Source organism: Juglans microcarpa x Juglans regia, chromosome 7S, assembly GCF_004785595.1.
Source record: "Juglans microcarpa x Juglans regia isolate MS1-56 chromosome 7S, Jm3101_v1.0, whole genome shotgun sequence".
Lineage (NCBI taxonomy): Eukaryota > Viridiplantae > Streptophyta > Magnoliopsida > Fagales > Juglandaceae > Juglans > Juglans microcarpa x Juglans regia.
In genome coordinates, this window is record NC_054607.1 from 9,725,909 (window position 1) to 9,797,997 (window position 72,089).

A 72,089-nucleotide genomic window follows, 5' to 3' on the forward strand; every position below is an offset into this window, starting at 1 on the left:
AGGAGTAGATGTTGAGGGCTGCGTTTTGTACAACGATGCATTTTATGCTTCTTGTAAGAACATATCCCAAGAAGAACATATCCCGTATGTATTGGGAAATACTCATTATTGATCATCTTCTGGGCTGTGAAGGATTATGTTGAAGGTTTGAGAATTTCTCGAAAATTCTCTTCAAGAATACAATTCATTATCGATTTCATTCTGATTATCTTTTGTTGTTTAAAACCGGTTACTCTCTTTTCTACTATTGAGTTGAGATAGAAGGCTGCTGGCTGTCCCTAGACCATATCACAATTTTGGCGGATTCCGAACCGGATCGGATCCGGTTCGGATGAGTGAGAACCCAAATGGACTGTCGCTATAAACCGTACCTACTGTTACTTTGTAACTCCAATGGCGGCATCTCCAAACTACGAACCCTCGGCTACCCAAACCCTGAAACCTCAACACCCCTCAATGAACGGCGAAGACTCAGTCCCCGAACCCTCTCAGCCACCCCAACAGGACCAAGATCACTCCAATTCCCAATCAGCATCGGCGGACGACACCGTTTCCGTCGGCGAGAAGCGAAAGCGAGAGGACCCACCACCCTCGGACCAGTCGTCCCTTCACCCACTGTGGAAGACCAGCCTCTGCTCCTACTTCAGGCGCAACTCCGGGTCCTGCAGCCACGGCGACTCGTGCAGGTACGCTCACGGCGAGGAGGAGCTCCGCCCGCGGCCCGATAACACCTGGGACCCGACCTCGGAGCGCGCCAAGAAGGCGTTGAGGTCCGAGGAGAGCGAGAGGCAAGAGCGCCCGGAGGAGGATGTAATGATAACTGAGGCGGTTGTCGACGAGGATGATGACGATAAGGATGAGGACGATAAGGATAATGACGGTTGCTCGGACTCTGAGCTTAGGAAGTGCTTGGTGCATTTGCCGAGGAAGTGGCACTCTGAGAATTTGATGAAGTTTCTTGGTGAAGAGGCAAGTGGGTTTTTTGATTGGTTTGTTACTTAAGGTCTTGTTCCATGCTAAATTGTGTTCAAATTTTATTTTTCTTTTTAAAACTCTATCTTGTTGCCTGTATGGTTGCTAAGAAAAAAAGGCTGGAAATGTACAAACTGAGCATGCTTAGTGAATGTATACTTGGATGTGAATCAGAAGTTTCGGATTTTATTGATAAATTGAGCTTTTGATTGAAATAAGTCTTGGTTGATTGTAAATGCATTTTCTTGACTTGGTATTTTGACTTGAGCACTCTTGTCCTGAACTTTGTGGTATCCTTCTGCGAATTTCTTTTGTGAAATTGCACGTCCAGCATGCTCTTTCAGTCAAAGAGTTGACGTGCTTTTGGAAGAACTTGGTTTAGGTATGTGCAGTTTTATCTTGGGCTAAAAAAGATTGGAAAAAGAAAAAAAAATATAGAAGAAAAAGTAAAAGAGCCTTCAGCTTCTATAGCGTGATTGTTTACCAATATAGATTATATTTTTGAATGTGTCGGCCGAGCAGAAATTATATTAAGATTCGGGCATGTGGGTATGATGGTGTCTCTAATGATTGGTTTTAACAACTTCATGCATATCAATGTAAAAGCAAAACTGGCATAGATATATAGATATGATAGTTTGGTGTGTTGCCAATTAGGTCTAGCTGAAATAGCTTTTCCTCCTTACACAAGAATAACATGGTGGAGGAGGTCATGGGTTCGGATCCATAATTTGCGTGTGTACCATACCAATAAAAAGAAATCTATGTTGGCATGTCCGATATATGGTTTATTAACATATAACATATTGTATGTGTATTATAGCTTATGATTTTGTTTGAAAACATTTTTCTGGTACATTGAGATTGTTTAGGGTTATAGAACCCTTTAATTATACCATTCTGTTTCTCTTTCTTGGATTGCTTAGTTAATTGAAAGTCATCTATGAATCTTGCCATCTTTTCTGTGTGATAGAAGAGACTTACGACTGCCATACTGGAAATTAGAAAAATTTTCTTTTTCTTTTCTCCAGGGAGTTCATTTCAAATCTGTGAAGAAAAAGAAAGGCATGACTGTGGGTTTTGTGAGTTTTGAAAGTGCAGTACAATTGAAAACTGCCCAAGAGGTATCTCCTTTTTCTTGTATATCAAGTAGGTTCTGCATGAACTTGCTATAAATACACTGACTGGCACATTAAAATCTCATTGCGACAGGAACTTAAAGGAAAGTCTATTGGCAACAAAAATCTAAAGGTTGCTGATATCATTCCTCGATCATTTGAAAAGAAAATAAGATCGGCAGCGGCTCTCCCTATAAGGGACCAGCAAACTAGGGAACCTGCATTGGATGGAGAGAATGTAGTGGTACCTATTTCTTCAAATGGGATTGTGGATGGTGATACCAATAATGACGATAAAAACTGTTCAACAGTGGATGGTTCTGTTTCCAGGGCAAGATGTGCCCGTGATGTTGTGACTCCTCTTGCTCATATGTCTTATGGTGATCAGTTGGAGCACAAAAGGAACTCTCTTATGCAGATTCTCAAAAGACTTGTCAGAAACACTTTTTCTGTTTGGCTTTTCATGATCATATTTTCTGTCTCAAATATATTGAAAATTCAGCATACTGAACTATTACAATTTTCTTTTGACAGACTAGAAATGCACGTAAAGCTTGCCCAAATGGTGTATCACTTCCAGAATGGATTCTAAAATCTAGAGAAATAGGTGCTTTCCTTTTATAGATTTTTTTAATTTCTTTTTTTTTACTTTTGGGGTTGTTTGTTGGAGGATGGAGCTGCTTATGAAATCACTGTGCCCTTAATTGCTCCATATGTCATGCCGCCCTGTCACATTTTCCGTTCTTTCTATCAAAGCAGGATAAGAAATTTTAGTGGCCCATTTGGCCATAATCTTTCTTCTACTCTTCTTTTGAATCCTGCAGGCGGTCTTCCATGTGAACTAGAGGGTATAATCGAATCACCACTTGTAAATGGATACCGCAACAAGTGCGAGTTTTCAGCTGGATATTCTCTACAGGGCAAACCAACTGTGGGATTCATGCTCGGTAACTTTAGGTACTTTTTCATCTGCTCAGTTTTTGAAGTACTTATTGGCATCTGAAGTATATACTAAAGAATCTTTGCAGGGAGGGTGTGACAGCAGTTGAAGAACCTGTGGACTGCCCAAACGTTTCAAGAATTGCTTGCAAATATGCTTCCATATTTCAGGAATTTTTGCAAAACTCACGATTACCAATTTGGAACAGATTTAATAATACTGGATTTTGGCGTCAATTAACAGTATGTATTGCTGTTTATGGGGCTCTAAGTTTGAGTTATCAAGAGGAAATGTTCATTCTTCTGTTCAACCATGCCTAGAAATTAATGTAAAGATTATGTTCTAAGGTTCGAGAAGGAAGAGCCCCTGGGAAGGTAGATGTTGAAAATTCCGATGCCAGCATTTCAGAGGTCATACTCGTTGTTCAGGTTAGTCACCAACGAACTTGTCTCGAAAGCTTCAGTTTTTTCCTTCTCTTTTTCCCTCTTTTTCAATTTTCAATGAGCGAAATTCTATTAGCCATTCATGTCTGAGAGGTCCGCAAGAGTTTTGGGAAAGAATAAAGAGAAACCACGTAGGCTCGTGCTGGTGCAATTTGGCCACTTGTGTGGCAGATTAAAGTTTTTGTTTCCAAATGGGAATGAACCAGATTCCATAGCTTACAACAGTATTCATGGTAATTGTTCGGGTAGAACTTTCTTTTATGGCCATTTTTTTGTCTTGGTTATGTAGGTTTGCTCTGCGGGATTTGATGATGCTGTAATTACTGGTGAATTTAAGAGGCTGGCTGAAGCATTCACTGAAGGGGCTGCAGAAAATTCTCCATCTTTGCCTTTAACGGCTTTGGTTGTTCAGGTACTAGCTTCTTGCCATGACTTTTCATAATTGGAAAAGAAATGTACTTTGATTACCCCGTTGGTATGTCAATTTTATTTTGAGAAGCATGCCCTTTCTATAGCACATGATGATTTGTGTGTGTGTGTGTGTGTGTGAGAGAGAGAGAGAGAGAGAGAGAGAGAGAGAGAGAGAGAGAGAGTTGTTGCATTATGCTCACTTTAATTTCTAAACACATTGTGGATGGTTGGTTATGATGCAGGATCACCAAGGAATATCAAATGTTGCACCAACTGATGCTCCATTGCGCCAATTGCCCATTCCTAAAGCTGCTGGTCCTGAACCAGATGCTACTGCTGATCCTGTAGAGGCGAGAATTCATGACTCTATAGGCGATCTTCGTTTCTGTATATCTCCCACAGCTTTTTTCCAGGTTTAAAGCTCAGATTGTCGTTCATTTCATGGTCAAGAAAATAGTTTTTGCTTTTAGTACTGGATATTTCTCCAACTGTAGTTACTGTACTCCAGGTTAATACTCTTGCTGCTGAGAAGCTATACTCGCTTGCTGGGGATTGGGCTGGTTTGGGCCCTGATACCTTGCTGTTTGATGTATGCTGTGGGACTGGTACAATTGGCCTGACTTTAGCACATCGTGTTGGTATGGTAATAATACCAACCCAATTCCATGATCATTTCTTGTCTTCCAACATGTATGATTAGGGTGTTGATTTTTCAATGCCTTAAGTTACGAATGACACCCATCTTTTTGGAGAAAAAAATAAATTATACAAGTAGAGCATTTATGTTGCAGTTGCTGAATGAGATTGATAATACAGAGTAGTAGTCCTTAGTGTCCACTTACACCCATATATGAAATGTATTACATTCCTTCTTTTCCTTTCCTCAAAAGACTGGATTTTTTTGGCTTTTATTTTCTACCAGGTGATTGGCATTGAAATGAATGCTTCCGCAGTTTCAGACGCTTATAGGAATGCTGAAATCAATGGCATTAAAAACTGTAAATTTGTTTGTGCAAAGGTGAGTTTGAAGTATGCCCCTTTTAACTTGTTTGGTTTTTACAGCAAACCCTAGGAAAAAAATCGTAGGGAATTTATTCATTGCCCAAGTAGTTTTGGAAAACTAATTAGGAGTTGATTAAAGTAGTATAGTTTTGATTATTCATATTATAATTTCTGCAATCGGATAGGCTTGACATCATTGCATGTAATGATTAATTTGTTTATTGTGTTTTTCATTAATGAGGCAACAGGCGGAGGATGTAATGGGGTCATTATTGAAAGAGTACCTAAATTTGCCTCAGAAGTCAGATGAGATTTCAAATACTTCTGAAAGTAGTGACAAAGAAATTGCTACTCCTGTAGAGAAAGATACCTCAATTGAAAATGTACTAGAGCCTGAAGAGAACTCAAGCCATGATCATGTAAATAATAAAAGTGCTTCGGATTGTTTAGAAAATGGAGGACAAGAAACTGGGATCCAACAGCAGGGGAATGACACTTCTGAAAGTGGGAATACTTCTGTGCCACAGTTTAAGAATGTTGTTGCCATTGTTGATCCTCCACGTGTTGGACTTCATCCCATTGTAAGTTACATGCTTCTTGGATCCTTAACCCCAGCACATTGTTACAAATACCTAGGTTGATTCAAAATTGAGAAATTTATGTTTTGGAAATTAGAGCTCCCTTCATTTCAAATGGTTAATTTTAGACAACCCCGAGTTGTAAGTCCCCTGTTGCCTATCAACTTGACTTGACAGAGATACCACCTTTAACATGTAGGATTTTGGCTGGAGTTAGTTCAGATGAAACTACCATTGTAAAGAGAACTAGACATCTTGGTATCTGAAGCTTGAATGAGCATTTTCTTTTGATTTTCTTATAAAAGGATGTTTGAATGACTTGGAGACTTGGACATGGGTTCTATGAGTCTATTTAGTGCATGTGCCCGCATTGTTTCCTCCTGATTATGATTTGATCATCATCATCATCATGATTTTGATTGTCCAAGAAACTTCAATTTTTATGGGCTACATACAATTTTCTATTCCCTCACGCCTTCTTGGTACCAATTTTTATGGGCTACTTACAATTTTCTATTCCCCTCACGCCTTCTTCGGATACCAACCAAATACGACTGCAAGGTTTCTTAGATCAGAAATTAATATTTTTGGCCTTTGTTGATATGGCAGTTGGGTTCCAACCTCAAGGTCAAAGATATGATGTAAGATTTCCAATGTTGCCCATGCAAAGATATCCAAAAAAATAAAAATCAAATGTTTCCATCATGTGTGATGTTTAAGGAAGTCTTGAGGGATCTGGAATCTAAGCCCTTAAAAACCAAGTCAGCTTGGTCAAACACCATGTTTAGCCTGAGTACTTCTCTTTCTACCAGTCTTTGCTAATGCTCAAATACAGCACTTGCTTGATGGAGGTGTTCCTTTTTCCTTATATGACTAATAATTATAGCTCTAAAGTGGTGAAAACCAACATAGGCAAATAGATTTGGAAGCTGCCTGTCATCATTCGGTGTGATTGATGCCATGAAAATGGTACCATGAGGCTGCAGTTATAAGAACTCATTACTGGCTTTGAATGTTTGGATGGAAGCCATTTTCTGATATATTTTGCCTTCAAGCGGTGCTTCTGATATTCTTGTCTTATTGGGGATGCAGGTGATTAAAGCACTGAGAACTCATCCTCGTCTGCACAGGCTTGTGTTAGTTCCCAACTGATGCTCTCTCTCTCTTCACGTTGTTTCATCCCTCATCTTCACTGGTATTCAATTTATTTATTTATTTTTCTGTTTGGTGCAGTTACATTTCCTGCAATCCCGAGAGTTTGGTGGCAAATGCTATTGAGCTTTGCACACCATCTCCTCAGAAAATTGAAAAAGGAAATAAAAACAACCGGGGATGGAGAGGTATGAGTAGTGCTGGTCTAGCACGGCACAGGGCCAAGTCCATGCCAATTTCTGAGCCTTTCCGACCAGTAAAAGCCATGGCGGTTGATCTTTTCCCGCATACTGTGCACTGTGAAATGGTGATGCTCCTAGAAAGGTAGATATCAAAGAAGTCTACGGAGATGGCTTGATTTTAAATTTATCTGATCCCAGAAAAATTTTCTCGAGGCTTTGATGAGTTGTTGATTACCCAAAAAATTAGCTAGACCATATTGTTTGACATTTAACATTTTTGTACAACTGTTATAGCATGAATTCAGTTTGACATTAAACTCATCAACTTGTTTTTAGTATTTCTTCCCTGATTGCTGATTGCTGATTGCTGATTCTTGCCATCGGTGGATTTAAATGTGGTCATCTAATGATCATGCGCATGCCCATGTTTCAATGATGTTCCGAGCATCAAGCCCGGATGAGTTCTTTAATAATTTTCTGTCCCAAACATTTTCAACAATTTGTAGAAACACAACATATGGTCTCCACAGTATCCTACCGTTGGGGGGTTCACGCCATTCACCGAAAGTGTTTAATGCTATTGAGTCAACATATTGAGTTTGTCTCTCTCTGAATCATGAAAGGTGTTTAGAACAAAAAGCTGTAGGGATTTATCAATCAAGGCCAGGCTAAGATATGGATTTGGCATAGATGTTGTATGAACCTACCTGATCAAGTGCAACCCCACCGTTTGGATGGATTTACTTCAAACGTTATGGGAGGTGAGTTGGCATGGTAGGATTCACAATCGATCACCGAAGAGATAATTACTTTTGAAGATCATTTTGGTATGGAATTAACTTATCCATACGAAAGAAACGGAATGGAATTATGCAGAAAGACACCAACTTTAGTCGAGCTGTCTGCTTCATTCTATCCTCCCCCAACCTAACGGTATTTAACCTAACAGGAACATTAGATTATGATAATCTCACATTTGGAGACATCATAAGTACAATAAACAAAGAAGGATTAAATATGTATATAGACATGAAAATTAATGATCTAATTAACAAAGACAAAAATAAAAAAATCAAAAAGATATTACAAGACTAATTATAAAAAGAGAAAAAAATTATGAACCAACGAAATTTTGTAGTTAAAAAAATAAATATTACAAAAATAACAAAAAAGATAAAAGCAAAATAAAATGTTATAAATATGGAAAAACGGGTCATTACAACACAGAATGCAAAGTTAAAGATAAAATAAATCAATTACAAATGCTTACTGAAGAAAAAGAAAAACTCTATAAAATCCTAGAGATAAGAGAGACTTTTGATAGTGAAATATTGGAAGAAGATACTAGCTCTACGGATCCAACAACAGGAGTAGAAGAATCTAGAAGTCCGGAGATTGAATTAGGATGTCTAGATACCTGTTGCAAAAATAAAACAATTATATCAGTATTAAGCAAATAAGGATAATTACTAATAGATTTAATTAAAAAGATAGATGACAACCAATTAAAAGCTTAAAACCTTAAAACATTGAAGGACCTACTTAGCAAAGAAGAAACAATAAAAAACACAAAAACCATTAGCCCTTCACGACCTGCAATAAGAAATAAGCCATTAAAAAGGAAACAATAGAATTGTTGGTAATGGGTAAATCCCATGACCAAGTGGAGTCCACATGGGTGGGAAAATTATTTGTTAACTCCTAGATGAGTAAATTAAAATAAGATTATGTAGATTATTTTTCGGTGTGTGTAAAAGAGTCCTAAAAGAAGACAAAAAACTCTCATTTCTCTCTCTTCATTTTTTCTAGAGAAATCATCTAGATCTCTTGATCTTGAAGTGTGAAATTTTCTAGGAGACTCTAGTAGCCTCTTAAACGACATAGAAGTGCAAACAATAAAGTGACGTGGGTTGTAAGACAATCAAAGATCTGACCTTGTGGGAATTCAGCTCCTTGAGGTAATTTGATTTAACCTTATTTAACAAGAATTAAAAAATGAAAATAAAATATTATAACAAGATTAAAAGTTAACCAATGATTTTATAAAAAACAACAAGAAGTCTTTCACCAAGATAAAAATGACATCCCACAAACAAAATCTATTCCTTGCACTGAGGAGGAAGAAAACTTTCTAGAAATAGTCACAAGAATGAATTACCCAAAATGACATGCTAAAGTAAAAACAGTTATTAATAAGGAATTTGAATTTGAAGGAATTGCTTTAATAGACTTAAGAGCATACCTAAACTGTATCCAAGAAGGAATAGTACCAACTAAATATTATGAAAAAATGAATCAACCATTAAGCTTAGCCAAAGTCACACTCATAAGACTAAGCTAAATTCACAACTTAGTGAAGTCTTCCAAGAAGTACAAGATCCCTATTCTTACCTTGGTGAAGATTTTTTACTTTGAAGGAAGACAGAGTAAAAAAGAAAATCAAGCCACTGACACTACTCATGGAATAGTGAAATTCAACAAAATACTATTCATGATCAGTGCATTGTCCCGTGATCAAATCCGCCTCGAGTCTGCAGAAGATTTCAGTTCCAGAGATTATTGCTACAATACGATAAACTCTCATTACTACAAATCCAAATTGGCGAAATAACAAAGCGGCTACTAGCACTATCATGTTGTTAAAATCAAAAGCTAATGAGTTGAGAAGAGGAATAGAAAAAGGGCACTAGGATGTTAAAGTCAACAACAAAATAATTTGGCACAAGAATAGCTAAAGGCACTAGAAGTGAAGGAATCCAACGAAGCATTCCAAAAAAACCTCCAAGACCCATAAAAGGGAGCATCAGTTTTTGAAGAAGCACGGTGAAAAATATTAAGAGAGTGAACTATAAAGAGAGAAAATTAGAGAGAAACCACTCCCTTATTTTCTTGATGTATCCCTGTTCGTCAAAACCAAAATTGATCTTTGAAGTGATGTATTCAAGTAAAGTCTAGGTTGTAAGTAATTTTTCTATTTAAAAAAAGTATAATTCAAAGTATATTTATTTGTTTATTGTTCACATGTTTTATATATTATGTTGCTATTTATTACTTGCTTTAATTATTATGTTTACTGTTTACATAGTCATTAATTATTTACCGTAAACTAAAGTCTACTTCTACCAATTTCAGAATATCTTTTCTAACCTCCAAGTTACTCAATGTCATATGCGGACAATTATCCGCCCCTATGACAGAAGATGAACTCCAGCAATTCCATTTCAGTTATATAGTCTTCAAATACTAATATTTTTCACCGTGCTTCTTCACTTATTGATGCTCCCTTTTATAGGGCTTGGAGGTTTTTTTTTTTTTTGAAATGATTTGTTGGATTCCTTCACTTGTAGTGCCTTTTGCTATTTTTGCCAAATTATTTTGTTGTTGGCTTTAACATGCTATTGCCCTTTTGCTATTCTTCTTCTCAACTCATTATACTTTTGATTTTAACAACATGGTAGTATTGGTAGTCGCTTTGTTATTTCGCCAATTTGACTTGTAGTACTGAGAGTTTATTGTATTGTAGGAATAATCTCTGGTACTAAAATCTTCTACAGATTGGGGGCAGATTTGATACCATATTTGGAGACTATATAATTGAGGTGGAATTGTTGGAGTTCATTTTCTATCATAGGGGATGATAATTTTTCGCATATGACATTGAGTAACTTGGAGGTTAGGGAAGATATTCTGAAATTGGTGGGAGTAGACTTTAGTTTATGATGGAGGCGAGACATGGATGCTCTTGGTAATTTAATGACTTGTAAACAGTAAACATAAATTAAAGCAAGTAATAAATAACAACATAATGTATAAATTAATAGGTAAATAATAAACAAATAAATATATTTTGAAATTGTACTTATATTTAAAATAGCAAGATTACTTACAACCTTAAGTTTTACTTGAATACGTCACTTCAAAGATTAACTTGGGTTTTGACGAACAGGGATACATCAAGAAAATAAGGGAGTGGTTTCTTTCTGATTTTCTCTCTTTATAGTTCACACTCTTGTTACTAATACCTTTTGCCATGCTTCTTCACTTACTGATGCTCCCTTTATAGGGCTTGGAGGTTTGTTTTGGAATGCTTCATTGGATTCCTTCACTTGTAGTACCTTTTGCTATTCTTGTGCTAAATTATTTTATTGTTGACTTTAACATGCTAGTGCCCTTTTGTTATTCTTCTTCTCAACTCATTATGCTTTTGATTTTAATAACATGGTAGTGCTAGTAGTTGCTTTGTTATTTCACCAATTTTGACTTATAGCATTGTGAGTTTATTGCATTGTAGCAATAATCTCTAATACTGAAATCTTCTATAGACTGTGGGCAGATTTGATCATGGGACGACGCACTGATCATGAATAATGTTTTATCTTTATTTGGGTCATGGTTGAAGCCATGAGTGTTTGGAGTCTTGCTTTTTCTGTAAGGAATTTGGATTGGTCTGTTGGTGATGTGAACTCTTGCTGGACTTGTAGGATAGCGTTATGAAACTTAAACTGATCTCACCATTTTACATAGAAAAGTTACTGGTTCAATGAATGATGCTCTCAATCAAGTTTACAGAGAATCAGTAGTCTTTGCAGTCTTGTCTCAAATGCATCCCTTTAGAGCTCTTGGTCTGAATGGAATGCCTCCCATATTTTTCCAAAAGTATTGGCATGTGATGGGCAGTACAGTCAAAGGAGCTGTGTTAAATCACTCAATTCTGGTGAGTTTCATTTTTCTCTTAATCACACCCATACAACTCTTATTGCTAAGAAGAAATCCCCCTCAAATGTTACTGACTATAGGCCGATTAGTTTGTGTAATGTAGCATGGCCTATAAATTGATAGCTAAGGTGATTTCTATTTGGCTGAAAACAGTGCTGCCTTCTATTATTAGTGAGAGTCAAAGTGATTTTGTTCCGGGTCGATTAATCACTGATAATGTTCTTATTGCTTATGAATTGATTCATTTTTTAAAGCATAAGAAAAAGGCAAGAAAGATTATATGTCCATTAAGTTGGATATGAGTAAAGCCTACGATTAGGTTGAATGGAGTTTTCTTTCAACTGCGATGGAGGTAATGAGATTTCAATAGGGTTTTATTGACTTGATTATGTTTTGTGTGAAATCTGTTACTTTTTCTGTATTAGTTAATGGAGAGCCTAAAGGGCCTATTGTACCCTCGAGGGGTTTGAGACAAGGGGACCTCTTGTCTCCTTATCTTTTTCTTCTCTGTACGGAAGGTCTTATTGCTTTGTTGAAAGATGCTAGATTAAGAAAGGACATTTCTGGTATTAAGATGTGTAGAGGGGCTCCAAGCATTAATCATTTGCTTTTTGCCGACGATAGTGTTACTTTTTGCAAAGCAGAGGTGGAGGAGAATAGGAGGTTGCAATCTGTTTTGAATTTGTATGAGAGTGTTTCAGGTCAGAAAATTAATAAAGATAAAACAACAATGGTGTTTAGTGGCAATGTGAATAGGGAGATGAGAGATGAAATCTAATTTTTGTGGAGTAATAGTGAGGTGCAGCAATATGAGAAATACCTTGGATTACCACCAATTGTGGGTAGATAAAAAAAACAAGAGCTTCTCAATCCTTTAAGCAAAAGGTTTGGCAAAAACTTCAAAGTTGGAAGGAGAAGCTATTATCACAAGGAGGGAAGGATGTGCTTTTGAAAGCTGTAGCTTCATCAATTCCAACATATTCTATGAGTTGTTTTCTTTTGCCTAATAGTTTATGTTTTGAAATAGGAGGGGTTAATGTCAAAGTTTTGGTGAGGTTAGAAAAGTGAAGAAAAAAGGATCCATTGGGTGAGTTGGAGAAGTATGTGTGTGAGTAAGTCAAAGGGGGGGTATGGACTTTAAGGATTTAAGATCTTTCAACCTTGCTCTCCTTGCAAATCAAGGTTGGAGATTGTTACAGGACAAAGATTCCCTGTTGTATAAACTGTTAAAAGCAAGGTATTTCTCTAACTCAATTTTTTTTTTTAATGCTCATTTGGGCAATTGTCCATCTTATACTTGGAGGGGGATATGGGAGGCTAAGAATTGGTTGAGAGAATGGTGTCGATGGAGGATAGGAGATGTTAAAACTGCTCATTTGTGGACTGAAAATTGGATTCTAGGTTATAAGTCATTAAAGTAGGAAGTTGGTTACTTAGATTTGCACATGGATGATTTAGTAGCCTCTATTATTGATAACTCTACACGATGGTGGGATTTAGACAAAATCATATCTCTCTTCAATCCAAATTTAGTGGCTAATATTTTGAAATGCTGATCCATCCTGATATTATTGTTGATAAGTGGATATGGGATTGGGAAAGGAGTGGACAGTTTATAGTTAAAAGTTGTTATCGACTGATAATGCAACTCAAGTCCAGTACCATATCTGAAGGATCAAATAGTAGTACTCAGCATAAAATGTGGAAGACTTTATGGAGAATACCTGTTCTTAATAAGATTAGAGTTTTTGCATGGCATGCTTGTAAGGATGTCTTGCCTACAAAAAATAATTTGTTAAAGAAGCATGTTATCTCTGAGGGGGAACTGTTCTTTTTGTATGAATTCAACTGTGGACTTATATCATGCAGTGTTTGGATGTGATCAGGTTAGAGAGATTTGGCATCAGTTTTTTCCAGCTTGGAGTAGTCAAGTTCATGAATCTTTCTTTGCACTAGTAATGTAGGTTGTTGGTACTAAAGAGGTGGACAAATTAGGCCTCCTTTCAGTTTGGCTTAGGGGTTATGGTATAGGAGGAATAAAAAGGAATTTGAGCATCGGACTTTGAGTGTAAAGCATGTGACAAAACATGCTTTATGCCTTATGAAGAACTTTAAAGAAGTTGGAGGGAAGATTCGGATTCAAATGAGAGATCAGTTTAGTTAGAAACCTCCTCCTAAAAATGTGTTGAAGTTGAATACTGATGGGGTTTTGTTTGGGGATCTTCATAAAACTGGTATTGGAGTGCTTATCGGTGATGCTGCTGGGAATCTGATTATGGCTGCTAGTAAGGCTGAAAATGATGTTGAGAACCCAGAAACTATTGAACTCCTAGCTGTTTTTTGAGGACTACAACTCTGTTCAAGTATGGGTATATTAGATATTATTGTGGAAAGTGATTGTTTGATGTTGGTCTTCAGCAGAATAACATGGATGATTCAGTTATGGCAGTGTTATATGCAGAGGTTTCACGCCTTAAGACTTGCTTTCTGACATGTTCTTTTACTCATGTTTGTTGAGAGGGGAATAAGGCTGCTCATATGTTAGCTAGGCATGCATGGGGTGTTGATAACATTGAAATGTGGTAGGATGTTATTCCAGATTTTCTTTCTCAAACCATTTGGTTTGATAATTATCTGTAATCGTTTATCTCATATGAATGAAATTATTGTTTCCTATAAAAAAAAAGTATCTTGTTCTTTTGCAAACTCCCATTTTAGTATCCATGAGATTCTATATTTAATTGTGAAAATGAGAGAAACAGGAAATTGAGAATCATGTTTATCAACTTGGATGCCAGTAGAAAACTGTCTGATGACTTCTAGTAATTCTTCTAGGTAGATTTCCATCATGGGACCATATGTAGTTTTCTTGAGGACGGATGAGTGAGTTCCCCATTCTTTTTTAGAAATTATACTCAAAATGTAGAACGTATGGAATGCTATTTTTCGACCGGTGGGGTCAAACTTATCCATGATGGGGTTGAAAACAACTGACTTAGTTTGTTCAACGATTGCCTTGTAATATTTGATAGACTTGGCTGGGTGAAATGGAGCAAAATACCATTTCGGAGGATAAAGATCTTTAGCTAAGTCTCTTGGATCTTTTATATCACTTTGATCTGGTTCTATTCTGAACAGACTACTTGTATACTAGTTAAGAATGTATACTAACTGGTTCTTTGGGACATATGGCATTATCCGAGTATTTGGTGACTTTCGAAATCCACTACCAGATTTTTCTAGGTGGATGGTCATAAACTTATGTTTGCTGAGGAAGCTAGCTAAGGCAAACTCATAGGTGAGTATGGCAATAGGTCCGGGGATTGGTCTTGCAATTGGTCCAAGAACCTTTTATCTGTTTTGACTGAATGGCAACTTGGGGAGACTTGACTGGTGTTCGATATCATGTCCAGGGATGACTACTGGTTTTTCAAACTCTTCTGTCTTGGGTGTTTTGGTTTTTCTCTTATTTTGGGAGGAAGAATATTTTTTATCACTCATTCTCTTGTAAACAATCACGAGTTAGGAAGTCAGGAATTGAGTTCTGATCTCCTTTTTTATATTCTATATCAAGTTAAAAATACTTAAAATAGACTGCTATCTTGCAAAAACTTTGTTTTGATGTTATGTTTTTTACATCTTTTTCCAAGACAAATTTTGCACTTTTACAATCTATTCTTATAAGTTATAAAAGACTTTTGATCCAAAAGATCAAACTTAGATACCATAAATATTATATATAAATTTTTTTTTAATAGTACTATTATTATATATATACATATTATATTCCCAATCATTATTAGGCTTATTATTATTATTATTATTATTTTTTAGATTGTTGTCAGGTTTTGTGGCTACACAAAATATTGCAGTTGTCTTGTAATTTTTTTTTAATGTTTTTAACGTTGTTGGTGAGTAGTGTTATGTGTATTTACAATTTTACATATAAATTTCATTTTGTCAATTTTTTTTAAATTCATATTTTAAATTTATTATTTTTAATATATCAATAACTAAAACGTGAAGAAGTAAATATTTTGTATGTTCTTATTAAATACAGTTCTTATTTTTCTTATGTTGGTTTTTTCCTTTTTTTTTTTCAATACATTTTTTTTTTTATAATTTTGTTGTTCTTCTATTTGTTTTGTTTTGTTTTTTATTTTGTGTGTTCTTATACTTCATTTTTTCTCGTATTTTGATATTTTCTCTAATTTTTTAACATGCGGCATGTGATGTGTCCATTTGTACACGTGGCATAGAGTCTTGAGGATAAATTTCTCCGTTTAGGGATTTTAGCTGGTACCCGACATCAGAATCTTGAGATTGAGTGACTAATTTTAGAAAAGATTCCACTTATAGTTATCATTCCGGCCTACACCATATATTAATATCTGATTTATTTTTTTTTATTTTTTGTTTAAACACATATATTGATGTGTAAATATGTATTTTTAAATAAAAAATAAAAATAAAAAATTATATATTGGTATATGATATGTGAATAATAAATAATATTCCTCTTTTAAAAAGCCGAACCTGAAAACTGTTAATTGTTTTTATGAGATTTTCTTAAATAATGCACAAAAAGTAATGTGATGGCCTAATCCTCACCTAGTCACCACCTTTGCCTAATCTTGACAATTTGCAGCCTTTTGGTAGTGGAGGCAGGTACTAATGTTAGGCATTTTGAAGTAATACTACAATTACATAAAACTTTACTTAAAATATTATGTGTATTGAGTGGCAGTTATATTTTATGAGTTATTTATTTATTTATTTATTTATTTATTTGGATTTGAAATTTTAAAATTTTCATCATTTCAAAATCTAACACGTCAGTAGATATGATTATGTACGTAAAATTATAAGTATAAACAACATTTTCCTTAAAGTAATGTCTTTGTTTGGTGAGAGGATGGTATTTTTTTAAGAGAAATATCTGATTTATAAAAAAAAAAAAAAAAAAAAAAAAAAAAAGTTAATTTATAAAACTTAATCTAATTTCAAATTATAAATAAATAAAAAATCTCTAAGCCTGCCATAACAGCCAGTCCTAATATTTATGAGGTAAAAGTCACCCTTTATAAGGCTCTAAACCTGCTGTGATGTTGTGTCAAAAGTTTGAGTGTCATCTGCACTTTCCTTTTGCTCAGTCTCTTCTGCTTTCTGTTCTTTAAGTTAGGTTTTATTTCTCTCTCTAATCTCAACACCTGTGGGCTGTGGGTGACATATGACACGTGAACAGTTCCTATTGGAGCTTGCATTTTAAGTAGAAAATAAGGAAGAAAGATAGAATCATATTCTATATAATGTTATAATTTATTCCAAACTTTTTTGTTTTAAAATATTTTCATATTTTTTTAATGTTGATATGGTACTTAGCTGTATGCTTTTGGATGCTCTAAAGGAAAAGGCACTAACTAGCATTACAGCTCTGAGTTGAGTTTGTTTGAAATCATTGAGGGATTATTATTATTTTTTAATCTAAGACCACAAAAACACGTCATCATAACTATAGTCATATTATTTAGATAATGAAATAAGATGAGATAATTTTAGATAAAAGTTAAAAATTGAATAAAAAATCTATTAAAAAAAACCGTTTTAAAAAAATCCGTTTTATTAAAAATCTGTTACTATTTACGAAAATCTGCTACGTAAAAAAAATTTGCTATAAAAAATCTGTTTTATAAAAAAAATCAGCTATGGAAAAAAAATTATTCAATAAAAGAACTGCTATTAAATAACAACTGAAACAAAAACTCTTCTCTAAAAAAAAAAAAAAATCTGTTATAAGCCTATAAGTTGATACTAAATTATTACTAATACTATATACTATACATATAGAGATATTAATACTAACATATTAAGTTAACTACAATATTATACATATATTATGCTATAACTCTTATAATATATTAATATATACTAAGACTATATATTATACTATTATAATGTTACTACTACATATAGTGTATGTGTGTGTGTGTGTATATATATATATATATATATATATATATATTATAATGATATAGTGATACTAATACTATATGTTATATATTATGGAATATATATTATATATTATATAATAATACATTGATACTAAATTATTACTAATACTATATAATAATATATGGTCATAGTGATAATTATATAATATCTTATATATAATTATAATTTATATTATTATATATATTATTAAAAAAATTAATTTAAATATATATTATAATGAACCGGTCCAGTCTAATCTTAAAAATCATAAAACTGAAACCAGACTAGTTCCGGCCGATATTGGCATTTAAGAAACCGGTTTTGGACCCGGACCGGATCAGTCCAAAACCAGACAGGTGCCACCTGTTTGGGTTGATTCGATCCGGTCCGATTTTTCGATTAAAATTTACACCACACAATGCAAGCATCTTTTAAAAAAGAAAAACGCTATTAAAAATATGGATACCAAGTAGTCTTTAGGCTCTTAGAACTTGAAAGAAAGCTGAAATAAAAATAATTCCAAAAAATCCTTGACCATCGAGACCTTCATGGATCGAATCTTGACCACTTTTTTAGTTGAAAAGGAAAAAAAAGTAGAAGATAACAAACGAAGCTTCCACCTTTTCTCCCAACATAAACCTACTTCCTACTTTTGTCCCCCATAAAAAGGAATACTGACTATTTTATTTTTTAATATAAATTTATAAATACATTTTTTCCTTAAAAAAATTTGTTGAAGAAAAAACTATACATAATGTGTGAGTTTTAAAGGAATTTATGAATTTTCAGTGAAATTTTTGAGATAAAAATCACATCTAGAGAGGCATCTTATGGCAGAATCTAAATCATTTCCACCATGTCAGATGAAAAGTGTCTGAGGTTTACATACTTTTGGAGCATATTTGCATACAACAGAACATGTTAATACTTAATCAAACAACTTCAATAAAAAGCCAAAATCATGAAGGAACACAAAGATTAATATAGCATGCTTAATGATAGTTAAAGCAAGCCACTTTAACTATATTCTTAGAGTAATACTGCATACAATCATAAAATGTGCAGGTGCTGTGTAGTTACTTTGAAAACAAGCGGAGTTTACAATTAAAAAATTATTATTTTTCTATATGAATCTCGTATTTATTTATTTTTTTAAAATGATTGTGTGGCGCTTACACACTCACAATTATAATTATTAATTTTTTATATATATATATAAACGAACACTTCTTATCTCGAGGTATAAAAATATATATATTTTTTTCTCATATTGATCATTGCGCCTCCTCTGGCATCAATAGAAATCAGTATACAAATTGACACAAAGGGAAAGCACCCATTTTCTTCATTTCTTTTCCCCTACCTCCACCCTTTTTCTTGTTCTTCTTCGTCATTATTATCAGAAAATCTTCCCCACTGGCAAAAGGACAGATCAGGTGACCCAAATCAATGGTAGCGGAAGGGTTAGTGCCTTGACTTTCCCCCCAAAAAAAAGGGAAATCATGTTAGTGCTTTTGATGTGATTTTCTTCTGCCAATTTAAACATCATTGTCTATCCTCTAAGTCTCTGCCACGGGGTCCATAATAAGTCTGACAACCACCCCTTCCTCCCCACCTTCCTCCTTTCTTTGCTTGTGCAATCAGCGATTCAGCATGAATTCCAACCAAAATTATTGCACTAGAAATCACTCTCAAGCTTGTCTTTTGCTTTTGTTTTCTTTTGTTTTTTCTTTTTTTGCCATTTGTGAAGCAAAGACTTGAAGTTTGCTTTCACGTTGAATATATAGCAATGCTGTTCTTTATCCTATATTTTGTCACCTCCGATCACACATGGTAATGTGTTGCATTTCAAATTATTTCTTATTTTTACCACTTAAACGGCACCAATTTGAATATTTTATATAAAGTGTTACTAAGGACGATAAGAACTACAATGAAGAAAAATATTATTTATTTGTAAGAGCTTGCCTTTATTAATTAAGAATAATTCTATTTGAAAGCATTTAAATCATACACCATTCACGTGACATAATTTGATTTAAAAGATAAATTTTAAAATTTAAATCTTACAAATAAAATTATTTCATATGAATTGTGTTTAGCACAAATGTCTTCAAATACCAATATTACTCATTAATTAATGATACAAATGAGATGATACTCTAGACTCATCTTATTATTAGAAAATTACTCGGTATTTAATCGGTTTTCGAAAATATAAAATTGGTATATGTTGATTCGGTCTTCAATTTTGTCTAAAACTGGACTGGACCGGATCGGACCGATTATACTCCTAATAATTGGTAACACATGTCGATATAAAAAAATATTAAATTTCTTTTATTATTTTAATTTTTGATTAGTCACGTAATAAAATTTGTAGTACTTATAGTGATTTAGTAATACACGAAAACTATGGTATTTCGTGGTGGTCGTAGTTATACAAGAAGTGTTTAACTATCCATTACTAAAAAAACGACATAAATGTGGTCACACGGAATGAGTTTTTGTTTTTTTGAGAAAAAATATATTATTTTATTTTAATAAGAGAAAGTTTAATGTTTCTTGAATTGCTAGCAATGCCTCCTCAGTTCCTTCTAATCTTTTATTTCACGATCTTTGGTTACACCAAGAAAATGAAGCTTAAATAAAATAAATAAATAAATAAAGAAAAAAAAATATTATTTTGAAGGTGAATTCAAAGACTCCTCTTTTGGTTCAAAATAGCATATCTTCCTAAAAAAGAAATAGCATATCTTCCTTATCTTCACCTTTACACTTGTCTTTTTTTTTTTTTGAGACATCATTACACTTTTCTTAGGTTGCATATATCTATATCTATATCTATATATATTTATATATAAGTGGTTCTTAATGTCACATCGTCTCTTATCATTTAATAAAAACCAATCAACCGCCAACAACAAAGATATGGTACTTCCACAAATTTATTCATCAAATTATCTTTTGATGGAAGTCCTCAAAGTCCTTTAACTTGAGCAAAAACTAGAAATTAAAGTATAATACCTTTGGACTTTAATATTGCATTGGCCAATGTGTCATTGGACATCAAATTATGTATGATATCTTTTTAGTAATGCTACTTTTTAATAAAATTTTGTCGTGTTTAGTCGTATCAACTAATGTTATATATTTAAAGTGATTTTTATTTAAAGAAGAAATCACTTAAAATATGTCACATTAATCTATATGATTGAAAATTTATAAATCGGAGAATAATATTTATCAATTTGTTTCGTCCATAACCATGTTTCATTTTTCATAAATTGGAGAGGATAAACTCTACGAAATGAAAAATACTTACAAATCTTACAATAAAAACCTTACAAACTTCACTTGATTGATGATACCACCAATATAATAATTATTAATTTGATTTATTATTGTATGAGTAATGCTACAACCACAAAGAAATTTACCACTAAAACGGCACCGATTTGAAATATTTTATATAATCAAGTGTTACTAAGGACGATAATAATTAAAATGAAGAAAAACATTATTTATTTGTGAAAGCCTGCCTTTATTAATTAAAAATAATTCTATTTAAAAGCTTTTAAACTATACATCATTCAAGTGACATAATTTAATTTAAAAGATAAATTTTAAAATTTAAATCTTATAAATAAAATTATGCCCTATGAATTGTGAATAGCACAAATGTCTTCAAATACCAATATTACTCATTAATTAATGATACAAATGGGATGGTAATCTACACTCCTCTTATTCCAACCACCAATGCATTGGTTTGAGAAATGCTAAATTACAACAAATCTTATTTTAAAATCATAGAAATTTTATGTAATTGGTAACATTAATTTTTTTTATTTTAATTTTTGATTGATCACGTAATAAAATTTGTAGTTGTTATTGTAATTTAGTAATACACGAAAACTATGGTATTTCGTGGTGGTCTAGTTATACAAGAAGTGTTTAACTATCCATTACTAAAAAAACGACATAAATGTGGTCACACGAAATATTTTATTTTAATAAGGCAAAGGTTTGGATTCAGAGATGAGACGAGATTATTTTAAATGAAAGATGAAAGTTAAAAAAAAATATTATTAGAATATTATTTTTTAATATTATTATTATTATTATTTTAAGATTTGAAAAAGTTGTAATTGAGATTTAAAAAACTTGAATTGTTTATTATATTTTGTGTGAGAATTTGAAAATGTTGTAATGATGAGATGATATGAGATGAAATGAAACACTTTCCGAATCTAAACGAGACCCAATGTTTCTTGAATTGCTAGCAATGCCTCCTCAGTTCCTTCCCATCTTTCATTTCATTATTTTCTATCGATCTTTGGTTACACCAAGAAAATGAAGCTCAATTGAAATAATAATAAAAAAAAAAAAAAAAAAAAGAAGAAGAAGAAGAAGAAGAAAAAAGGAATATTTTGAAGGTGGATTCAAGGACTCATCTTTTGGTTCAAAATAGCATATCTTCCTTATCTTCACCTTTACACTTGTCTTTTTTTTTTTTTTTTTTTTTTTGAGACACCTTTACACTTGTCTTAGGTTGCATATTTATATATATAAGTGGTTCTTAATGTGACTCTTATCATTTAATAAAAAACAATCAACCGACCAACAACAAAGATATGGTACTTCCACAAATTTATTCATCAAATTCTCTTTTGATGGAAGTCCTCAAAGTCCTTTAACTTGAGCAACAACTAGAAATTAAAGTATAATACCTTTGGACTTTAATGCGTTGTTCAATGTGTCATTGGACATCAAATTATGTATTATATCTTTTTAGTAATGCTACTTTTTAATAAAAATTTGTCTTGTTTAGTCTTATCAACTAATGTTGTATATTTAAAGTGGTTTTTATATCAATTATTTAAATGAGAAATCACTTAAAATATGTCACATTAATCTATATGATTGAAAATTTATAAATAGAAGAATAATATTTATCGATTCGTTTCGTCCATAATTGTGTTTTCTTTTTCATAAATTAGAGAGGATGAGCTCTATGAAATGAAAAATACTTACAAATCTTATAATAAAAACCTTACAAACTTCACTTGATTGATGATACGAGTACGATAATAATTATTAATTTGAGTTATTATTATATTAGTAATGCTACAACTACAAAGAAATTTAAAAAAATATATATATTTAGATACTGATGTGAATTTATGTAAAACGTTATATCTACTTTACAATAAAAATAATTTTTACAATATAGCGTACGATGCCAGTTTGTGAATTTACTTTTGTGACTAAACCATTTTTCTTTTTATATTTAAACTTTTGATCGATTGGCAATTCATCACTTTTTTATAAAACTTATTTTGTGGTAGCAACACCCAAATAACTTCAAATGGAAAACAAAAGGAAAAGAGATGGGATAAACTTGCACACAACTTGAGAGAATAGAGAGCACCTTGTTTGTTTGTGGCGAGTGATAAGGAAGAGACAAAAAAGGGAACGAAATCTCGGAGTAGAGAAAGAAAGCAGTCAAGATGGGTGTGAGTTTAGCGTGAGTCAACCAAAATGCAACCGAGTCCGCAATGGGAGCGGGATGGGAGCGAGCGAGTGGCAGTATTAAGGCAGGCAGTAGTAGGCCATCCTTCCCATCCCACCACCTTTCGCCGTCATAAATGTTTTTGATCAGCATCTTCATTCTTCACCCTTTAATCTCTCCTTTATTTCCCCCCGCATCCCAAGGAGCAAGTTTCTCTCTCGCTCTCTCTCTCTCTCTGGTGTTTAGAATTTCAAAGAGCTTGGTTTACGTTGGATAGGCTTGTGTTTACCGGAAGAGTTCAGATTCTTTGCTGGGCCTTTGCGGTTGTGGGGTCCTGTTATGACAGAATGGGAACCGAGGAGAAGCGGCCTGTGGCTGAGGGGCATGTTGTGAGTGAATGCGAAAGCCCGGTTATTGTCCCAGTTCGGAAGGTACTTTGTGCTTTCTTGCTCCTTTTCCGCTCTTCTGTTTTTTTAATATGCAGCTCTTTGAATTATTACATCCCTATGTGTTTGAAAGGGGTCCTTTCGTATGAATTTCAGTGTTAATCTCATTAGATGCGTGCGCAAGTTAAAGATTTCGGATCGGTTACCTCCAAGTTCTGATCCTATACATATTTTTCCTGTTCCCCTTTGGTATTCATTTTCTTGTTCTTAAATTCAACTGTCTGAGATTTCCTGCTAATGGGATATGTTTCACTTTAATATGTTGTAGAAGTATCGATCGAGTGTAGAGATGGAAGTGAGCTTAAGGGGGTGTCTGGTTGTATATGTATACATATACTCTATGTCTGCATGCATGTATGTATACATATTTTCTACGCAAATCCCATGTTGAAGACATGTAAGTCTTGCTCCAATTTGGCCAGTCCAATAAAGTAAAAACACATCACCTGTGTGGTGAGAAGTTATGGACCAGATGATCTTGTGGAAATGAGCTAAAATATGCGTCCAGACTACAAAGTTTTATCTTTTTGTTTAGCGACAAGATTGGAAATCAGTAGGCGTTGGATATAGAACCTAGCAATGATTAGGCACAACTCTCAACGGAAGAAACTTATATCTGATACATTGAAATTCGGTCAAGTACACAAGATATCACAGATAGGAATGCTATATAGCGTTCGGAAGTTAGTTTGAAAGAAGAGCTTCTTGACCTTTACCTACAAGTAAAACCTCCATATTAATATATCTTATGAATTTATTATGAAAATTCTCTTTTATACTAATTCCACGGATCCGTTGATGTTTTTGTGGTTTCTGCCTAGCCAAGATGATTAGGTTAGGTGAGTTAAATGATGAGAAGATGTATTTTTGTGATAAGTAATAATGAGAGGAGTTATCGTGCCATTGACCATATAAGATTTACCGGAACAAGGCTATATCATGCAATTATTGCATTGCTATTTCTGATGATAAAAGAGTGCATTCTCTGGTACAGGATGACGGATTGTTCAGATATCTTTTCCTTAGAAATATGAACACCACTTCTTTTAAGGATTTCAAAGTGTGTTGATTGAAATCAATATGTAGAGGGAGAGTTGCATGAACAATACACTTTAAAATCTGAAGTATGTGCATTCTGATAAAAAAATCATAAGTATGCCCATAATTTTTTGCTTCTTAGCTAGGATGTTAAAAGCAAGAAACTACTGATTGAGCTTGTTCTAAATATTTGCCAAACTCTTCTTGTCCCATTTCAGGTGGAAGACTCGATGGGAGTAGCTAAAGATACTCCAAACAGTCATCCCTGGAAACGGAAAAATCTCTTCCTAGAGATACCCTCCAGAACAGCAGGAGAGTCCTCTCAGGATTTTGTTAGTATAAAGATGCCCTCAACACCAACTCCCACTCCTAAGAAAGTAAATTTTCTCCTATCACATGGTTCTATTGATGAAAGAATTACTGGGTCTCCCGGGCCCTCCTCAGCTAGAGGCAGATCATCCATAAGAAGTCTTTTACCAAAATTAAGCTTCATCTATCGAACTTCCTCAGATATTGAGAAGGTCACCAATCTAGCTTCTGAAGCTTCATCAACAGAGGCACAAGAAAAGCCTTCAATCTCAAGTTCATATTCACTTACAAAGATATTCACTCCTAGGGTGAAAAGAACATCATCACTTCCTGTAACTCCAATTGCACATTCAAACCCAGAATCTGCACATTCTGGGAGCACAAGTGGATCTCACAATTCATGGGTAAGTTTTCGTGATTAGTGTATAAGAATGTAACCTAGTTTATTAACCTCGTCTTCTATAAAACAACACAAGGTCGTAAGCATAAGGGGTAGAGCTTCTCTGGACTTATTGCTGTTAAGTTCTTCATTTGTGATGCTTAGGGGCAAGGGAAATAATTTAAAGTAAAATATTTCTAATGCATAGCATATTACCGAGTAGGCTTCAGAAAAATTAGTCAGGGACATCAGAAGTTCCCAGTACTAATGTTGAGTGCACTTTCCTTCAATTTCCTACATCTTTTATGGTTTTTAACTTGTGGGAAGCCTTAATATCACAGTCAGAACAATACGAGGATCCGAACATTTCTTACTTCCATTGTGATTTTCCATTTGCAGAGAAAAGGAGCCCAGCTGCAGATGTCTCGCTCTCTTTCAGTCCCTATCAACAACAAAGAAAGAAAAATAAGGAGGCTGGATTCATTTTTTCGTGTAATTCCTTCTACACCTCGAGTGAAGGAAGTTGATGCAGCATCAAATACTTCTCCAATCAGGGAAGCTGGTAATTTCGTTGTCTTAGTTTCTTTATGCACTTGCATACACGTTCATGAATATCCAAACTGATTGGATTGTACATTTTATATCTTTGTTATGGGTTTGACAGTCAATTGAGAGGTCAAACTGGGGCAAGTTCTCAGAAACAAGGCCTTATTATTTTTTATTTATTAAATGTCAGTAGAAGTTGCAGTGCATGGTCTATATCTAATAATTTTGCCAATTCACAAGAGGTGTATGGATATATTCTTTCTTTTTTTCAATGGCTTCTGAACTGAATTTCTTATTATCTGTATTTCAAATGTCTATCAATTGTGGTTATCAGCCTGCTGTCTTATTATAATCTCATGGTTCAGATAAGAATGATGATGGTGGTGAAGACATACCTGAAGAAGAGGCTGTTTGTAGAATTTGTCTGATTGAACTTTGTGAAGGCGGTGAGACTCTGAAGATGGAATGCAGCTGCAAAGGTGAACTTGCTCTGGCTCACCAAGAATGTGCAATAAAATGGTTCAGCATCAAGGGCAACAAGACATGTGATGTGTGCAAGCAAGAGGTTAAGAATTTACCTGTCACTCTGTTACGCATTCAAAGTATTCGAAGCCGAAATACTGGAGCAAATAGAGCCCTGGCAGATGTTGATGGATACAGGCAAGTGAACATACTTGAATGTATGAGAATGTCAAATCTTATTACAGCCAATCAGCCTCATCTTGTTCTGAAATCTGAGGTGGTATCCAAGTGTTAATCACTTATGAGTATCAAAAAGTCCCAGGACTGTTTCCTTCACTCACCAAACGTGCCCAAAATTTCATCTCAAAATAGTGCTAAACTTTCTCTCTTGAAGGATTGCCTGGATTTAGTTTGCTTTGCCACCTCAATTACAAAGGTGGAGATGATGTCCTGCATGATGACCTTCAAACAATGCTTTTATAAGACACATTTGTTTTTATAGGACATTTTAATTGAGCAAAGTAATGCTGCACTGTTATTGTACACACTGATTTTAGTCAGTGTTACAAGCATTTTACCACTCGATATCAGTATATGCCACGGTTGAGGTAGTTCTTATAGTATTCTCTTACCACCATACTGGTCCCTAATTGAGTTCACCCTTTCTCTGCTGCAGGCTTTGGTTACCGTTTGGCCTGACCAACCATTCCCCCTCCCTATCTTCTCTAAAATAACTAGAATTTGCCTCACCTTCTATTGTGGCTGCCACATCTACTTCAGTGCCATCAGAATTGATATCTAGACAAGGGGGGGCAACCACATAATTTTGTTACAAATTTACAATAAGTGCAGAATTTTTCATTTTTCCCCACAATCATTAGAACCAAACTTACGCATGCTGACTTGAGATTTTTTTATCTCAAGGTATAACTTTTGGCTAAAAACCTATTGATGCTTGAGCAATTCAAGCCTCTTTTCCACTAAAGTTTTCTGATTTGGTCAAGATCAGAAAGTGTCATCTATCACACCTCCCCCACCCTTTATTTCCATAAATACTTTTCTTAATGCTCAAGTGTATTGTATCTTTGAGGAAAGTCATTTATAGTGCTTACCGAGAAAGAATATCATGTATGTGTTTGAATTGAAGTGTTCCTCATGTTACATCCCAGTTTATCTTGTTTTATTATAAGATTTATGATGAAAATGGTCATGCACTAAATTTTATCAGTTTAAATTCATTTAGGGTTTGGCAGGAGGTTCCAGTGCTCGTCATTATCAGCATGCTTGCCTACTTTTGTTTTCTTGAACAGCTACTGGTAAGATTAGCCATTCCACATCCAGATCTGTCAAACAACAGTTAAATGTCCTTGATGATATATTTATTTGTGTGCAGGTTGGGAAAATGGGTACTAGTGCAATTGCTATATCTCTTCCATTTTCTTGTGTGCTTGGTCTACTCTCATCTATGATTTCCTCAACCATGGGTATGTTCAGTGTACAGTTGTAGAAATTTGGGAATTTTTTTATAGTCAAACCCATTAAAAAAAATCATAGGATCACTTTTGAAAACATTTAATAGTTAGACCAAGAAATAAATTAGGTGGTGAAAGAATGTGGTGGTGTCTGTCATTTAAAGAAAAAAATACAGTCATTCTCCATTTTAAAGAAAACACAATACAAACTATTGAAAAACTAAAACAAACAACAAGAGGTAAAATTGCAAAAAAGTTAAAAAACTAATAAATAAAAGACCCAGCCTGTCTACATGTGATTCTAATCTAAACCTAACAAAAGTTCAAAAACTTTTAAAACAATCTAAATGGTAACCAATGCAAACTATTGACAGCGTGATAAAATTAAAAGAGGTGAACTATTCATGACTCCAGTCATGTGTCATGTTTCAATTTAAATTACCTTCGATTATTTTTTACCATTCTCACCCCCTTGAATTACCGAAGGTGCACTAGTGGGAAACTCCTCGCCGAGGACCTGTGCACCCCCGGGATTAGTGGAGACTTTGTTCCGGGAACCCAGTAACAATCAAACTTTTTTTTACCATTCTCACAAGTATTTATTTTTTGCTTTTATATTTTAAAGAAAACTCATAAAAGACAATCAAACTGATTTCTTTCAGACTGAGAAATGTTTCAAAATGAAATATCATACCAATTTATCTTCTCTTAGTTATTTTAGTTTGATTTTACACCAAGTGAAGCAAGATCATGGCTCTGGCGCTGGGCATGTTGGCAAACATACTTGAGAAATAATGTAAAGATGTATAAATCTGTCATAAGGGTATTGTCATAGGAACCATTTACTGTTATTTTTATTCATAAAAAAAAAATCATAGGAAGTACTTACTGCAAATTGGATATGTGGACAAGTGGACTACATTTAGAAACTAGGTTAATCATTCACAGACACACTACCAAACATCAAAGCTTGGAAAGCTTAAAATGTCCTAGTAAATGTTGGTTCAATAAAATATCGTAAATAAGTATTTTTCCCACAATTTTGCTGACCCACACCTTTTGAACCTTTGTATACAGTGGAGAGAAGATTTGTTTGGGTTTTTGCGTCAATCCAGTTTGCTCTGTTAGTTCTCTTTGCGCATATATTTTACTCCTTGGTAAGAGCCTCTCTACTTTATATTTTTGGTTGCTTGCTTAGCTCTGCTGAAACTACAATAAAGCTCAACTTATCTTAGAAATTTAGTACGGGTATTTGGTATAATCAAGAGCAGGGCAGATTTGACCCCATCTCCCTTTGGACCTTCTGGTTCATGTACCATGTTTAAACACTATAAAAAGGACTTTTAAAAAATAATGATTAAACATTACAAAAAAATAATAGTATTTTCCTGCCTAAATCTGGATATGCTACTGATCTTGGGATCATGACCAAAGTTCCATTCATAAAAATGAGTATATGCATTCTCAAAGGTTAGAGTGAGATCATTCTAATTTGATACAGGGAAAGAACTCAATAGAAATCATACATGACCCAGATGAGCATTTTTCTCTTTTTGCTCATTACATCAGTATAAATCAGTTAATAGCATCTATCAAGAAGCCCTATTCATTGGCCATGAATCTGTTTTGGTTTGTGCATCTTCAGACCCCATTCAAGCTAATACCAAGTAGAAAAAATGGATGCTACATACATTAGATTATATATCTTTGGAAAATTTTACCTTACCCCTCAAACTATCATCCCTTTTGCAATTTGACTACTAAATGACCAGAGTCTTCGTTTAGCGCCCACTTTAAAACACAATTTGCAATTCACTTTGTCATTTTGATTTGACCACTATGATGGACAAAAGTAGGTAACATGGTACGATCTTAACGGTTGAATTATAAATTAGGTGATAATTTTCAAAATTGGTGGTAGTTGGGGGCAAAATGATAAATTTGGTATTTTTGTGTTCATTGCAAAAGGAGGGATAGCTTGAAGCAGTAAAATGTAATTTTCCCAGCCCTGTTTTCCTAATTGAAATAACTGTAGCAACCCTCTTCACTTTCATGTGGCACTATTTATATTATGGGATGCTGAAGTTACGATTTGAAGACCTGAAAGAAAGACCATCTAAGTAACACTAAACTAATAGAAATTTGTATCAATGCTTGCATTTATTTGTGGACTGCAGGTTCAATTGCAAGCAGTTCTGTCCATTCTGCTGGCAACATTTGCTGGGCTCGGTGTTTCAATGAGTGGAAGTTCTATTCTTGTCGAATTTTTGAGATGGAGAAGAAGGTGGCAGGCTCGGTCTGAGCAGCATCATGGTTCACAAGTGATGACTCAACCTCGTCGATTTCCTAGATCTCTAAATTCACCACAGATGCGCCCTCCCGAACACCACCACCAATCTGAAGTGGAAAATCGAGATGCATTTAGCGGGGGTTGAAATGGTATCCCATTGGTTAATATCACATTGTTTTGGTTAGATAGCTAATTTTGTTGCACCTGAGAAAGAGGAACGTGATGTCTTTTATAGTACTTCGCTAAGGCCACCATATATGTATTTTTACATGTTTATCACACAGACTTGTTTGTACAGGCTTCTGATGGTAGTAGAATTAATGCAGGATGCATTATTCTGTTGCAATATATATATACACCACACATACATTTGCAGATTTCGGACTTTTTTAGTGTCTGTATCTCGAGATTTTGTGTTTGGGGATATGATTTATAGCAATAGCACAGGTTTTCTCGACTTTGTGGTCTCCCAGGGAGACTTACAGCTGGCAGAAACATCTCATTTCTCATAGGGTTTTATACTTCTGAATCTGAACTTTCTTGCCATGCTGTGGACCGTATATTCGTTAACAAACGGTCATTGCAATGCAGAGAATAGAAGTAGGGTATTCCGTGATGTTCCATTGGAATAGGATGAATGTTTCTGTTGATGTCGTGTTTCGCAGCCTGAGCAACTCTACCATTTTGGATTGATCCCATGCTTTACGCCGACTGCTCCTCCTTGTGGGCTCCGTGGGCCTTTGTCCCTCTAGGCTCGGCCCAGGTCATCCCATCCTCATACAGACTTTGCTTTGCCGGGCTGTTCTTAGGCCCACCTGTACCCTGTGGGTTGGGCTTGCTCGGTCGGGCCCATTATCGGGGACAACCCCCCTTCTCAATTCAACAAGAAATTATAGCAACAACAGAGTGCGCTGCCTCTTCTCATTGCTCCTCTGTTTGTTACTACTCTTATTGTTTCCCAAGAAAAAACTAGACTAAAAAAGGAATCAATATCGAACGAACTTGGCGTTTTCCGGGTAATGCCCAAGCTTGGGTTTTGTACCATTTTTAGACCTTGGTAGGAGATATATCGAGAGGGGTTTTTTTTTTTTTCCAATAAAATGGCTCGGAAGAGTATGCTGAGGATGAGGCCATTGAAGTTCTGAAAGCTTGGAAGATCATTGTTTGTGATATTTCAGATTTACATATCACCTATATGTTTAAAATCTTAAGACCTTGTTATGGCTTTGGACATAAATTTCTATTCCATAATGAGGAGTTCAGAATCTCTTATTTCAGAGATTCCTGCAGGTTGCCATACAAATAAAGCCTGCAATTTTTTGTTTGATGGTGCATTTCATTCACTTTGCTTTCATTCCCATTTCGGGTCTCATACCATGACAATTCAATCCTTATTCATCTCAAGCCTCTCCCAGATTGGAGAGAGATTCCAACTCGCCCTATAAAGACTTTTGCCATGTCCAGATTGGAGGTATGTTTTGAAGGGATTCACAGGTGATTGTAAAGGCCACAAACAACAATGAAGAAATTAGCACAGAGTATGGCTCACTTGTATATGATGTTAGAAGTATGTTGAATGGAAGATTTGGCTGGAAAGTGACTTTCAATTTAAGGCTGTAGCAGCTCATTTACTTGCAAAAATGGCATTAGTGCAAGCTGAGGAAAGGATATGGTTAGAAGAATGACCTATACATATTATGAATACTGTTCTTACGAATAAATATTCTAATGACAGAGATTTTAGTATTGCAATAAAATTTATTGATGGTTCTTGATTAAAAAAAAAATGCCTACTATCCACACCGATTTATAAATAGAATTTTTTATTTATATAAAAATGATGTTAGTTTTATAACTCATTTCACAAAAATACTCCTAATTTAAAATATAATTATAAAAATTGTTATATATTTATCATTTTCCTAATTTCATATTGGCATATTGCGTTAGTGTTTGGATTTTCTTAAAGAAGAAGAGTGGTCAAACTGTCAAAGTCGTTGCCGATTGCCTGTCATGGGAAGTTACATGGTTTTTGTTTGGCAAAACAAGATCTCGTGAATGTCGTGGGCTTCTCCCAACAACTCACGATTTCATGATCATGTAACTCGTGGGAACTTTGCTACTCATCATATTTTTTGAGTGGTAGGACAGTTTTAACAGTCGCAGTTTTTAAGGCCTTTGTTTTCATGATGATTGTGGTTTTGCAATCACAACAAATGGGTGAACTTGACAACAGTGGGATTGTTTTCAGACGGTGGTGAGGCGCGGAATTGCGATGGAGCATGCAACTGATGCCTTGAACCAGCTTATAAATGACATTGGCCGCTGTGTCAGTGGACCCACCTGCAGAAGAGTAAGAACAGTAGCACAGGCACTTTCAGTTGAAGGTGTAACCGCAATATCGCTCTCTTCGACCACTTCTTAATACCAACTAATTTTAGGTAAATTGACAAGTTCAGAATCTGACCATATGTTTAGTTGCAATGCTAACAAGAAAGAATATCAATTTTCACTATATGCAAATTAGATCCTGGCCCTTAAAATCAACAGAAATTCCAGGAGAAACCTTACATCTGGGTCCAAGTAGACCATTTAAGGCTGCGTTTAGATGTTAAACTAAGTTGAGTTCTCTATAAATAATAGTGAGTTGAAATGGTAGAGTGAATTATGTGGGACTCATCTAAGATGAGTTTAAATATATTTATAAAAATTTAAAAACTGTTGTGGATCCTGCGTGTAAAGCAGTGCTGAGTTAAAAAATATTGTGGGTTACACCTGTAAAAATGTTTTGAGTTGAGTTGAGTTTAATGATTTGAGAATTGAGTATTTGAATGTTAGAAGAGGTCTAAATCTAAATCAAGCCCCCACCCAAAAAAAAAAAAAAACCCACTTGGAATCAATCTACTAGCAGCATGTGCAAAATGGTCCAGAAGGGATCTTGAGTTGTTGCAGAATAAGTCTAAATCTAAATCAAGCCCCCACCCAAAAAAAAAAAAAAAAACCCACTTGGAATCAATCTACTAGCAGCATGTGCAAAATGGTCCAGAAGGGATCTTGAGTTGTTGCAGAATAAGACAGAACAAACAATTAAAGGGACCCATTATTGGTAGAGGCCATAATTATTAGGTAGATCCCACCCAAATTTCTGTTCCATGTTTCGGATGTCTGGAAAATCTTAAATTCTGGGGAGCTGCTGTAAATTTCATTAGGTGGAATATGGGGGGATATGGGGACCAGGAACCTAATCTGAGAGAAACGTTACAGCTTAAAACCAACCGACCTACCAACATTGCTTCTTTAGGGTTTTCCTCTAAACTGAGTTAGTGGAAACATCCTCAAATCCATTTAAAAATCTCACATGTATATCCATTTAAGAATTTGATGATCTAGATAAAGCAAGGAGATGGTTATTTCTAACACGTTAAAGCAATTTTGATCTTGCTTATTAAGCTCATCACTCTAATACACAACATCAGTATTATTGTCATTATTTTCTTAATATTATCTTGTCTTGTTCATCATTATAATCGAAACATATGTATTTATTTTACGAAACTTGACATTTTCTTGTACTTTTGGTAAAGTCGTCTGGTCATGTGTCATCAGTATCAGTTGTATCACATTCCTATATGCAATCATATTATTAATTATTGAAAAATTCTAGGGCGTGCAAACCTTGCCTTTTCTTCTTAAAAAAAATGAGTAAATTTGGAATTAATATGAAAAAATTAATTTTTAACATGAATACTTTTTTTTTTTTAATCAAATTGAGTACGCGAGTAAACGAGTTGGACTCGAACAAGTAGTGGGTGATCGAGCCTCATTCGTTTAATTTTTATTCAAACAAGAGTCGAGTTCGAGCTTTTGATTGGGTTGGATTATATTTTATGTTCACAAGCAGCTCATGTAATATTCAAGTAAGTTTGAACTTATTCATTAGCTGCTTCATTTAGATCAAATAAAGTATTTATTTTGTATTATATATATATATATATATATATATATAATTAGATTGCTAATGATTCAAGTAACATGTTTAGTATTAGAAATACAATTTGGTCTAATCCCTTTGAATATTTTAAATATACCCATTATACATATAGAGATAATACTCTAAAAAAAAAGGTTATTTGAGTTTGAGTTTATACGCATTTATACGAATTGAGTCGTGTTTTGTATGAGTTGTATCGTTTAATAATAGATCGTAATAGTGGCTTGTCGATCAATATTGTTTATAGTTTATATACAACCCAATACGCAAGGCTAGCACATCTCACTATATTTAGTATTACTCTTAGTTATTAAAGCCTTCATTTTCCATTGAAGGCTTTGAGGGGTTAAAAAGATTAAAAAAGATATCATATATTGCACATACAAAGAAAAATTATTACTCTCAAAATATACATGGCATGGTAATTTCATTTTATTATATAATGTCATGTAAATAAAATTGTTTATATTAATAACTTAATATATATTTTTAATGACACGATGTCTTGTGATGTAATTGAAATGCCATATCTACTTTGAGATTATCTAATAGTTACTCCATATAGTATATAAATTGTTATAGTGCTTCATAAGAAGCTAATGTGTCTAATTTCATATTGACATGTTAACTTACTTTAACTTCTGTCACATCTTGATCAACCTTGAATAGAAGAAAACTGTCGCGAGTTGTACACACAAGTTTTGCATGGGGTTGGCTTCCATAAAAAAACAGATGACTTCATTTGTATGCCTCACATGTGAAGGTGGGGCTCATTTCTTTCTTCGAATTGTGGGGTAGGAACGAAACGGCCACAGGACAACCCAACTCTTTTTTTTTTTTTTTTTAGAAATAAAACAAAATCAAAAGTTGATGTATGATGACGCAATTACGTGAATTATACAAAAACAATCTCACAAATAGACGTAACTTCATTTAATTTGGTAGATCTATTTTACAATAAAAATAATTTTATAATTTGACGAATCACATCAAACCACGTCAGTTTATGAGATTATTTTTGTGTAATCCATTTATAGCTAAAATATTTTTCATTAATGAAAGAAGTGTAGTAAAACTTATAACATCAAGAATCGTGTTATATGGTTACATCCAGTCTTACTTTCATCATGCTGTGTTGATGTGGTCCTATTGTAACCCGTCAAGACAGAAAGATCGGAATGAGATAAAAGTGTACTACATAAGTAATATTATTCTATAATGCCAACATTCTAGAGCCTATATAGCCAGAAGGGTTAAAAGCCTGGCCTGTTGGCATGACTTCCAGCCTCCAAAATGTAGGTATGGAGTTCGATACCCCTGCTCAAAAAAAAAAAAAAAAAGCATTCTAGAGCCTAAAATGAAAAATTGGTGCTACCATACAAGGGGTCATGTGCATGCACATTAACTGTGGTGGCCCAACAATCCCAAGTGAAGGCAATTCCTCATCAATGCCCTCAGCAATCCCAAAACATAGAAGCCAATCCATCTTCTCAAAGAAGTCTAGATAACATGGCGGCAAACAAAACCAAAACCCAAATGCTCTAATTCGTTATTGAGTAGGCTGAATTCAAATATAGAAAACTGGAATTGGCTTAAATCCAGTTTTCGTTGGAACTAAATTGTTGTATGCTGGCGTCCTGCTATCTACAACTCCGCACAATTTTATGAGCAATATTATTTGTATTGAATGGCAATTCATTTCAATATAAATATGTGAGTAAAATTATAAGTATAGATATCATTTTTTAAAATTATATATAATGGGCAAAATGCAAATAAGGGAAAAAGGCAGAGCAGATTTTATTTTTATTCCATATATATTTTTAAAAATTCTGAGATTCATTATCAGTAAAAAGACATTATTGGCAAGCATATGAAAATCCAATATCCAACCCAACAAAGAATGAAGAATCAGTATCCCAGTAACCAAGACGCTAAATCACAGTCCCCCCAAAAACTAATTCTACCCAAAGTATTCGATTAAACTACCAAAGTACCAAAGCAATGATATGGTAACAATAACCCAATAGCAGTACGATTATAGAAAAATTGTTGAAACCTCTGAGCTCTGCTGCTCGCGAGTTTGGTTTCGGCGCCTTTTTCACAGGATCTCTCTCCTCGCTGCGTACCCGTACTGGCTTCGCCGAATGTTGTCCCGGCGCTTCTTGTAGACCAACCCAGCCAGTACGACTACCCCAGCCGCTACTACCACTCCGACTACGATCCCGGCCTTCTTACCACTGCTCGTTCCGCCGGAAGAGTCTTTGGCTTCGTCTTCGCCGGTGGCGGCCTCGACGTGACCGAGGACATCAGCATTGGATGGTGACGGCGTCGGTGCAGGAGATTTGGATTGTGACGGTGTAGGAGAGGATGCTGGAGCGGGATCTACCGGAGAAGGTGCCGGGGGAGACCAAGTCGACGGTGGATTCGCCGGAGAGACGACGCTTGGCGCCGGAGCCTGTGGTGAAGGCACGTCTGCACCAAGTTCGGGCGCCGGACTGGGTGAACTCTCCGGGGATTGTCCATATACGGAGAAACACAACAAGGAAAACGGCAGAAGCAGAGCGAGACAGAATTTTGCGACTTTCGCCATTTGAAAATCGTCGGTGAATACGTGAAGGAACGGAATTCAAAATCCTGGATCTGAGAAGCAATATGGGTAGTAATTAGACTGAGACAAGAAACAGTTTTGAAGTGAAGAAGTAGATCTGAGGAAAGCAAGAGCTAGGCGAGAGGTTTGAGAGGAATGCTCTCGGGAGGAGAGTAAAGCAAAGGAGCTAGATTGAAGGGAACGGAAAGGTATGCATGGAGGGAAATCCGGCGAGGAGAGTGGAAGCGTGTGGGAGAGAAAATTGGGAATGGTAGATTTGAAGAGAACAAAAATATTTTGGGATTTAATAGAAGTTATTGTTGGGAGTAATCATTTTGTACATATGATGTGGTATCATCTAGATCATATATTTCTTAAGTCTAAAATAAAAAATTAAAAAATTAAAAATAGTCATGTAGTAAGTGTAAAGTATATACTATTATAATAATTTCTCTATAGTATTACTCTTTAAATAATAACATGTTGTAGAGTCCTAATAAGATGTGTCTGGTTACTGATAACCGTATATACAAGGATAAAAGAAGAGGGAGAGATGGGATGAGTTTTGCTACAAATCACACATTGTTCCCATCAAACTCTACAAATGATATTAATTTTTTTTTTTCATACGTGGATATTTAGGAGTGGAGTGTGAGATGATGAATAGTAATTAATGAGAATTGTTTTTTTAATAACGATATATTTATAATTCTTTTATTATTCACTTCAAATCAATTAATATAATTGTCTCATTTCATTAAAAAAATATTTTAAATTCTACGTAATTTTCCTTCATTTTAAATAGAGTTATAAAATAATTATAAACTAGTATTTACCAAAAAAAAAAATTATAAACTAGTAGTAGGTTTAACATTTCCTAAATTGTAACCGTGTTCAATAATGTTTTTATAATTATTACATAAAATCTATTTATAATTATAAACTATTAGTAGGTTTTTAAAAAGCATACCGCTGATGTAGACTTTATACATCCACGACAAATGTGAGATTGGATCTCAAACTTATTTCAACTCATCATTATAATTTTTTTAAATTTTAATACAAAATATAATAAATAATTTAATTTTTTTAAATCTTAAAATAATAATAATTTTAAAAAATAATATTATAATAATATTTTATTATCTTAACTCAACTCAGTTCAACATCAAAATATAAAAAAATTATTTGTATTTTGATTTTTTTAAAAAGTTATAATGAGTCTCATTATAAGTGGAATGCAAACACACTAACTTCTGTATAGTTGAAAAAACTCTCAGAATGTTGGGTGCACTAAAAGTAGAAAAAGTCTTTTTGCAAGTGATTTCGCGTAACAAATTGCGCATCAATATTAAATGTAAGTCATTTGTTTAATGAAACAATACTAATTGAAAAAAAAATAATTTTCGTGAGACAAATGACCTTATTTTTCTCTCAAAATTTTTTTTCTTTTATTTATTTTTGTAATAAAAAAAAGCTATGCAAGTGTTGGTACGCGATTTGGTACATCAAACCACTTGTACCTAGCAAGTCCCTTAAAAATAGGGCTTCTAAATAAATTGTCTTAAAAAATATATATTTTGCAACTTCAAGTCCTAAGTTTTAAAGATAGATAAAAAGAGAAAATTAGTCTATAACTCAATGGGTTTTTGAAATTCGACTATGTATAAATTATTTTTTTCAAAATGATTTGTATAAATTTATAGAATGTGCGAGTCCTCCATTGTCTATTAAAAAAAAAAAAAAAAGTGGATCAAATTTAGGACTTACATGTGAAAACTCACTTTTTATATGGATTATATTTTTTTCAAAAGGTGCACATTGGACTTGTATGTTCTAGGGGTGCTACTTGCACCATTCAGGAAGGGGTTGCTTCCTTCTCTCAACCTGCTCTCGAAATCTGCCACCATATCTTGAGGGTGGGGCCCCTCGTTCTTGTGTTAGAGTGCAGGGGAGGACCGACCAGCTGCCACACAATCCCACAACCAGAATTTAAAAAAAAATAAATAAACAAAATAAACAAAAGAGAAAACACAACTAAATACAAAATCATACAAAAAATCCATAACAATAAATAAAATATAAATCAAATTCACAACACAATACACATTAATGATTCGAATTAGAAACAAAAAAACACCTAAACTAATAAAAAACAAACTCACAAACTCGAAGAAGAGGAGGAACCAAAGAGGATGATGAGTAGTAGAGGATGGTGACTGCGAGAGGGAGAGAGGGTAGCGGCATAGAGAGAGAGAGAGAGATAGAGAGAGAGAGGGGGGAGGGAAGATAAGAGAGTTTGCGCACCGAGAGGGGGGGCTGGGAGGGGAATTTAGGGTTAGCCTGGTTTGTTTTCAAGACTAAAATCCAAAACTTTGAAAATTTTAAAAACCTTTCATTTCATCATTACAACTTTTTCAAATTTCTACACAAAATAAATAAACAATTCAATTTTTTCAAATAAAAAAAATAATATTAAAAAATATATTCTAACAATATTTTATTCAACTTTTTAACTTTAATCTCAACTCATTTCTGAAAACAAACGAGGTCTTAAGCCCCGCCCCATACGTGGGCGGGGTTGCCTGAGCCGCCCAGCTCTAGTATATTCTAGACCTACATTAGATTTGAGATAGTTTGTGAATAGTAGTGAGATTTGTGAGTTAAGATGAGTTGAGATGGTTTTTAAAAATTTTGTATGTTTGGATTGGAAGTGAGATGTGATGGTTTTAAGTTGTTGGATAGGAGATAGATGTAGGTCCCACAAATGATTGCATAGTATTTGTAATGATTTATTTATTTATTTATAAATATATTTATTTATTAGAAAAATTGAAGGCATGAGCTGTGTTTTTGTTGTATTGCTAATTTGAAAGAAAAACTGAACGTTTTTCTCTTTTTCCGTTAGCCTTATGAAAAGCTACTATGTGAAACTTTGTTGTCTTGCAAAGACATCAAAAACTATTTTCAAATCAACATGCAATGACCGTTTGGATAAGAATTGATTTCTCTATGCAAAGTGAGATGAGATGAAATCATCTCACTTCTCAATCCAAACCACACTGTAACATTATTCTTTTCTTTAGGAATAATATATTGCACTATGACAAACAAACATAAGATTGCCATTTTCCATTTCTAATTTCATATTCAGCCACCCACAAGATCACCCATATTAGGCCACAACATGGCGACCGAATCCACCTAGTTCATCCACTAAGTGGCCTTCACGGCCATTGGATTCAGCTCCCATGTGGTGGGTGAGACGTAACAAGCTACGTTTGGGTACTAAGAGTACCTCAAGTACTCTCATTATTATTCTTTACTTTATTATTACTTTTCACCTACTTTTTTACTATTCATTACTTTTTACTTACTATTCATTATTCTATTATTATTTTTTTACTACTTTTTCACTACTATTCACAAGCATTCTCAACACTTCTCAGATATACTCACTATCTAAATGTAGCCTGAGTCTCGCGGTTTCAAGGTGGCCCTAGCCACTTCATGGTAGCCTCTAGATTTGGGCGACCATGGTGGCAAGTTGGGAGCGGCCTTTGTTTTTGATTTTTTCCTTTTTTTTTTTATTTCTATTTTATTTTTCTAATAAAATATTTTTTTAATTTAATTATTTTTTAAATAAACAGAAAATAATTTTACGCATTTTGTTAGATCAAATGGACAGAATTAATAACGAAGTGGACAAATCTCAAAGATCTCTTTTTTTAACACAATGTGTTATTTCTTAAAAACATTATACGGGATTGAATAGTACTAGATATATTCATGGATTGTATAATCATTGCACACTCATTTTGAAAAAAAAGTAAAGTTTATTATTAAAAAATTAATTTTTTTAATGTAAATTTCATATTTATTCACATTGTTAAAAAAGAATATGCTGTGACTGCGCACTCTATAACTACAAATATTATTTATTTCCAAAGAGATGGTGTTGCTCTAGTTGAATGCCTGTTCCAGGTCAATTTGAAGGCAAAATACTCTCAAGTTGAACCATCAAAGACTCTCTCAAGGGTCACCTAGCTTGTTTGGAAATAGATCTCATCCTAAAATTCTCATATCATATCATCTGATCTAATCTATTTCTTAAATATAATTCAAATACAAATATTTTCAACTAGTCATTATAACTTTTTTAAACTTTTAAAAAAATAAAAATAAAAAATAATTCAACATTTTCAAATCTCCAAACAAAAATAATATTATAAAACTATATTATAATAATATTTTAATTTTATAATATTTTTTATTCAATTTTTTATCTCATTTCTCAAAATTAAAAAAAAAAATTCATATTTAACTCAAATTATCTCACTACTATTCACAAATTATCTTATTACTATTAACAAAATATTCATCTCATCTAACTTCCCAAACGAGGCGAAATGAGAAGTGTTACATTTATATAGAGTTATAAAAGTAAATTTAACGAAAATAAATTTGTAGACTAATAAGACTAGGTGCTAAACACTAGATTTATTTTGTACAATAAAAAAGAATTTTACAATTTAGTTTCATATCAAGTCGTATCAATTTATAAATTTATATTTAGACCAAACATGTCTTATCAAGCATTTTTCTCACGAGTAATATTAGATATAGTTTTAGGGTATACAAATCTCGCATATTTTATTAGAAGAATAGTAGAGACTACTATTAAAAAAAAATAAATTTTTCATATAGATTTTAAATTCACCCATTTTTTTTTAAAGGCCGGTGCTACATCCATAGGCGATTGATACCGCAAGGTGTACCGATCATTTTTTAAAATTATTTGTGTATTTCTTACAAAAATATTAAAGAATAAACACACAAATACTATATAAAAAGAATGTTCGAAAGTTGTACATTTAAAAACTGTATAAATAATTTCTTATACATTATTTTACCGAAGAGTGGTGCTAGGGTCACCGACTCTATCGATTTATTTACCGAATGGTGTAATTTTTTTTTTCAAACACTTTTTAAATCCCTTTATTTTTTACAGTAAAAAAATCATAAAAACATTATAAAATACTTTCTTAACGTAATAAATAAATAAATAAATAAGAATTGGGTACAAATATCGGTACAAAATGTCATATACCATTTCTCTTTCTCTTTTACCGAATACGAAAACCGTTGAAAGAGTTATCTAAAATATATTATTTTAGAGGGGTCCGTAGAGTCAGACCTTAGTTGAAGCAAACGGCATGTAGTATATTCTGTTATTTTCTATTTAACCACATGTGAAGTCACATGCATTGTCGGGATAAATAACATTAAGTTCTCGTTTGTATTCTCAATTTATTTTAAATTATCTCAATTTATTTCACTATTATTTATTATTATTTAACAATTTTAACTCATAAATTTTATTATTATTTATAACTCATCTCACTATTATTCATAATTCATCTCAACTCATCTTTAAATCCAAACATTTTATACCATTAATAAAATAATAACTCGAACAATCCCTTAAAGTTAGCTGACTATTCAGATTGTGATACCTGTCTATTGTTCATCGGATGAGATTTGGGTCCGGTGTGGAATTGGACCCACATAGGAGTCACACCTCGAACAATGAACAGTTTGAATCTCAACCGTAAGTTTGAATCCAAACCAAATCCCCTTTTCTATTTTCAATCCAAGTGTAGGCAAACATTCTACATCATTTAAATTATAAGATTTAAATTTTAAAATTTATCTTTCAAATTATATTTTATCATATAAACACTTTGCTAGGTATGATTTACATATTGATTTGAGAATATAATTTTCAATTTTGATCTATCATAATAATTAGAAGTGGATAGAATTTTATTTCCATTTTCTTTTGGTATTTAAAAGGATAGTTTTCCTCTTTATCTAATTTGGAAGAAATTTTCTCCTACCCATTTAAAAAATTTAAACGTGTTCAATAAACACTAATCGTTTTTATAGAGGAGTTGTGTGAGAGAGGTTATTCCCCTCCCTGAAGCGGGCTTAGACACGAGGGTCTGACCCACAGGGCGAAGATGGGCCTTGGGACAGCCCAATGAAAGAAAATCAAGATAAAAGATAGAATGAGTCAGCCTCGAGGGGCGGGCCATGTCCAGAAGGTGCAAGGAGGATCGACAAAGCTACATGCACAAAGTATGAGGATTCCTAGCCAGAAGGCCTGGCACCTTTAATAGCCGACAAGCCTTTCACGCAAAGTCAAAGATGGCCATTGTCGCTTTGATGGCAGGGAGTGCAAAGAGAGGACATGTCAGGACAGGCACGCCGCATTTAATGACTAGTGGGGTTAACACAATAGAGGCTCAGACTCGTGTGGGTGGCTATGATTAGGCATGGTCTGCCTGTCACTTGGCAAAAGACAGGAGGAGGATACAATCCAGGTACAAAGTAGCACGACCATAATCGGCTTGGCAAAAGATTACTGACTGCTAGAACCTTGTCCAGCATACCAACACGCTACAACTGATAAGTATTAGGGACCCCATCACTAGGCATATATACCCCTTGAGGCAAAGGGCGGGCTCTCTAAACATTTTAAAAAAAACTAGACACCAAGGATAATGTTGACTTAGATATCGGAGGTGACTCTCACCATCTCGAGCCTCATCTCTCTAATTCTTGTAGGTGAACCAGGAGAACGGTGAAATTGCTCAGGCCGCGAAACACCACATTAATAAGTTGAATCCAAGTTGAAAGAACATTATGTTCTAATTGAAAAACGCAACCTTTGATAATTTGAGTTACAAAATGCAATTAGTGATAAGGAGGTAAAATAACATAATTTCAATCAAAGTTAAGTCAGGAATTACGGCATGAAAAATTCTATTCATCACCACTCCATTACAAATCTGCTTTTATTTTTTATTTTTTGTATTTTCTTTTCTTAACAAATATGTGATATAGAGATAATGAGTAAAAGAATTCTTATGATATTCCTCTGGCTGTCCTTTGAAAATAACGAATTTCTAGCATATTTATCCGTTTAATTATCTTTTTTATCATCATCGGACCCATATCATTCAATGTCACTGAACGACGAATGCGATTTAATAACGATTTCAATTTCAAATATGTTTTTTCGCTAACAAAACATTCCCTCTAGAAAATGGATCCAACACACACTATAATGAACAAAAGGAAAAAAAAAAAAAAAAAAACAAATAGTTTCAATTAATCAATGACTACTTCCCATTATTTAACCTAATGCCGTTTATCTTTCTTTCTTTTTTGTTTTTCTTTTTGACCTCTCAAAAAGAAAAGAAATAATATTAGAGAAATTCTATTTACAGTTCCCAAATGGAAACTGTTTGTACAAACCCTTTATTAAATAAAAAAAGTACCATTTTGATAAAGACTTTATTGTAATTTTTAAAAAAATTTAAAGATAAAATTAACTAGGCTTGCAATGCAGTTTCCATTTGGGGACTGTACGTAGCATTGCTCATAAATATATATGTTAGGGTGGCATAAAAAATTATTTTCACCTATCAAAAAAAATTATTAAAAAAAGAAAGAAAAACAAGAGAGGTTAGTCCCCCACCCCAAATATTTACATGCACAAGCAATCAGATGATGACAATCTTTCTTCTGTCTTCTTTCCTAGAGTCAGCCTCATTGTGCTGAATTTGTAACATGTGAATCATCCATCCCAAGACATGACAGAGTTGAAAGAAATAAATGCAACATGAGGAGAAAAAGTGTGACAGTCCTCACCCTCTTTTCTTTCCTTCTTGTCTTTTCCTTCCAACCAAGCATCCTCCTTCCCTTATCTGGCTGGTTAACACACATATACCGAATAACTATGCATAAACAGCCAAACCTCTCGATCCTGCCATCATAAAGACAATAATGCTCTCCATGGAAGTTCAAACCTTCATTTTAAGGGCTTTACAAGAGCATCTGTAACACAGTGAGAGTAATCCGGCAAAATACAGATAATAGATTTTTATTATAATATTCAGCAACACAAATAGAAGATGCAAAAGTTAGACATGCTACATCCCTGTATTTTTTTTCTCTCAGAAGGGGATTAAATTCTGATATTTTCTTTCTAACTTAATCTATATGACAACTATAACTTTTCAATCTTGCTGATGGCATATAAATGATAAGCACTACTTCAGTAACATGCCATTAAAATCCTCATAATTCGTCCTTCAACTCGTTAGTGCTGCTCTCAAGGCTCTCCTTGGCCTCAGAACTTTTCGAATTTGGTGTTGAAGTTGGTTTCTGGAGCTTGAAAGGGATTGATGCGTGCTTCTTGAGGAATTTATAAAATGCAACCACTGTACGGTCAGCATCTACAGTAATCTGCCAAGATAACAGATCCAAATATTCTAGATTTTATATATATTCTTACGAGGTAAAAGGCATGTTTACATAAAGAAAGGAGAATATTCCAAAGGAGTAAGGAAAATATGCATGAAAAAATACATTCTACACAAGCATAATAGAGAAAGTATGTAAGTTAAAATCTTGGGTGCCACTCACCGGATCAATGCTCTTGTTTCCTGCCGGGAAGAAGAGAAGTGTGGGGAAGCCATCAGACTGCAAAACCAATCAAAACAGCTTTTCAGAACATTGTTTCTCTTCCCTAGCCTCAAATTTTCATCCAAAGACCATTATATTGCATTGCATTAAAAGCATATGCAAAAGTGGGTCTTTACAAGATATTCACGTCCCTAACACCAGAAAGCTTTGAACGTGCATTTGGTATCTAACCAGGGAACCAGGACAGTACAGCTTAACAATCAACAGAGAACTTGGGCCCTATCTACTCGATCTGCTTTTTATGTTCTATTTGAGTACCAGTTGCTTATTCCATTTGCCATTCACAATAATTAGCGTGGATCATTACTAGCCAAAACAGATTTGATCTTGGTGTATTACCTTTGCCCTGGAAAAGGATTTGGAGACAAAAGGCACCTCTCAAAGCAGCATTTTTTGTGTGGACCGCTTCCTTGGGCAAGATCCTCACAACAGATAATTTGAAGAGATGGAGGGTGATCATTGCAGATTGGTGTCGTATGTGTAGGAACGAGGGAGAATCAGTCAACCATCTTCTACTACATTGTGAGGTAGCTCGAGGGATATGGAATGAGGTATTTAGTAGGCTAGACTTGGGTTGGGTTATGCCCGAGACAGTAGTGGCGATGCTGGCTAGTTGGACAGACCTGAGAGATAATCAACAGATCAAGGCTGTATGGAAGATGCTTCCTATTTGCATCATGTGGTGTGTGTGGCAGGAGCGCAATGAACAGAGACGTTCGAGGACAAAGAGAGATCGATGGGGAAACTTAAAGCTTTCTTCTCTAGACTTGGGTTGGGTTATGCCCGAGACAGTAGTGGCGATGTTGGCTAGTTGGACAGACCTGAGAGATAATCAACAGATCAAGGCTGTATGGAAGATGCTTCCTATTTGCATCATGTGGTGTGTGTGGCAGGAGCGCAATGAACAGAGACGTTCGAGGACAAAGAGAGATCGATGGGGAAACTTAAAGCTTTCTTCTTTAGAACTCTTTGTACTTGGGCCATTGCCGTTAATTTTAATGGCCAAGATTTCCATGATTTCCTTGTATCTATTGCTCCTATGTAGTTAGGGCATTCTTTGTACTGAACATGGCTTTGCCTATTCTTTTATTAATATACTTATATAAAAAAAAGTGTATTACCTTTGCCCTGGGATGCTCATTTGTTGTTCCATCCATCTTGGCTATAACAAGAGACTCAATGCCACGTAGATGATTGGCAAGCTTGTTGTATGTGGGCTCCAGTGCTTGGCAATGCCCGCACCAAGGAGCATAAATCTGGAATCACAAAATAAAATGAGTCCCATACAAATACAAACATCAAATACTGGTTGATTGGCTTCTCTGCCGATACCTCAAGGAGAACGTCCTTTGACTCATCCAGAACAATTTCATCAAAATTATTCCCAACCACTATCTTCACATCCCCATCATTCTGAATCAATCAGAACACAAATAAGATTAGATGACCATGAAAAAACTAAATCAGCCGAAAAAATTAATATAACTTACACTCTCAGGAATTGGTTCTGACTTGAAGACAGGTTTTAATTTGTCTTCTAGGAAGTCCTCCCAAAAGCCTGAGGGATGAAGCAGTTGTTATGTTTAGCTAAAAACATTAATCTTCCAAGAATATTAAAAAAGAAAAAGAAAAAAATGACACAAGAAAGCAACATAAGCATATCCAGTTATATTTGGGAGCAACAGTAGTATATACAATATGGGATGCCATGATTGGGGGGAGAGAGAGAGTTTCAACCTTGACGCTATCCAAGGTCACTTCCTGATCTAGTACATATTTCTTGGCATCATCATTTCCTGTGTATGCAAGAACCTGTATTTTTTAGAATATCAGTATGTAAGTACATATGCATGCAAGCATGTATATATTTATGTGTGTATATATATACATATATATATCATAAGAATTTAAGAAAATATGGAAAATATTACTTTGGAAGCATTGCCAGTGACACCGAAATAATCTGAAACAGGTCTCCCAACATCTTCATTGTCCATTTCCACGTGCACAAAGATAAGCTGCAATTAACCACCAAGCTAGGTACATTATGTAGATGGAAAAATTCAATATGATTTCTTAATTTCACAATAATTCATATGGTTATAATCTGTAGGGACAAAAAAGCCAAATCAATCCAGAAGTTATCCATACATCAATAGTTAACTTTCAACACCCAATTGATTGTTTCCAATTATTCAATTCCAATGGTTTCTCTGAAATCAGGAACAGAATATTTGAAAGACTTGTATTGTGAGCATACCTTCCCTTTGAAAAACTTTGCTGCCTCCTGAAATATTGGGACAACCTTCTCTGTGTCATTTGAAGTGGCAAATAGCAACAGCTGAAGAGAGAGACAGAGAGATATTGAAATCAAACTCCAAACAGAATGTGACTCTATAGAGTGAAACTAAACACAACAGAAACACAAGCAACTTAACCTGTTTCTTAATGGAACTTTCAAATATTAAAGGGGCACTTTCCCTAGTAAAAGTGGTAACTAGAGGAAGCTTGTTGGCAGATACAAACTCAGAAATAGTAGATTTAACAAATTGGCCATCTGCATAAAATTGAAATGAGAAATTGGACATTAAAGTGACGCAACCGAGAAAATTCAATTTGGGGTTTTCAAGCAAAATGACAGCTATAGAGAAGCTAACCAAAGTAACTCAATTTCTCTGCTTCCTTCTTTAGAAGGACCAAAGCAGGGCGTTTAACCTTAGGGTCAACATGGAAAAACTTTGCCACATCAGGATTCACAGTCTGGTAAAAGTTGACATCATCTTCATTCTTTGAAGCAGCTGCGAGCTCCTCACTCTCATGGCCCTGCCTTAATAGGACAGGTCATTGTGAGTCGTGAAATCAAAGCAATAACCAACTACAAAAGTTAGATACAGTGGCTTCTTGCAACATTAATTTAGCCTCTGGATACCTGAAAATGACAAAATGTACTAGGAGTTCGCCAAAAAGCTCTTATAAAGTGACATGGCAGCTGATTATTTACACACTGCGTATCAAACAAGCCCATCCCGAGCATTTTTTGTGTATAGTGCCCTGCTTGAGGGCTACATAATATTTGAAAAAGGATTGGCATAGCATTGCAATAATTCTCTATGAAATTTCATAAGAGATAGATATTACAAAGCTCTTTGTGCATGTAGCATTATTCATTAAAAAAAAAAAAAAACAGAAACTGGATATTTAATTTCTTAATTTGTTAATCGCAGCCTGAAGGATTCCCTAATGCATGGACTAATAGAACACCAGCTCACTACGATCATATATACATATAGTAACCAGCCAATTTGAGTATAAGAAACACAAGAAAACATACCACTAAAGAGTTGAGGTAGCCCAAAACAACTTTACTTTCGGAAGTCAATATGCGTTCAGCATCATCCAAGGTGGTTAAGTTGTAGACACCAGGTCCTATCTTCTTCTTAATCCAGGTCACTATAGCTTCTCTGAAGTTTAAACAAATTGTCATCAGCCCGTTGAATATATAACCACGACAGAAACAACAAGATTTCTACTTTGACTATATATATATATATATATATATATATATATATATATATTTAAGGTATGTATTCTTTTTCAAACTGCTTCAATCTAGCGATATCCTTAGAAAAGGAAAATAATGTAGATGAATTTGGCCATACCATGGAAAGAGGGAAAAAGTCGCAGACATAATGATCATTTACCATCAAATACAATCGTACAAGAGGAAAAAGGAAAACAAAATACTGGAACTTCATGTCTAGGTTTCATGTCACGTAAACCACTATTCCAACGCTTTATCGGTGACCAAAAGGAGCCACAAGAAAGACACAAAAGAAGAAGGCCCTCAATTATAGAGAAATTAATTACACTTACTTGGTCCTCTGGCCAGTATACGGTTTGTGAACCCCATCTACGAAGAAATACACAGTCGGGAACCCTTGAACATCGTACTCCTGAGCCAAATCGCTCTCCTCCGTCGCGTCCACTTTCGCCAAGGCCACGTCCTCACCCTTGAGCTCAGTAGCTGCCGCCGCGTACTCCGGCGCCAGGGCCTGGCAGTGGCCGCACCACGGTGCATAGAACTCCACCATCACAAACCGGTTATCTTCCACGAACTCGCTGAAATTACCCTCCTTCAGAACGACGACATCTGGGTCGTTCACTTCCGGCTCCTTAAACCCATCCTGATCGACCGGATCGTCGAGATCATTAAAGTTATCAAGATCGTCATCTTCGAGGAGTTCCTCGTCAGAATGCTCCGGATACGAGAGGTTGGAACGGTCGTCGGGCTCTTCGAGGAAGCTGAGGTCTTCGTCTTCGTCGTCTTCTTGGAGGTCTTTGGAGATGGTCGGGGAGAGGGAGGAGAAGAGGAGGAGAGTGGCGAGTGAAAGAAGAAGAACGAGTCGACTTGGCATTGCGAAGGTGAGTATCTGTAACAGTGTGACGGAGATCGTAGAGAGAGTGAGATCCTCAACCCGATCGAGCAGAAGCGCAGGATTGATGAAGCCATAGTCGCTTAACGAAAAAGTCAGGCTTCAACGACGCCGTTTCTTTTTGTTAAGAAACGACGACGCACCGTTGGCTTGAGTTTGAACATGTTTTGCAGATGAAAAATTCTATTCAACAGCCTTACGCCGTATATCTGTTTTTATTTTTTATCTTTTTAATTTTTATTTTTAATTGATGTATAATGTAAGGTGATAAGTGGAAGAACATCTCCATATTCACTCCAACCAAAAAAATTTGAGGAAGTCATTTTCTTAATACTAAACATGTTACATAAATCTTTATAAATCTAATAATTAGATTGTATATATAAACTTTATAAATATATTAGCAAAAAGTCAACATTTGTTTGTAAATATTTATACAAAAGATTACAAAATAAAATATAAATAATTTTTATCTAAATAAAATGACTTGTGAACAACTCAAACGTATTTGAATATTAAAATAAGTTGTTCATGAATATAAAATCAAATTCAATGAAAAATTCGAACTCGACTCTTAGTTGAATAAAAACTAAATGAACGAGATTTGACAACCTACTACTGGTTTGAACTAAACTCATTTACATTTCTAGTAATAATGTACTGTATAACATTATTTTTATCTTATATATTAGATTCTTAATCTACTTTTATCTCATTAATTACTATTATTTATTAGATTTAATTTTATTTTTTGATAAATTCAATGATGAATTAGTCATGCCGCGTTATTATATAGTAGAACACAAATAAAATAAAAATGTAATATACAATATTTATCAGAAATAAATTAAAGAAAGTAATTATAAGATAGTTTTATGGAAGCAAATTTTTCATTCTATAGTCGAGCTGACCTTGGTCACCTAGGCAGGACATAGGTATTGCTTGAGTTGCCACGTAAAATGCCATTCGTCTATGCGTGTACATACGTGGCAGGCCACTTTTGATTTATATTAATTGAGGCATCTTCCTGTTCAGTGATTTTGATTTTTTGATTTTGATTTTTTTTTCTTAATAAGTATGTGATGTAGAAATGATGAATAGAAAAATTTAATTAATTTAGTAAAAATAAAAAAAATTAAAATAGATATAATGTATGGTGTAGGCGACTAAGTAGTAAAGTTCTTCTGAATTTAAACCTTAAAGAGTGCTTTTAGGTGAGGTTTGGTCCGTTTGGATACAAAAGGCTGTTCATCTCATTTCATTTAATTATTATAATTTTTTTAAATTTTTATATAAAATTTAATAAATAATTCAATTTTTTCAAATCTCAAATAAAAATAATATTATAATAATATTTTATTCAACTTTTAAATTTTATTTTATATCATATCATCTCCTCTCAACTTATTATCTAAAATCTCTCTTAATCGTTTAAAAGTTAATTTATTAAAAATTAATATGTTTTGAATAAAAAGTATTTTAAATATTTAACAAAAGCTGAAAATCTATTTTTTATATATATTTTTTTTAAAGTAGCATATCGGAATTTTTATTGATAAGATCGTTGAGATAATGTAAAAACTTTCGTAACTTAGCTTAAAAGTGCTTTTGTCGTATATTTTCTAAACAACTTTTCAGGAGTAGAACTTTTTAACAAAACTCAAGAATTAAAAGCTCTATAATAAATTCAAAGAATCTTAAGCAAGCACTGACAAAAAAACAATCACCAATCTAAGGAACGAAATAAAAAAAATTAAAAACTCAAGAATCCAGATTATTGTGCGAAGAGAAGAATATTTTTTCTACCTAATTTTTTTAAAGATATGCTAACATCGTGTAAATAATATACAATAAAAATAGAGAAATGTTCTTAATAAGCATTTCAATCACCATATTTTCCCATGAGTAACACCGCTTGGTGTTACCGCTAGTTATAAAAGTAATTTTTTTTTCTATTCACATTTTTTAATGTATTTAAATATTTTTAAAAAATAAAAAATACATTAATACATTTAAAATCACTTTCTTCATCATTCGGTAAAAAAAAAAAAAAAAAAACGCAACGGTCAAACCGAGCGGTATGATTTGTGTGGCATAGTAGACTTTTCCATTTCACCATTCCTTGATTTGGCATCAAATGAGAGAAAAACCAGTTGTTACAATTCATTTACATTTACGGGTCAATTGATATCATATTAGATGATAACGAAATGATGATGATTGAAATACTTATGAATATAAATTCTTATGATAATATATGGAATCTCATTCGAATTTTTGCGCACCAAACAAAATGTGTTTGATCAAAATGAGTAATTTAATAATTTATCATTTATGAACTATAGTTGCACCCTAAGTCCAACATGCTAGGACATGCAATCTTTTGGCACGATATGATAAGTCAATACGAACATGATACAAAATAATGAGTTTAAGGTCGAGCTTAACTGAGTCCAAGTAACTCATACGTTTACTTGATTAACCTTTTCATTTGGAGTAATTATTAGAAATCCTTTAAGTATAGATACGTTGTACCCTCATCTAGGGCTGGGCTTCGACTCCGATGGAGTCGGAGTGCTCGTTTCCGACCTCTGACTCCGACAAGAGTCGGAGCCAAATTGGAGCTCCGACCTTTTATAGGAGCTCCGACATAAGATCGGAGCTCGAAGTGCGCTTGACGTGGCGCTCGAGCGGAACTCTTTCAGAGAGGTTCGCTCGACTTCCGCTCGACATGTCGCTCGAGAGAACCTCTCTGGAAGAGGTTTGCTCGACTTCCGCTCGACATGTCAATCGAGCCAATGTTCAATACAACGTGTGCTTGACTTGCGCTCGACACCTCGCTCGAGCGCAAGTGTACAGTAAAAAAAATTTCGGAGTCGAAATCGGAGCTTCTTGGAGCTCCGACTCCGACTCCGACTCCGAATAGATATTCGGAGCTACTCTGAATTCCGACTCCGAATTCCGATGACTCCGACGAAGTCGGAGTCGGAGTCGGAGCGGAAGTCGGACGGAGTCGGAATTTTTGAAATTTTGCACACCCCTACCCTCATCTTATTATAGAATTCCATCTCGATTATAATTTGTGCTTATGTAAGCAATTCTAATTACATGTCATGTAATGATAGGATGAGAGTACCATGCCATCCATATTCCGAGAGTACCTAATAATTTTTCAATTAGTTTTTTTTTTAATATAGAAATAGACTAACTTTCATTGATTTGCATAAGAAAATACAAGAGTTTGAATACAATTTGGGACACCTTCCATGAAAACAGATTGCAATCTAGACAGAGTGCAATTTTTGCTAGATAGTGTGCCACATGATTTACATCCCTTTTCACATATCTAAATTCTCATTCCAACAAATTGGAGAGTAGAGTCTGAGTGTCACGTAGAAGATGCACACAATTGCTATAAACACCATCTGATCTCTGTATGAACTCCACTACATTCTTTGCATTACCTTAAAAAATAACTCTATCAAAACTAACTCCAAAGAAAAAGAAACAGCCATAAAGGCTCCATAGGTCTCAACAATTTGTGGTTTAGGATTGCCATCCTTTGGTATTTGCTTAGAGCACTAGTAGTGGGCTCAACAAACTTTAGCTAAAATTTGACTAAGAAATCCACTTTTACAAATTTAACTAGCCACTTTTCAACAACATCAAATAACAGGCTCAACAAATTTTTTACTTTTCTATTAAAATATTGATTTTGAACTTTTCATTTATTTTAATTCTAATTGTAATTTGAGTTTCTCCAACGGCTATATTTCTCCAACGGCTATATTTTCTAATAGATATAATTCTCCAACGGCTATATTCTTCCACTATAAAATATAACATTTCATCAACAATTTCATTCACTTCAACTCAAGTGTCCCTATGAAACCTTTTCTTTTCATTTCCTCTCAATGGATCATTCATTTTTTCACAAAATGACACTTATCGATTCAGATTCTTACGAAGAATTTGAGATAGAGAGACAACTTCTGGAAGAAGAAGGATCAAGCTCACATAGTCCTTCTAAAAAATCACGTAAATTCATAAGGCGCAATCGATTGCAAGCCCACCAAAATCTTTTTCATGACTATTTTGCTGATCCTCCAATCTATCCTCACAGATATTTTCGAAGGAGGTTTCGAATGAGTCGTTCTCTATTTCTTCGTATTCAAACTGTGGTAGAAGCCCATGAACCTTATTTTGTCCAAAGACGAGATAATTCTGGAAGGCTTGGTTTCTCTTCCCTTTAAAAAATAACAGTTGCTCTGAGGATGCTTGCATATGGTGTCACAACTGATTTTATGGATGAATATTTGAAGATTGGAGAGACTACGATATTAAGAAGCCTAAAAATGTTTGTCAAAGCAGTTGTTTCAATTTTTTCTGAAGAGTACTTGAGGAAACCCAACAATGATGACATTGCTAGACTGCTCACAGTTGGTGAAAAATGTGGATTTCTAGGTATGTTAGGGAGTATCGATTGTATGAACTGGAAGTGGAAGAACTGCCCAACTGCTTGGCATGGTATGTACTCTGGTCATATCCACGAATCAATAATTATTTTAGAAGCAGTGGCTTCTTACGATCTATGGATTTAGCATGCTTTTTTTGGATTACCGGGATCTCATAATGATATAAATGTGCTTGATAGATCATTTATATTTTCTAACCTTACTCAAGGGCTTACTCCGATAGTTAATTACACTATTAATGGTCATAACTATGCAATGAGATACTATCTTGCTAATGACATTTATCCGCAATGGGCAACATTTGTTAAGACCATCTCAGCTCCCCAAGGAAACAAGAAAAAATATTTTGCTGCAGCCCAAAAGTCCGCAAGGAAGGATGTGGAGCGTGCTTTTGGTGTGCTTTAAGCACGATTTGCTATAATTCGTGGACCTGCATGGTTTTTTCACATTGAAACTTTCAATGATATTATGATGGCATGCATAATTTTACATAATATGATCATTGAAGGTGAACGGGCTGACAACGAAGAAGAAGAGTTCGAATAGGAACAGTTGGCAAAAAGCACACATAATCCAGTGTCAACTGGCCCTATACATGAATTTAGCGAGTTCATTCAACGCCATCATGCTCTTAGGGATAGGAAAATCCATTGTCAACTCCAAGCAGATCTCGTCGAGCACTTATGGCAACAATATAGTGCCTCATAATTGGTTAAAGTCTATGGTTGTATGTCTATGGTTGTATTAGAATCTATGATTGTATTAGAGTTTATGGTTCTTGTTCTATGGTTGTATTAAAGAAGCTAACAAACAAATGTGAATATAACACATCAAATAGCACCTTCCTCCATAAAACATAACTAACAAGTCACAAATAAAACATTACTCCATAAAATACATAACCAACATTAGAGTCAAAAAAGGCAACAAACATAAGACACTCATAAGTTCAAATCACAAATAAAATATTACTCTATAAAATACATAATAGTTAGTTTTTCCTAGTACGACTTGCAAGTATTTCTATTTGTCGTTGAAGATAGTATTGTTGTAGCATTGGAGGCATGATACTTGTATTTAATGCCATAATTCTTTCATCTTCTTTCTTTTCTTCATTCCGTAACTTCTCCTGCTCAAGTAGCACATTCTCTTTCTGAATACGCATTTCTTCTTCCCTAAGATTCACTTCCGATTGTCTAAGACTCACTTCTGATTGTCTAAGACTCACTTCCTCTTGCTTAAGACACAACATCTTATTATCATGATTACGTGCTTCTTGCATAAGTACGATTTTACTCTTTCTAATTTCTTTCATCTCATTTAGTACCACGAGAGAATTGGACTCCGTCATTTCTTTTCTCTTTTTCTGCTTTACGGCTAATTAGTCGATCCAAATTTGAAGATACTGCATGAAAATCCTCATCTTCGCCTAAATTTATTGAATTTGGTGTCGAACCATTCGAACTTGGTTTTTTCTTCGGCTTCACTATTTCCATATATTCCACCCACTTTGGATGGAATCTCAACACTCGCCAACAATGATCAAAGTTAAAAGTTTTCTTCTCTAACTCTAGGAACATGACCTTTACTTTGCCAATCTACATACATAAAGCACCATGGTTACTTCTTAAGATCAAATATTTTAATAAATTACTAGCATGTTAAAAAGTTGAAATAAAAGGTGGAGAATATACCTTGTCTTGCTCGTTAAAACCACTTGGATGCATTCCCTCTACTTGTGCCAAGTAACCACAAAACTTATTTACCGCTTGTTGAATCGTCGACCACCGATTCATTAGAGATGAGTAGTTACGTAAAGAGTCAAATTTCTTATTTTCCTCAAAATATTTATGAATTCTTTTCCATAACATTGTATGCTTTTGATCTTTTCCTTGCACTGCATCTAATGAAATTTCAAGCCATCCCTCCACAAGCATCAAATCTTCCTCGTCAGTAAAATTATTACCTCGTTGTGGTTTTCGTCCACTCGGTTCAACCTCAATAATCTCAACTCGGGGTGGAGAGAGTTGAGATCCATTAATCTCAGTTCTGGCACTAATCAAAAAGTCATTGTTGTTTAAAAGATTTGTGAAGTAGAAATCACGGTGAGTGGATGGATCCATTCCTAACAAGAGATGTGAGAATTGATAAAATTTACTACTTCACAAAATGTCTTATAAAATGGAAATGTTGAAAAATGCTGCTAGCCGACTCATAACAAGACTTGATGAAGTGGGAACAATGCTTATCGGTTTTAGTAAAAATAAAAGAAAGTGGGAACAATACTTATCGGTTAAAGAAACTAAATTCTCACTTTATTGACCCGTAGCAAGACTTGATGAAAAGTTTATCAATAAATAGAAGAACAAGGTATATCAAAGTCTGCTCTAGAAGAAGTTTGCCCTAGAAGAAGTTTCCCACATATTTGAAACTATGGAGCATTTTCACAAACACATAGAAGGCACATGTGAAAGAACTGGAATAAAAAATTCTTGGGTGAGTAAAAAATGCGGTACTGCATCTTGGCTATGGAAAAAAAAGTCTTCGGTGAATACTGAAATAAAAAAATTGAAATAAAGTTTAGCTATTATTTCCATATCAAATAGTGTTGACAATAAAAATCAACCCAAGGGTAGAGAAAACTGAAAGCCATCTCCTTCATCCTCTGCCAAATGATTTTTCCCATCACAGCCACTGTTATCGCAACCACCTACCCAACAAAGAGTCTCTTTCATCATGTGTGTGTTCTTTCACAAACACCACAAATCCCACGAATACAACATCAACCCACTCGAAACACCGACCAACCAACCAAAAAGAGAGGAAATAAATCACAACAGATTATCACAAAAGAAATCGCAAAAGGAGGAAATAAATCACAACAGATTATCACACGGAAGATAACTTTTTCCTTGCTTACCTGGGTTGAAAATTGGGTTGGGTTGAAGATTGAAGATGTCTTGCTGCGTCAAGCCTTTCTTTTTTTTTTTTGCAATCCTGAGTTTTCTTCAAGCTATGTTTTTGGAAGAGAGTTGTCCGAAATTTGTGGATTTTTTCTACTACGCGGGAGAGAGAAGCAGTGGGAAGGGAATATTTTAGTCAAAAGTAATATTTGGCTAGCCTCATTTGGCTCAATAAATTTAGCCAGCCAATTCATCTAAAGCTCAAATTACTGTACATTTAGCTAGCCCAGTACTACACTTTATTTTACACTTTAGTTATTCTTTGGCTAAAATTTGATTTTAGCTAGCCTACTACTAGTGCTCTTAGAAGCTAAGACATCTTCATTTTCATTTCTTAAGACAATACCGATTTCCATTCTCTAATTGTGACTATCCAAAGTTATCCCAATTTGCCTTGATAAAGTTAGACTTTGGTGGTTGCCAAGATTGTGCAGATACTTGCTGTTGCAAACTTGCAGACTATTACTGACTAAAGGTTGTTTGATAGTTTGATACTCCTCCAGAGAATTGTGAGCCATAAGAAATAGTTGAGATGGATGTTGGAAAACTTTTTAATGAAGAAGGTTTTTTTTTTTTAAACGTTTGATCCATAAGTGCCTAGCAGTGATCATCATTCTCTCAAACTCTGCAATCTTTAAAAACCCCTCCAAATACATCACGATTTCCATGAAGTTGAGGCTAAGTAGACTACATTTTTGAAGCTTCTTACTACAAATACTCCAAACATCATTTGCAGGACACTCCCACATAATATATTCTACAGATTCCGCTGCTAATTCACAAATAGGACAAAGCGCATCCTGTACTGCATTGTTTAGCTTAAGGTTTTGTCTAGTGGGTAGGATATTGTAGCAAGCTTTCCACATGGAAGTCTTAACCACTGGCGGCATGTTTGATTGCTAATTACTCACCCAACATTTCTCTTCATTACTGCCCTGAGAAGAACTACATGGAGTTCTACTATATAACTCTAGTTGAAGATGCTAAGCACTTTTCATAGAAAGCCTAACATAATTTGTACATCTCCATACCAACCTATCTTCACTTGCTAGAGGACTAAGGCATATATTGGAGATCATGTCAACTTCATATGCACTAAACAATTCCTACAGTAAATTCTTGTACCACTCTGCTGATCCTAGAATTATTAGTTTCGCAACCTTGGCATTCTCATCAAGTATTGATATTGATCATGATTGAATGGAGTAACTGACAGATCTTGGAATCCATTTTTCTTTCCAAATATGAATACTTTTACCATTTCCTACTCTCCACCACAAGTCTATCGTAAATAAGTCTCGGGCTGAACAAATACTCTTCCATGCATAAGAAGCATGTGCAGGTACTACTGCCTTAAATAGTGAAGAATTAGGAAAACGCTTGGCTCTGAGTATCTCCGCAGACAATGATGATAGCGCTTGTAGCAGTCTCCAAAGTTGTTTCGCTAACATAGTGGACTGCCTCAAATAGTGAAGAATTAGGAAAATGCTTGGCTCTGAGAATCTCGGCAGACAATGATGATAGCGCTTGTAGCAGTCTCCAAAGTTGTTTCGCTAACATAGTGGTATTAAAACATCTTAATTCTCTAAAACCCAAGCCTCCTTTCTTCTTTGCTTTGCCCATTTTCTTCCAACTCAACCAATGAATTTTATGATCATTTTCCTTATGGTCCAAAAAAAGCTCTACATCATCTGATTTATTTGAGAGCAAAGATCTTTAGGCAATCAAAATATACCCATATAATATGTCGGAATGACTTGGATGACAATTTTGAGAAGAATTTATTTCCTAGCCCAAGACAGAAATTTAAATTTTCAGCTATTGATCCTCCCCCAAGTTCTATCTGTAATGCCTTAGTAAGTAGTTGTTTTATTTTTTCCAACCATAGATGGTAAATCAAGATACTTTTCAAAGCTACAAATAGATCAAAGTCCACAAATTCGCTGAATATTATCTCTAATTGCTCCATCTGTATTACTGCTAAAATGGGGAGAAGTCTTAGCCCGATTCAGTTCTTGACTAGATGACCTTTCATAACATTGTAAAATGTCTTGTAATCTAGTCCACTCCAATAAGTTTGCTTGCTTTGATGAAAGATAAACAACTATCAGCAAAGAATAAATGGGAAACCTAAATTACACCTATTGAAATTGGCACAGCAATAAGAGTGACATTCTGTTGCATGTGAAATAAGTTGACTTAATACTTTAGCACAAAGGATGAATAAATAGGGAGAAAGAGGATGTCCTTGTCAGATCCCTCTTGAAGGTAGAAAAACCTTTTGTTGACTAAAATGGAATATGACACTGAGGCAACACACTCCATATCACATGGACCCATCTCAGCCCAAAACCCATATTTTCCCAGACAAGTTTTAAAAATCTCATTGAACTTTATCATAAGCTTTGCTCATGTCAAGCTTCATAGCCATATAACCTTCTCTTCATTTTAATAAGAATTCATGCTATGAATTGTTTCATAGGCAGCAAAGAAGTAATGAGGCGACTAGGAATAAAAGCACTTTGATTTGTCAATATAATTTTAGGCAGAATAAGCTTGAGTTGATTTATTAAGACTTTAGAAATTATTTTATAGAGTATATTACACAGACTGATGGGACGATAATTTGTTAACTTTATAGGCTCTTTGACTCTTGGGATAAGTGTAACACCCGGGCCCAGCCAAGTCCGCTTTACAAAATTTTTGAGTTTATAGGTAAGAAAAGCTCACTTCGAGTTAACAAGTATTTTTTTTTTTTTAATGGACCTTGAGCCCTGATTTTTTATATTGTTGGAATATGAACTTTTATTAGGTTTGATATTTAGGTTTAATTCAATTTTTATTTTATTGAACAAGTGGGATTTTTTTATTTTTGGTATCGAGCCGACATAGTTATGGAACGAATTAGACTAGTTTGGACGTAAGTCAAGGCCCAAATACTTTTTAGCGAGCCCTAAAGCCAAACCGGTGAGATCATGCCATGCACGCTTCTTCCTATTTTTTTTTCAACAACCTATTTAGGCATCATCGATCTGATGCACGGAAAACCTCCCTCAACTAGGGTTACACTTGAGTCAATTTTCTCCACGGCATGCACGTTCCTATCCTTACGACATTCACGACCACTACTTGCATAGGAGATATACATTCATGGCAGTTTTTCTACCATTTGTTTCTCTAGGGTTTTTTTTTATCAGTTACATTCACGGTAGTTTTTCTACCATTTGTTTCTCTAGGATTTTTTTTATCAGTTTCTTTCCATATATATGCGTTACACACTTCACGCACATGGCACAACCCCTCAAGCATGTAGTGATCATCTTCAACCTAAGCTAGAGCTCTAGCTGCCGCCTGATTGCAGTGAAGCAACACCTACTCCACATTGCTGCCACTAGCCTACTGCACCTCCACAAACCACCCCAAAGTGCCGAGATCCTCCACAATGTTGCCTTTCACCTCCGCATCCAAGAAACCACTCAACCCGCAAGCCTCCAAGTTCAACCACCGTGGGAGAACAGCAGCAGCAGTTGTTTGCCATCGGGAACATCCTTCCTGTGCGAAGCCCAGTAGCGCAACACCCCCAGCTCGGCCACGGGCCACCCAGTTGCACCACCTTGTCATTGCGGTGCATCCCCCTTCAGCCACCAAGGTTGTAGCACACGACAATCGTAAAACCATACCACTTCTACACCAAAGAAGCCCCTATTTTTGACTTCCAAAAACAGAGTAAGCCACTACCATGCCGACAGCCCCGTTTCCTCCACACCTCCACCGCACGGGCCCTTGTTTGTGCTCCTCAGAATATTTTCAAATGCTGCTAACGAAGGAAGCCACCACCCATCGTCCCGACTACTCACCGTAAGCCGTAAGCTGTTGTCTCTTCTTCTCTCACATTATCTCCCTCTCTCTCATCATTTTCTCTCTCACCCAGTGCCTTGCCGCCGCACTCACCACCGCCAACCTCACCCAGCTCCCTAAGCTGTCGCACGTACCCTTCCCTTATGGTGAGCCTATGTCGCGTAAACCAACCTTCACATATTATGAGCATGTTTTCAAATAATAAATATTCTACTGAAGCTTACCATGTAGTTAGTCAAGAATATATTAATTGAGATGAAGTTACATTATTACCCCTTGAGTACAAGCTGTATTAGTGTGTTTTAAACTTTAATATGTATTAGTGGACTCTATTTTATTTATATTTACATAAATCTTTTAAGCAATTTAAATTGTTATTAAGTAAAGATTTCTTTAAAAAATAAACGATAATGATGTAATTTTATTTTTTAAACATTTTAGATATGATCTAGTATATTAAATAAAAGTTGTTGTTTACTTTAAAATATTTTGGTATAATTATATGATCTAGTATTAAATTTTGTAGTTTGATTACACTAGTAAATAAGTTAGGATTCAATGTTTTAGTCAGAGTTATAAGTGGAACACTGATGAATTTGGAGAGTGATGGTGTTTTGGAATTAAGAGAAATTTTAGGTTTTGAGGAATTAAAATAGGTTATTTTAAAAGCTTAGGCTTAAATATCGAAATACGTGATTGATTGAAAATTTACGGAAATTACGTGATTATTTTATAGGTGACGATTGATTTTTATTTAGTACCGTTGTGGATAAATTATGATAAGCTAAGAAGTTCGGATAATCGGGGTTCCTATGCTAGACTTTACATAAAAATAAAATAGATTGAGGTCAATTTTTGGAAAATATGCATGTTTTATTTTGAAAAGAAATTTGGGACAATCTTAGTTATTTGTTCTGCATTACTCATGAAATTCTGTATAACCATGAAGTATTTTCTGGCATGACTGGTGCAGACATGAGCTTATTTTCTAGCATTTTGTTTTTGAACTATGCAAAATAGAGCGAAAATGAAATTTTGTGCATAAATTATATTTTTGTGATCTGATTTTGTTCCGTTCTGAAAATGTTCTGTACTTTGATATGATGTGATTTTTGAAAACTTTTGGCATAACATTCTGAATCTGGATTTGGTTTGTAGATGGTGATCTATTTGACCTACCACGGGTGCTAAAAGTGGCTTCTATTTGGGTTGGTACCAACTGTTTTGTTTCTGGTGCACCCACTTTGGAAATAAAATGGTTTTTCTGGTGGTCTTTCATGTGTGCACACTCGGGGCTTCGAGAATAAATAAAGAGAAGATTCACATTCTGTTTCTACTCGGTTAGCTATCGGGATTTGCAGAACAACCCTACCACAAGAGTTAAATATGGCCTTTGATGTGATATGATGTTCTGGTATAATGGTTGTTAGTTATGCTATGCCAAATGATATTTTTGAATGAAATTATTTCTAAACTTTCGCTCTGAGAGTTTTGATAACATATTTTGATTCTGCATTCTGAAAGTAAAAGTATTTTGTTATGCATTCTGAACTCTGTAAATGCTCATGTTTGCACACTTGTATATGTTCTTTGCTTACTGAGTTGTTGATAACTCACCCCTCATCTTCAAACATTTTTCAGATAATTTTGATGGTTCAACTGGAGAACAAGATTAGGAAGTTTTAGTAGGGTATGATGATCATTGAGGAATAAGTGCCTGAAGGTACAAGTTACTTATTTGAAAGTCATAGTTAGTAAATTGATTATTTTCAGTTATTTTGATTTGATGAGTTAAGGATATTTTTGAGTCTTTGGAGAGTTTTTAATTTATGTTATTAAGAAATTCTTTGTTGTCCCTATGAAGGAACGTAGATTTTTGAGTTGAGTAAATAAATTAATATTTTATGGAGTTTTCTAGATTTTATAGTTGATATTAAGTAATAAGAGCTAACTTTCCCGACCTTCGGGATTGGGGCATTACAATAGGAGTGATAAAAGTCTGAGTAATGGATACCAAAGAATCTCCATCATTAATAAACTTTAAAACACTCTTGCATAACTTATCTCTAATAGCTTCCCAATTACCTTGAAAAAAAGAGGAAGAATAACCATCTGGGCCCAATGACTTATACGGAGATAAAAAAAAAATTCTTTTCTGACTTCTTAGCTGTGAAGGTCTTGAGTAAGTTTTTGTTCATATCATTTGTCATTACTTTTTCAATACCCTTATGAGTTAAAGGAAGTAAAAATATTAAAGAAATACTTGGTGAAAGTAGCTTTGATATCACTATCTTCATGCGGTACAATTCCATTCTTGGTTTCAATCTTGCTGATGTGATTAACTCGTTTCCTCTGGTTGGCACAAGCATGGTATTACTTTGTGTTTCGATTACCATATTTTAGCCAATCCACTTTTGCCCTTTTCTTCCATCTTATGTCATCATTTTCAAGTAATACATTCATTGCAAGTTGTAGTTCTATTAGCTCAGCCATAGATTCATGTGATCTATCATTATGCAATGCCTTTATTTTTGCCTCTAATGGATGAAGTTATCTCATTTCATCAACATATTTACCTTTATTCCATACTTTCAAAGTCGATCTACAATTATTTATAGAAAATTAATGGCTGCCAAACTATCATATTGTTGTTCCTCACGGTTCTAGCTATTCATAATAACTGCTTTACAACTTTCATCCAGATTCCAACATGCTTCATATCTCCATAACTTCCTTCTATTGTGAGAATCATCCCCTTTGAATCGAACACAACTCAAAATTGGATTTTGGTTGGAAGTCGAATTTGGAATGATCTTAGCAAAAGCCCTTCCAAAAGTAGTAGTCCACTCTTTGTGGCGCTTCGTCCCTCCGGTAAAGGTCCTCGCAAGGTTTTGTGGTGCCTAGGGTGCTAGCCAAATGATCAACACCTAGGGTTTGGTCGGGTTTGGCATTCCTTGTCCAGATGGAAGTGCACATGTTGAATTACAGATGTAAAATCGAAATAAAAAAGATAGAGGTTTTGTTAGTTTACTAGGCCTTGTAGTACCAGAAGTCTAAAACACAACGTAAAAATAATTACTGTCATTCCTCATTAATATCAACTTAGAGGTACGTACAACCTAAATATTCTTTTATCGCCTAGTGAGTGACAAGCCCAATACAAGTGGTTGCCCCTTAGAAAGTAGTAAGTACAACTCAAAATGATGCATGTCTCCTACGACAGAGACAAGCTTCTATTCTCAGGGCTTAGGTAGGATTGTCTTGTCCTTCTCATGCATACTTTTTGGTTCTAACTCTACATCAAAACCTATGATTTCGAGATGAAACCATAAGTAAGTTAGGCAGCTATGACTAAACTGCTAATGAGAGATAATAATCCTGAGATGCAATGAACATTTTTCTGTAAATAATGAAAGGACACATACTTGTATGCTTGGCGAGGAATCACCCTCTGCTGCATAAACACGTGGGTCCGTAAACAAGGTTAGGAGTCACCCTCTTTAATGAAACATATATGTGTATGTATGTATGTATGTATGTATGTATAGCGAGGAATTACCCTCCAAGGAATTATCCTCTTATGCAATGTATTTTAAAGCATAAATATATTTAGGTGAGGAACCACCCTTCGCTCCAGTAGATAAAATCCTTAAAATCCTATTGGTCCCAAAGGCATAATCGCTATCTCACAAATGTTATATTCATCACACAGACATATGTCGTCTGATGGGCAAACAAGGGATGAGCCGCTCCATAGTTTGAAATTGGGGCCCTTCTACCTGACCAACATGGAGCAAGTCAGCTAGCCTAAACCCTAACACAAGTCAATTCTTACACAAAGATAACACATTGCACAGGGGAAACATCTACTCGACCAACCAACTTGAAGACACTAACACGTGATACGCTTGGGGATTCTACATCCTGACTATCAAGTGAGGCCAAATACGAAACCGCTTCACCCAAATCACAACGAGGCATTCGTCTTCCTGTGTGAAGCCTTTGGCAACATCTCACAAGAATTGTCCGGGAAGCTTTGTCTATCCCATGATTATTGACGCACATTTCTCTCTCTCTCTCTCTCTCTCTCACACACACACACACAGATGATAGTTTCTCACACAGAGCTCATAATCAGTAAAAATGGCAAATACATTCAAAGTCTTGGAAAGCAGAAAATGCATATAAGATAAATATAATGATCAAAATAGATGTATCCATATTCAGAAATAGGGAAATATTACAGAATATGCACATTTTATAAGCTAACCTAACTAACAACGTTAGGGCCATTACTCTGCTGCGTCGTCCCTTCCTTGCTTCCTCTGAAGAATTTAGTTTCACAAGATTCAGGTGTTTAATATTTTAAAAGTGAGATTTTGTCCCAAGTCTAAATCCTTTTTATAGGATGAGACTGTTAGATGTATTTCTATCATACTTTTTGACTCCAGGTATGCTTGGGTAGGAGTTCTTTAGCCTCATCCATTATACTACAGGATGATAGAGACAGATAACCAGGGCATGGTCCGCACTTCCTTACAACCTACCAACTCCTTAGTCATTCCTTGAATGAGGGTCTTCCACGTAGCATTGGGCCATACCTCTGGGTTCAGATAATATGACTTATTGATTCATAACCCCTTCTACAAACTCACCCCCAGATATGAACCTTTAGGTGGAGTGTGAGCTTCTACATACAACACAACAACTCTTTTGAGCATTTTTCATGTTGTTCTGAAAAGCTCCCACATATGCTCCAGTTTGTCCCCGACCGTTGCTTGCCTTGGGCGGGTAACTCTTGTTTCATCAAAGCCACCAGCATCTTCAGCTCCTTGTTCTGGCCTTCACAACAAATGATTTTTCTAACTCGTCTATCATGAGTCAAGATGTTCATCTCTACCTTGCACTGGGATATATCAGCCAAGCCTTCCACAATGTGTTTGCTCGCCTACATATTGGACTAGCTGCATTTTGCGTTACCCGCAACTATTTTCTTCACCCAACCATTGGAGTGTTCCTCATCTTTCTTTCCACTCAACTCCATTGATAGTGTCTTCCCTTACACTCTTGATTGACAAGACTTCTATCCAATCTCTCCATTGTGAAAGTGTCATATGATATATTATTACACTAAGTAAATCTTGGTCCGTGGTAGCCTATATCACATAACACACAATTCATCATAGTAGATTGAAAATCTTCCATTTGTCTAACATATTTGCTAACACCACCTTTTTTCTCATAGGAACTCAATATTTCATTAAAATCACAAATTAGAACCATTATGTCTGTTATCTTTTACCTCAGGTCCCAAAAATATCCCTCGTTTCTAAGAATCCTTAAAATTGAAATCTATAGTCATGAGATTTAAGTCCTAGGTGATATTAAGTCACAGCTAATTTCTGAATCCTCACTATGTTTACGCTCAACCCATCATATCCTAAAAAAAGAATCAAAATAAAACCACGCTTTCGTTGCGCACTTTGATAACTTTGCCAAAATGTTGAAAACTCTTATCCATAAAAATAAAAAACCATTCTTCTCGGAATAATAGATTAATCTCAAGAAATTTCTACACCATGAGAGAAAAGAAGATATTACTGTTGATATAAAAGCTTTTGGGTGGAAAGATTGAAACCCCAAATTTTAGATCATTAGATGCTGAAAATCCGTTCCCAAAGTTGTAGATGCATCATGTTTCCAATGTCATATATTGCTGGATTTTATCTTGTTGGACATGGACAGTAGTTAGGTTTGAAGAGGCATTTTGGGTTTGGCGATAGGTTTCGTATCTTTTGCTTTTCTGTTGCTTTCTTTTCATTTTCTTATATTTTGCTTTCCATTTCTTTTTCTTCAATTGAAAGTGATGTACACGTGGAGAAGTATGTTTTTTTGTAGGTTTTTCTTAAATACAATTAACATTTCTCATACTGCTCAAATCCTAAAACCTTCATAAACGAAACTCCCTAAATTGAAATGAAAAAAATTCAAAGCATTCTCATCTCAACATTCGTTTCATCGACTACTAAAAAATTATAGTCAAACACTCATTAAATCCGTGCCCTCCATCAACAAGGATTTCAACAGTTGTCTATGCTTTCTTTCCATTTCCTTTTTCTTTATTCCAACTCTTCACATTTATACCAAACTACTGGCAACACTAATTCTTTTGGGATGCAAGTTTGCAACTTTTAGTTTACAATCTCTCATGTAGTGAATTTGTTTGTTCTTATGGTACTTATAGAAATTGGTGGAAAAAGAATATGTTTTCCCTCATATTGTAGATATAATCATACCAGTTTCTCACAGGTCAAGCTATCACTAGGGTTGATGCAAGCCAAGAAAAAGAAAAAAGATACAAATGTAAGAGTCAACTTCTAATAATATACCCATGATTTGTCACATAATTGACAAATGATTCCCTTTTTGTTTACAATATCTAGTATCCTCTCTTGCTAATCTTAGTTCACTTTACTTTATTAGTCCATCTGATTGTTCTGTACACCTACCATGACTATTTACAATTTTATGGGTGTTCTTTGTTTGACTTTTAGAGTGAGCATTTACTGTTGATTCAATTTCCAGCGATACCTACAATGTACTCGGTCAACCTACAACCAGAACAAGAACTTTAGAGAGCCCGATAGGGGATGTCTCTGATGGTTATGTTAGAGAGGAATGAATTTCTCCTAGTAGCCGAATTCAAGAGAGTCCCTGGAACATATCTGGTGAGAAGATTCTTTTGAAGCATAATTCTAGCCTCTAGGGACCTCGAATGATAACATTCATTTCGGAGCACAATTCTATCATGGATAGTGGCCTTCTGGCGTGGGTATCTTGTCTGAACCTATCTCCACGAATCCTGATGTTAGACAAATTCAGTAGATCGTGGTTCTGAATTGAGTATGACCCTAAGCTTTATCCCTGATACCGTATGGTGTGTTTCATTAAGTTTTATCCTTTAGTTGTCTTACCTCACATGGACCCCTCATGACTACATCTTTGGTCACCCCTATCCTTTCCTCGCCTACATGTATTTAGACCCAATAGTTACCCCAAAAATTCTAGCCACACGTGTGTCGGTGGGACATACTTCCTTTTTCGTGTCTTGATTCAAAGACCTGCCTGGAATTGATCACTCCTATCTCTTTGTGTAGTGTGCAGAATGCGGGATTTTGTCCGACATGCTACTTCTCCTTTCATCACGTGGCGCCTTTTTCTTGGCTCAATGTCTACACTTTTTTGACGTTCCATCTCTCCACAACTATCACTCTTCTTCATTCCATCTCCACATAACCATCACTATTCTTGTTCTTGTTCTTGTTCTTCCTTCACCTCTCTTTCTCGCTTCGTTTCCTTTCTGTGTTATGCCATTCCTCCTTATTCCTCTCTCTTCTAGTTTTCAAGATATTCTATGTTCCTCTTCTTCTCCATCTCCAAGCTTTTGCATCCGTTCATCTAAACAGCTTTTAGAAACTCTTTTCATTAAGCTTCTCATCTACATCAATCATCGAATAGGCCTTGTGGACTAGACTCCTTGAATTTGGCTGCCTTTGAGAGGACTTGATGGGCAAGACCACTACCCAAGCAGAGCTAAACTAGGGGAGTGGTTTGACATCCCTACTTTAGTGAGGTTAACTCTTCCCGACTCTCGTGATGGAAAAGTTAACTATAACAGAAATTCTGAGTATGTCAAGCTTTATATTTGCATGTTCTAGATAGAATTGAGGCTTCCCTTTTGCTACTCCTTTTGCAAATTTTTGGATTATCTTGGCATGACTCCCACAAAACTTTACCAAATGCTTGGAGGATCTTCTTGTCTTGCTACATGGTATGGAGGCGTGCCCTTTAAGGGCTAGGGTTGAAGATTTGGACTGACCACCTGTGAATTCTTCTACTGTTCCACGTCTATGGTGTGAGAAGGCATGACTGGAACCATTATAGTTTCCACTCGTGCACCAACCCTTGGGTCATCCATTTAGAATCCCGGTACTCCCACATCAAAAACTGGGATAAGAAGTTCTTCTTTGTATCCAGGGCAGCCTGGGAGTTCCTTGTTGTCTAGGCCTCTAATTGCGAGTTTACGATGAGAACTCCTAGCTTCCAGTCATGAAAGACAGCAGTTTCGATGTGATTCCTATTTGAGGTAAGATGTCACTCCTCGATCTCATCTATGTGTGGGATTAAACATAACCCGAATTCCGTTGGCTCTAAGGTCGTACTTACTCCAGCTAATATTGACTGCTACTTGCTCACATATCGTAGGCCCCCTAGTCTTGGGCCCTATTGGTCCTAGACCAGCCCAACAACGCAAGAAGGCTACCCTTGTTTCCTGGGATCCAAAGGGGAAAAGGTCTTGCATAAGGGTCGAGCAATGTCGTGGGCAACACGCTCACGCCGATCTAGCTAATCCTTAGGAGGCGTTGACCTCGCTAACCCTAAGGGGGCTGAGCAATCTCGGTAGCCTTTTTTCGCCCCTGCTCTTGAAGGCAAACAAGAGACCCAGCAGCCCCCACTTTCGCTACATGCTAATCGCCTTGCAAATGCAATCAACTAGGAGGCTTAAGACTTGGATTTTTTCTTAGACCCAAGTTTTTCCAATGTACTTCATGCGTCTTTGTATGCTCCTTCCCTGCCACATCATTGGAAAATTTTGAGTTGTCGTCCTCTTCATGCCTGGTCTCCATCAACTCGATTGAAGTACTAAAGGTTGGCAGTGGTTGGCGCGCCCTAAGTATTCCTGAGCATGCAATGGAGTGTATTGAAGCTTTTGCTAGTTTGACCATTCTTGAAGAATGTGTTATGACCACCAACTGGAGAAACGCCTCCTACTGTTGGCGAGAATGCTGTAGGGGTGGTGCTTCCCATCGAGGATGTATGCACAGTCGGCATTGCCTTTGAGGAGGACACTCTTATGGCTACAACAACCATTGATTCCCACTGACCCAGTCAAATCTCACCATGCCATGCCTTTTCCAAGCTAGGACACTCCTACCCCTGATGTGTCTTGTCCGATGTTATTGGCGCCAGAAATTCCTGTTGAGCCTATGGGACCTCCATCTCCCGAGGCAGTTCCTTGAGAGTTTGCGGCCCATCCTGAGGCTTTCAAATCCTTCCAAATTCCATCCACTTCCTTCGTCCAAAGAGTGGGCGAGTCTTCCAACCCATTCATTGCCAGGATAACTAAGGAACTTGGCGAGTTCATTGCACCAGTCTGAATCCTTTTACTCGCTCGATGGACCAAGTCCCTCATTTTCTTCCTTTTTTTATAACTATCCATGATCATTCCTTGTAGAGTCTATCTCAACTAGCCTAATGGGTTGCCCAACGTTAATCTGGCCTAGAGGAGCAAGTGTCTAAGCTGTTGGAGAAGAGAAAAAGGTGGAAAAGTTTTTATTCCCGCTTACTTGGTCGTTCACGCATTCAGGAGGGCGAGATCACCGTGCTAGAGGCTAAGGTACCTGAACTTCAAAGTACCTAAGGTCAGGTGCCTTGGCCTTTAAGAGATCCTTGTTGGTGAAGAGTCAACATGACATGAATTGGGCTTTGGAGCGTGAATGGGAGGCCGCTCAAGCTGTGTTGTCTCTAAAGGTTGAGTTGCCCATTGAGCATCAAATTATTAGTGAACTAGGGGCGAAGTTGGAAGAGTCAGTAAAGGCGAAACAACGTAGGATTGCCATTCTTCCTATGCAAAAAGGATTGTAGAGGCTGAAGAGTCAAGTCGGCAACTCTGTACGGACCTCGACACCGCCTAGGGAGAGCTAATGTAGGTTGAGGCTCGATAGCAGATCATCAGGGAGGAAATTCGCAAGGTAGATGAACATTATACTAAATTGTCTAAGTCTACTAGGAAGCTCGTTGATGAGCTAGAGGCACAACTTGATGAGGCAAGGAACAATGCAACTTGCCTTTCCCTTAGCTGTTTGTGACCCTCCAAGTTTGAAATAGAGCATAGGAAATTGGGTGCAAAATTTTTCTCTAGACATTGAAAAAGTTCCTGTTGGCTTATCCTGGAAAAGACTTAAGGGCATTGGAGTTGCACAATGTCCTTCCCAACACGATAGCCTTCACAATCTTGGACTCTCTTGGAGCCGACGTGATGCTAGATGCCTTCTTTGCTCAGCCGCTCCCTAGGAACTTAGCCCTATAGAAAATAGCTCCTAATTAGTGTGGACATACATTTTGTAATCGTAGTCTTTTGCAATGTACATAATATTTTGTAATTGAGATATATTTTTGTAGTTAAAAATCTACTCTAAATTTTCTTTTGGGTTGCCACTAATCCGATTTCCATGTTTTGTTTTCCTCTTTGCCTATACTTCCTAAAAGTCAAATTTTTGACATCCACGACTATCGCTGTTTTTCAATCTTAGTCAAGGTAGCTAGGCATAGCCATTTGGGTGCAGGAGGTTTGCTCGCCACTATTGTTGCAGAGGCTTTTATGTGCCTTGCTTCTTGTTGTGGTGAAGCGACAAAGGTGGGTATATGCCTTGGTTGCCTGAGATGTGCTTGCGTGTAGCTAGGCATAGCCATTTGGGTGTGGGATGCTTGCTCATTACGATTGTGGCACAGGCATACATATGCCTTGCTTATCGTTACTGTGGTGAAGAAGTGTATGTGCCTTGCTCGTTGTTGTTGTGGTGAAGCCGTAGGGTGTGTATATGCCTTGGTTGCCTAAGTTGGGTCTGCGTGTATTTAGGAGTAGTCGTTTGGGTGCGGAAGGTGTGCTTGTTGCTATTGTGGCGAAGACATCTATATGCCTTTCTTGTCGTTACTGTGGTAATGGCGTATATTTGCCTTGCTCGCCATTATTCTGGTGAAGGAGTGTATGTGCCTTGATTGCCTAAGCAAGACCTGTGTGTAGCTAGGCATAGCCGTTTGGGTGTGGGAGGTTTGCTCGCCTCTATTATGGTGAATGTGTGTATGTGCCTTACTCGTCATTATTGTGGCAAAGGCGTATATATGCCTTGGTCGCCTGAGCTGGGCTTGCGTGTAGTTATGCATAGGCTAGTCAATTAAGAGGGTTACCATGAGTGCATTGTTGTGCAGGTATAACACCCATTCCCAGTCTTTATCAGTGGAGGATATAGGAGTAAGCTCATCAATTCTTGTCTACTTTGGGGGCCTCTCCACATGGAAAACCTTTTCATATCTGGCCCTCCTGGCGTGGGCCTTCTTGGAGGATGATGATGCCCCACTCCCTATGAATCCTTTTGTGATTATCTTGATCTCGTCAGTAGGTTGGCGCAATCGTCCTGGAC

At 35.3% G+C, this 72,089-nt stretch overlaps 4 protein-coding genes across 4 annotated transcripts; 2 read left to right on the top strand and 2 right to left on the bottom strand.

Moving 5' to 3' along the window:
• The first annotated feature begins 234 nt into the window (after window positions 1-234).
• On the top strand, window positions 235-7,119 carry LOC121241231 (zinc finger CCCH domain-containing protein 24). Its single transcript, XM_041138916.1, has 14 exons — window positions 235-969; window positions 2,004-2,096; window positions 2,185-2,523; window positions 2,625-2,697; window positions 2,915-3,047; window positions 3,119-3,272; window positions 3,378-3,458; window positions 3,763-3,885; window positions 4,127-4,297; window positions 4,393-4,527; window positions 4,807-4,902; window positions 5,135-5,467; window positions 6,557-6,600; window positions 6,698-7,119. The coding sequence occupies exons 1-14, from the start codon at window positions 394-396 to the stop codon at window positions 6,942-6,944; spliced, it is 2,598 nt and encodes an 865-aa protein (XP_040994850.1). The 5' UTR covers window positions 235-393; the 3' UTR covers window positions 6,945-7,119.
• Window positions 7,120-23,059: 15,940 nt separating this feature from the next.
• On the top strand, window positions 23,060-30,343 carry LOC121241273. Its single transcript, XM_041138973.1, has 8 exons — window positions 23,060-23,451; window positions 24,723-25,217; window positions 25,592-25,754; window positions 26,104-26,398; window positions 27,444-27,516; window positions 27,594-27,684; window positions 28,750-28,829; window positions 29,850-30,343. The coding sequence occupies exons 1-8, from the start codon at window positions 23,368-23,370 to the stop codon at window positions 30,105-30,107; spliced, it is 1,539 nt and encodes a 512-aa protein (XP_040994907.1). The 5' UTR covers window positions 23,060-23,367; the 3' UTR covers window positions 30,108-30,343.
• A 5,386-nt stretch (window positions 30,344-35,729) lies between these two features.
• On the bottom strand, window positions 35,730-36,865 carry LOC121241536 (lysine-rich arabinogalactan protein 19-like). Its single transcript, XM_041139334.1, has one exon. It carries the CDS (start codon window positions 36,544-36,546, stop codon window positions 36,055-36,057), a length of 492 nt encoding a protein of 163 aa, XP_040995268.1. The 5' UTR covers window positions 36,547-36,865; the 3' UTR covers window positions 35,730-36,054.
• A 7,700-nt stretch (window positions 36,866-44,565) lies between these two features.
• LOC121241352 (protein disulfide isomerase-like 1-4) lies at window positions 44,566-49,594 on the bottom strand. Its single transcript, XM_041139083.1, has 12 exons — window positions 48,973-49,594; window positions 48,431-48,560; window positions 47,757-47,922; window positions 47,538-47,656; window positions 47,360-47,440; window positions 47,031-47,117; window positions 46,838-46,911; window positions 46,590-46,659; window positions 46,432-46,512; window positions 46,221-46,355; window positions 45,040-45,096; window positions 44,566-44,859 (listed from the first exon to the last, which is right to left on the bottom strand). Exons 1-12 carry the CDS (start codon window positions 49,512-49,514, stop codon window positions 44,692-44,694), a joined length of 1,710 nt encoding a protein of 569 aa, XP_040995017.1. The 5' UTR covers window positions 49,515-49,594; the 3' UTR covers window positions 44,566-44,691.
• Window positions 49,595-72,089: the final 22,495 nt, after the last annotated feature.

What these genes read in the sequence shown, in the direction of transcription:
- LOC121241231 (XM_041138916.1), top strand. Translation starts at nt 394, where the DNA reads ATGGCGGCATCTCCAAACTACGAACCCTCGGCTACCCAAACCCTGAAA. An exon ending in GATTTTGGCGTCAATTAACA is followed by an intron (nt 3,273 to 3,377) that starts GTATGTATTGCT and finishes TTATGTTCTAAG; the next exon opens with GTTCGAGAAGGAAGAGCCCC. An exon ending in TAACGGCTTTGGTTGTTCAG is followed by an intron (nt 3,886 to 4,126) that starts GTACTAGCTTCT and finishes GTTATGATGCAG; the next exon opens with GATCACCAAGGAATATCAAA.
- LOC121241352 (XM_041139083.1), bottom strand. Translation starts at nt 49,514, where the DNA reads ATGCCAAGTCGACTCGTTCTTCTTCTTTCACTCGCCACTCTCCTCCTC. An exon ending in TATACTGGCCAGAGGACCAA is followed by an intron (nt 48,561 to 48,972) that starts GTAAGTGTAATT and finishes TTTAAACTTCAG; the next exon opens with AGAAGCTATAGTGACCTGGA. An exon ending in TCACTGGCAATGCTTCCAAA is followed by an intron (nt 46,912 to 47,030) that starts GTAATATTTTCC and finishes TAAAAAATACAG; the next exon opens with GTTCTTGCATACACAGGAAA.
- LOC121241536 (XM_041139334.1), bottom strand. Translation starts at nt 36,546, where the DNA reads ATGGCGAAAGTCGCAAAATTCTGTCTCGCTCTGCTTCTGCCGTTTTCC.
- LOC121241273 (XM_041138973.1), top strand. Translation starts at nt 23,368, where the DNA reads ATGGGAACCGAGGAGAAGCGGCCTGTGGCTGAGGGGCATGTTGTGAGT. An exon ending in GTGGATCTCACAATTCATGG is followed by an intron (nt 25,218 to 25,591) that starts GTAAGTTTTCGT and finishes TTCCATTTGCAG; the next exon opens with AGAAAAGGAGCCCAGCTGCA. An exon ending in GCAGATGTTGATGGATACAG is followed by an intron (nt 26,399 to 27,443) that starts GCAAGTGAACAT and finishes AAATTCATTTAG; the next exon opens with GGTTTGGCAGGAGGTTCCAG.